The sequence below is a fragment of the Brassica napus genome, chromosome C7 (assembly GCF_020379485.1).
Source record: "Brassica napus cultivar Da-Ae chromosome C7, Da-Ae, whole genome shotgun sequence".
Lineage (NCBI taxonomy): Eukaryota > Viridiplantae > Streptophyta > Magnoliopsida > Brassicales > Brassicaceae > Brassica > Brassica napus.
Genome location: NC_063450.1, coordinates 8,087,581 through 8,159,413, shown reverse-complemented (window position 1 = coordinate 8,159,413; position 71,833 = coordinate 8,087,581). Strand labels below are relative to the sequence as shown.

General features: G+C 36.7%; 5 protein-coding genes, 1 long non-coding RNA gene and 1 other non-coding gene across 12 annotated transcripts; 5 read left to right on the top strand and 2 right to left on the bottom strand.

The window, feature by feature from the left end:
• The first annotated feature begins 23,432 nt into the window (after nt 1-23,432).
• Nucleotides 23,433-23,539, top strand: LOC125590852. The gene has a single exon (XR_007326854.1). It is a non-coding gene; the product is annotated as a small nucleolar RNA R71 (small nucleolar RNA).
• Nucleotides 23,540-45,455: 21,916 nt separating this feature from the next.
• On the top strand, nt 45,456-47,807 carry LOC106368879 (lysM domain-containing GPI-anchored protein 2-like). Its single transcript, XM_013808950.3, has 4 exons — nt 45,456-46,293; nt 46,571-46,691; nt 47,221-47,411; nt 47,502-47,807. Exons 1-4 carry the CDS (start codon nt 45,627-45,629, stop codon nt 47,615-47,617), a joined length of 1,095 nt encoding a protein of 364 aa, XP_013664404.2. The 5' UTR covers nt 45,456-45,626; the 3' UTR covers nt 47,618-47,807.
• A 1,157-nt stretch (nt 47,808-48,964) lies between these two features.
• Nucleotides 48,965-50,856, top strand: LOC106368878 (putative glycerol-3-phosphate transporter 5). The gene is made up of 2 exons (XM_013808949.3): nt 48,965-50,129; nt 50,205-50,856. The coding sequence occupies exons 1-2, from the start codon at nt 49,178-49,180 to the stop codon at nt 50,741-50,743; spliced, it is 1,491 nt and encodes a 496-aa protein (XP_013664403.2). The 5' UTR covers nt 48,965-49,177; the 3' UTR covers nt 50,744-50,856.
• Nucleotides 50,857-51,709: 853 nt separating this feature from the next.
• On the bottom strand, nt 51,710-53,861 carry LOC106368877 (isocitrate dehydrogenase [NAD] regulatory subunit 2, mitochondrial-like; the record flags this gene model as incomplete). The annotated part of the gene is given in 4 exon segments (NM_001315942.1): nt 51,710-52,230; nt 52,314-52,392; nt 52,471-52,710; nt 53,316-53,861. Coding segments are annotated over 4 exon segments (1,107 nt in total). The 3' UTR covers nt 51,710-51,955.
• Nucleotides 53,862-54,358: 497 nt separating this feature from the next.
• On the top strand, nt 54,359-59,869 carry LOC106368873 (pentatricopeptide repeat-containing protein At2g17140). Of its 3 annotated transcripts, XM_048764388.1 has the most exons (4): nt 54,359-58,712; nt 58,802-58,821; nt 58,940-59,464; nt 59,565-59,869. In XM_048764388.1, coding segments are annotated over exons 1-3 (2,526 nt in total). In that variant the 5' UTR covers nt 54,359-56,208; the 3' UTR covers nt 58,942-59,464; nt 59,565-59,869. The 3 variants fall into 3 exon arrangements, with proteins under 3 accessions (XP_048620345.1, XP_013664397.1, XP_013664396.1); XM_013808943.3 differs by lacking the exon at nt 58,802-58,821 and having other exon boundaries at nt 54,378-58,712; nt 58,940-59,260; XM_013808942.3 differs by lacking the exon at nt 58,802-58,821 and having other exon boundaries at nt 54,378-58,712.
• A 33-nt stretch (nt 59,870-59,902) lies between these two features.
• On the bottom strand, nt 59,903-64,364 carry LOC106368871 (protein NLP1). Of its 4 annotated transcripts, none has more exons than XM_013808937.3 (5): nt 63,831-64,364; nt 62,503-63,436; nt 62,352-62,399; nt 61,271-62,279; nt 59,903-60,993 (listed from the first exon to the last, which is right to left on the bottom strand). In XM_013808937.3, exons 2-5 carry the CDS (start codon nt 63,355-63,357, stop codon nt 60,206-60,208), a joined length of 2,700 nt encoding a protein of 899 aa, XP_013664391.1. In that variant the 5' UTR covers nt 63,358-63,436; nt 63,831-64,364; the 3' UTR covers nt 59,903-60,205. The 4 variants fall into 4 exon arrangements, with proteins under 4 accessions (XP_013664391.1, XP_013664390.1, XP_013664389.1 ...); XM_013808936.3 differs by having other exon boundaries at nt 63,835-64,335; XM_013808935.3 differs by having other exon boundaries at nt 64,012-64,335.
• Nucleotides 64,365-66,947: 2,583 nt separating this feature from the next.
• Nucleotides 66,948-68,856, top strand: LOC106368870. The gene is made up of 4 exons (XR_001274109.3): nt 66,948-67,770; nt 68,026-68,186; nt 68,421-68,494; nt 68,595-68,856. It is a non-coding gene; the product is annotated as an uncharacterized LOC106368870 (long non-coding RNA).
• Nucleotides 68,857-71,833: the final 2,977 nt, after the last annotated feature.

The following is a 71,833-nucleotide window of genomic DNA, read 5'->3' as shown; positions in this document are numbered from 1 at the left end:
ACATGGAATCAAAAGGCAACTGACTACTGCCTACACTCCCCAGCAGAACGGGGTGGCTGAGCGCAAGAACCGGTCTATCATGAACACGGTGAGAACCATACTGACTGAGAAGGGAGTTCCAAAAGTGTTCTGGCCAGAAGCAGTGCAATGGGCCAATCATGTTCTCAACCGATCACCTACAGTTGCCATCAAAGACATGACGCCTGAAGAAGCTTGGAGTGACAGAAAACCAGATGTGGAGCACTTCAAAATCTTTGGTTGCATTGGTCATGTTCACGTCCCTGACCAAAGACGCACGAAGCTTGATGACAAGAGTATCAAATGTGTTATGCTTGGTTTCAGTTGTGAATCTAAAGCTTACAGTATGTATGATCCAGTGGAGATGAAGATTCACACCAGCAGATGTAGTATTCGAAGAAACTGAGCAGTGGAATTGGGAAGTCAACTGCCCTGGAGAACGAGCAGGAGAACTCGAATGGGAAAATGATGGAGGTGAGACAGAGGAACCTGAGGGAGAAGCCGTGGAAGAACATGAAGAAAAAGAGGGTCATGAAAATGCTTAAGCAACAAAAGAGAGAGGAAGAAGAATCAGAAACCCACCAGCATGGACGGCTGATAACGTTTCAGGAGATGATCTCTCTGATGGGGAGGATGAAGTAAACATGGCAAATGTTGATCTTGAGAACTTGGCCTTTATGATCATTTCAGATCCTACCAGCTTTCAACAAGCAGCAAATCAGTCGAACTGGAGACAAGCCATGGATGCAGAAAACAAATCCATTGAGAAGAATCAAACGTGGACCTTGTCTTCACTTCCTGATGATGCAAAGGCGATTGGAGTGAAATGGTTGTACAAAACCAAACTCAACGAGCTAGGAGAGGTGGATAAATACAAAGCAAGACTTGTGGTGAAAGGATATGCTCAAGAGTATGGAGTGGACTACACCGAAGTATTCGCCCCTGTAGCTCGGATGGACACAATGAAGATGATCCTTGCCTTAGCTGCACAGAAGGGATGGGGAGTCTTTCAGCTAGATGTAAAGTCCGCTTTCTTACATGGAGAGCTGGAGGAAGATGTCTTTGTGGAGCAACCTCAAGGATATGAGGTAAAAGGCAAAGAAAACATGGTGTATAAACTCCACAAAGCTCTTTACGGCCTGAAACAAGCACCAAGAGCTTGGTTCAGCCGTATAGAGACTTACTTCATCAATGAAGAGTTCGCGAGCAGTCCCAGTGAGCAGACACTGTTTATCAAGAGAAGGGAAGGTAAGGTATTGATTGTAAGTGTCTACGTTGATGATTTATTGTTCACTGGGAATGATGATAAAATGCTAGAAGAGTTCAAGTGTTATGAAAAAGGAGTTTGATATGACTGATTTGGGAAAGATGAGGTACTTTCTACGAATCGAAGTGATGCAGAGAGATGATGGGATCTTCATTTTCCAAAAGAAGTATGCAGCTGAAATCATTGAGCGCTTTGGAATGAAAGACTACAATCCGGTGAGCAATCCTTTACTTAGTGGACAGAAGATTGGGCGAGATGAAGATGGAGAGAAGGTTGACTCAACCTTATATAAACAAATGGTGGGAAGCTTGATGTACCTCACTGCAACATGTCCAAATTTAATGTTTGTAGTAAGCCTCATCAGTCGATTCATGGCATCTGGTACGAGAGAAGGGGAAAGAGCAATCTCATATCATACACAGATAGTGGCTACGCAGGTGACATAGATGACAGCAGAAGCACCTCAGGATATGTTTTTATGCTAAGCGGAGGAGCTGTGGCGTGGGCATCAAGAAAACAACCTATTGTTACTCTTTCAACAACAGAGGCGGAATATGTTGCAGCTGCAACATGCGCATGTCAAGCTGTGTGGATGAAGCGTATATTAGAGGAAGTTGGCTTGGAGTAAGGAGGAGAAATAGTGTTACTATGTGACAACACTTCTACGATCAAGCTATCAAAGAATGCTGTCATGCATGGAAGATCAAAGCACATACGGGTACGTTATCATTTTCTGAGGGAACTTACGAAGGAGGGCATTGTCAAGCTAGACTATTGCAGTACTGAGGAACAACTTGCTGATATCATGACAAAGCCACTTAAGCTAGCCGCATTCCAGAAGATCAGGGCGGCATTTGGCATGAGGATTATGAACTGAATCTTTTGCTTGCAAAAGAGTTTAGTCCAAGGGAGGGTTTGTTACGAAGTTTTTAATAAAGACTTGTTCAAATATTAGGCCAAGTCAAAGTTGTTAGAGTTTGTTTCGGTTCAAGTTAGCTAGTTCCTTAAGTCTCGGGTTTCAGTTATTGTAAGCTTATATAAGCACTCTTTCACGTTCAATAAAGGTATCAGTTTGATTGCAATACACAAAACTCTGAGCTAAGTTTACACCCTATCTATTGTTCAACGTATTTCTATTGTTCAAAGTATTTCTTTTAATTCGCCAATAATTGTTATTCACTTTAAATCCAGTAACTATATCGGCCTTTCCCTTTCGTTCATGTCAATCTATAAATAGAAGAGGGTTGAAAGCAGGATGGATCTTCAGTGCCACTCCACAAACTCCGTACCCAACCTCTAACCCTCTCTTTCCCACCTCTTCCGGCGTCGCGATACCGTCCCGGAATCCACTGCTCTGTTTCGGCTGGAGAGACCACAAAACGATCTCTGGAGAATGTCCCTGACATATATCATGGGGCTGCGAGATAGATTCAGTCAAGAACGCCACTTCTCTTAAGAGATGGCTCTCCGATTCAAGCCTCCCGCCGCAGAAAAGGGCTATCGACAGAGTCGACATCGGAGAGAGAGGAGTCGTCGCATCTCGGAACCTAAGAAAAGGAGAGAAGCTTCTCTTTGTTCCTCCTTCTCACGTCATCAGTGCTAATTCTGTAAGTTCAAAAGCGTTGAAATTTTATCTAAACTTGCAATAAAGTCATGAGCTTTAGATTCCTTTCCTCGGGACTTTTCTTGTCAGGAGCACAAGAGCGTGATACAGAGACAACAATCTCTACCAATAGTAGAAAAGAAACCAAAATTTTCAGAGCAGCTGATTGTACAAAACCAGAAACATCTTGCTTCTGATCAGCAGTCTCCCCAATTAGAAGAAGTACAAGAACTATCATCTTCCAAGCCTCCTGATACAAAAGTGGAGTGAGAGGCACAATAGATGAAACCTAAAACTTCAAGTAGCTGTAGATCCTGCAAAGAGTTATGTTGGGCGCTTACTGACAACCCTATACAGGTACAAATTCTGGTTTGTACAGAGTCAGGGTCCTCACTCAATGTGGCATTAAACATCATCAAGTGGGTTTATCTATACATTTTGCTGAGATGATGTATAACTTAACATTGGATTGGTCTAACCAAAGTAAATTATAAACTCTGCAGATTGAGTCTGCAGATTTGCTTGAAGGCAGAGGATGATAAATGGAGAAAGAAGGTGGATAGATAGATTGATGATGGTTCTTTTTAACATCTTTTGATTACAAGAGAGAAAGGTTTATCGTATGTAAATAACCACTGCGTCATAGAGAGGTCACTTTCTTCGGTTCTTCCCATCTTTAAGATTAGAGGTTACTTTGTATAGAAGTCTGCTTTTCCAACAACTTCTGTTTTTGCTTCCTCATCTTGGAGCATATATATTATCTACCCTTTTTTTCTTTTCTGTTTGTACCCTTATAATTTCTAATCTTGTGGGTTTAAATTAGTTTAATTTGAATGTATTATTGTTTTGACCAAAAAAAAAAGAATGTATTATTGTTTTTTCATTGTGGTTATAACCACAAAAAGATCATATGCTTCCCAATCCCCACGCAAAATATTAGGAAAATAATCTAAAACGCCCCGGTTAGAAAAAAACTATTCTAACTACTCCACTCTTTTTTTCACTACCCCACCCATTTCCCCATTCCTCAATTACCCTTTTTTAATAATATTTTTTAAGTTATCTGCGGACCCCACACATCATGGCCGCGGACCCCTCCCCAATTTTTCATAAAATTGAAGTATTAAATTTAAATCTAAATTTACATGTGGTCCCCATTTTTAGAAGTTCACTCTCCTTCTGACATGTGTTCAATTATTTAATAAATAATATAATGAATAATATAACTAAAAATTTTAGAAATAAAAATAAATTCCATTTATTTTAACACAATATTTTTGTAAAAAGTAAAATAACAAAATAAAATATTTTAAAAATATTTTCATAAAAAATAAATACAAAAATAGATTTAATAAAATACATATATAAACGAGATTTTCAAAAACAAAATTTATCTCTTTCATATAAAAGAGATCAAATTTAAAATAAGATATTTTATATATTAATCAACCATTAATTTCAAAAATATTTGTATATTTTAAAATATTTTTAAAATACAAATATAATAAATATGTATTTAAATAATATTTTAATCAAAAATTAATTTTAAAAATAATTTTTAAAAATATTTATAAAACTTTTGTTATATAAAAATATTTCATAAAACAAAAATTTAATAAAAATATGTTTTTCAATTATATTTTAATGAAAAATTAGTTACAAAATAAATTTAATAAAATACTTCTATAAATGATTTTTGTTTAAACTAAATTTTATCTGTTTTATATAAAAATTATCAAATTTAAAATAAATTATTTCATATTTAATCAACAATTAATTTCAGAAATATCTATAAATATTATTACAATAATATTTCAAAAATACATATTTAAAGAAAATTATGTATATTTCCCTAAATTTAACATTGTTTTGAGGAAAAAAACATTAAAATGCTGTTAGACGATACTTTGGGTTGTGTAACACGTTCTTGGTCGTTTAAAAACACCTAAACTGATGAAAAACAAAATTTTAGGTGTATTAGTATAAAACAAATACAAAAATAATGTTTAAAGACGATTTTGTATATTTATGCTTATTTGCACTCTTTTGAAGCAAAATAATACACTACAGTGGTGGGAATAACACCCTCGTGATGAGTTAAAAATGTTAAATCGATGAAAATTGAAATTCTAGGAATTACTGGAATTACTAGTACTACTAAATGAACTACTAGGTACTATTGTGAACTATCTTAAACTACTTTAAAATACTTTGAATTACTATGTATTATGCTTGTTTATAAGAATCTTAATTTTTGTTTTATTGTTTATTTTTAGAAGATGTATATCATATATTACGTGATAATATGTCCATATAAGTGTTTATTTGTCAAATTAGACTAAAATACTCTTAATTTCTCAAGTTGATAGAAAACTTCTCATTTCCATAGAAAACATCCTTATACTTCCATACTGATGTTTTGATGGGAATGTCATAATGAGATGAATAACAGAAAATTCATATTTTTGGAACTTTTTTCTGGCAATGTGTTATATACAATCTAAAACTGTCTAAATACATTGGTATAACTAATAAATTTGTTTTTTTTAATGTTGTATTACTAAAAAAATGCTCTATTTTGCAAAAATATTACTATGAAAAAGGAAATATTACTACTACCTTGAATACTACTAAGTATAAATATTGAAACATGTATTATCTTTTTTTCAACACGTTTTAGACATTTTTTTTATTGAAAATTTTTATCACGTTTTAGACAAAAAAAAATTGTCTACTTAATAATACCTATCGAACCTAATAGTTCAATAATACTATGGACGACTTCTTGATTTTTTTTCTCTCCCAATGTATTACATACAATAAATTAAAATAAATTATTTATATAAATTATTTTTTTTAAACTAATATTGTTTATTCCTTTCAGGTATTTGTTTGGCTTAATAATACTTCATAAACCTAGTATTATTTTAATAATTTTAATTTGTACCTAAGAAATCCAATAATCCAATTTTTTTGTACATAGTAATACGTCCTAGTATTCAATTCAATTAGTCCAAACCTGTTTCAATCTCGTAAAACTTTATAAAACCAAAATATTAAATTTTACACATGCAAAATACAAATAAAAAGCATAAGAAAACTGCCATTGCCCACAAAATCATTCTGTATCACATCCCCTCCAAACTACTTATGCACAGAGTTTCCACCTACACACTGTAACATACAAGCCAAGGAACATGATTAATAATTGAATACAGAACATATCCAAATCCAAATGAGCCACCAAGACATACGCTAACCACCAAAGCCTTCACATATAAAATCCAGAGATTATTAAAAAGTAGATGCGGTGATGAGTGAGTAACTAAATGCTATGAAAGTAAGTAATACCTTCAGCTAATGTATCTAAAGCAAGATCAGAAGAAATTCTTTCAAGGGGTCCATTAACAACTCTGTAACAGGAAGAAAGAATAAAATCAACAGAAGTCGTCCATAGTAATATTGTAGAAAGATTACCCCTATTAATGACTTGTGTTGGTTTCTTTTTTCTTACAGAATTTTGTGGCCACAAGGACGTGTGGGAGAGAGCAGAACATTGAGAATTTGTTGTTTCCGCTTCATTGTTCATGTCAATATCCAGTAAAAGACCTGAGTTACCTACGACATCAACCATTGGAGAATAATCTTTCGATGATGTTCTCTTGTACAAACAAACTCTCCATCATCTCCAATACAATTCGTCTCCTCGCTAGTTGAATATATAGTAACAACACACTCGTCGCAACCCGGTAAAGCCTCTTTGATCCTCATGTTTATTAGTACATATAATGATTAACATAAGATAATGACTAGATTAAATATATGAAGTCATTATCTTGTATAGATTCGGTCTTATCATTAGACTCCAGAGTTGTATATATACAGATCTCATAATATCAATACAAGCATCCTTTTAACAATACTTCTATATGGTATCACACTACAAGAAAACAGCGACATACTGAGGAAAAAAATCGTCGGTATGTCGTCGGAATAACGTTATTCCGAAGACATACCGACGAAACAAGTCCTCGGAAATAATTCCTCGGAAATTCATTTTTCCTCGGAAATCCCTCGGAATTTTCCAACGGAATTCCGAGGAAACTCCGAGGACCACCAGTTCGTCGGAAAGCTCCTCGGAATATACCGAGGGAGAACTTCCTCGGAATTTTCATCGGGAATTTCCGAGGAAATGAACCCTCGGAAAATTCCGAGGAACAAGTCCCTCGGTATATTCCGAGGAATGACTCCCTCGGTATATTCCGAGGGTTCATTTTCTCGGAATTTGAACCCTCGGAATATACCGAGGAACAACTCCCTCGGTATATACCGAGGAATGACTCCCTCGGTATATACCGAAGAATGAGTCCCTCGGTATATTCCGAGGAACATGTCCCTCGGTATATTCCGAGGGTTCATTTCCTCAGAATTTAAAAAAAAAATTAATATTTTTTAAAAAAATAAAAATTTTGAAATTTAAATTCGAAAATATAAAATTAAAATTAAAATTGGAATCATATTAGTTAATATTCAAAGTTGTACAAATAAAAATAAAACATTCCGAGTTTTTGAAAAAAAAAAACTACGGGTCTGGCACGTCCGGGAACACCTCGTTCGGGTACATCCTCTGCATCATCTCCATCATTTGCTGGTTCAACCTCCTCTGTGCCTCATAGCCCGCCTGTTGAGCCGCCATCTGGGTCTCCAACAAAGATTTGCGATCATCTTTGTCCTTCAACTGAGCCGTAAGTACTTCTGGATCAACAAAGGGCGGTGGTGCAGAAGAAGGAGGAACTGACCGGGTGCGACGACCCAAACCGACCAAACGTCCCTTCTTCTTTGGAACCGACTGAAATAGAAAATAGTCAAATTTAAATCAAGAAATAAATGAATTGAACTTTAAAAAAGAGAACTTACGGATTCAACGATTTCGTTGATTCGAAACTGGGACAAGTTGGTCGAAGCCGTCGAAGCGTCATCCTCGGTTTGAAACTGAGACACTTCGTCTTGCACCTGAGTTTGGACCAGGGTGACCACTTCCCTCACAAGACCGTCATCAATCTGGCCGGTCTTCTTGTTGGTATACGCCCTCTTCATTAGGGCGAGATCATCAACCGGCTCGCCATCATTTTCTTCCGCCTTGAAAAAAACATAAATTAAAGAAACATTAGAAATTAGAAGAAATGCGAAAAAAAAAAATTTCAAAACTTAAATAATTGAAGAAAAAACGACTGAACTTACCATGCGATCTCCCAGAGAGACAATAGATTGAGCACCCAAGTTATGCTTGAAGACGACCTTCCCTTTACGGTCGCTCCTGCGGTTGGTGGAGTTGGTGGAAGAAGTTTCTTTCATCTCTTCCTTATCCCAATGCGCACACAACTCCGTCCAGACCGTGTGGTTTATCGACTTTGGGACTTTTTAATTAAAAAAAGAAAATAGTTTAATAAATTAAAAAATAGTTTAATAAATTAAAAAATTGTTTAATAAATTAAAAACAAACCTTGTTGATTTCCCACTTCTTCTTCCACTCGTGGATCTGCTTCCCATAGTTGTCCATAACTTTATGGACGAAGTGGTGAAGTGGTGATAGATAAAGAGCGTCTCATCGGAATTCCAGTTGAATTCTTGCTGAAAAAAAAAACACAATTAGTAGAAAATTTATATTAACGATTAAAAATATAAGTAAAAAATTAGAATACTTACCGCAAACTGATGAAACCACAGATGCTGCTTGTCGGTAGGGAAGTCAGTGAAAGTCGGATGTCCCTTGTCGAGGGCCGAGTACATCATACGGTTGATCCATGCGCTGATCCCGTTCCCGGATCGGTTGAACCTAATAAAAAGAACAAACGGTTAATAATGAATCAAATTTTAATGAAAAAAAAAATATGTTTAATTACCATGTTTGACCCCGTCCATGTGGATACGGAGTGAGATAGGGAAGATGGTCACGACCGGGCTGTCAAACCAACTCCGCAACACTCATCACTCCCGAAGGACCCGGAGGACCCGGAGGAGCAGGAGCGGGTGCAGCAGCAGGAGCGAGAGGAGCAGGAGCGGGTGCAGCAGAGGGAGATGTATGGTAGGAGCTGTGGGGCGAAGGGAAATCCTGAAAATGGCTGGAATCCCGAGACTGGCTCCCCGTACCACCACGACCACGACGCTGTCAAGGCCGGGTCTGATCATCATGAGACCTGTAAATTAACAAAAAAATAATTAATAAATATAGAAATATATAAATTAATTAATTTTTTTAAAAAAAAATCCCAAATAATAGTTTTTAATCACAAAAAAAGTTTTATAGATATTAAAAAAGTTTAATAAATATATAAAAATAGTTCTAATAAACAAAAAATAGTTTTAATAAATAAAAAATAGTTTAACAATTACAAAAAATAGTTTTAATAATATTAAAAATGTTTAATAAATATATAAATCTATATAATATATATATATATATGTTTTTTAAAAAAAAATCCGAAATAATTGATTTTAATCACAAAAAAAGTCTTATAGATATTAAAAATGTTTAATAAATATATAAAAATAGTTCTAATAAACAAAAAATAGTTTTAATAAATAAAAAATAGTTTAATAATTACAAAAAATAGTTTTAATAATATTAAAAATGTTTAATAAATATAGAAATTTATATATATATATATATATATTTTTTTTTTAAATCCCAAATAATAGTTTTTAATCACAAAAAAAGTTTTATTGATATTAAAAATGTTTTGTAAAATCCAAAAAATCGAATTTATATACAAAAAACGTTTTGTAAAATCCAAAAAATGGAATTTATATACAAAAAACGTTTTGTAAAATCCAAAAAATCGAATTTATATACAAAAATCGATTTTATAAATAAAAAAAAATAAAAAATTTATAAAAAAATTCTAAATCAATTCAATAAAACAAATTATTCAACCAAATCACAATTCTAAACCTATTATACAACCAAATCACAATCCTAACCAATCACCCTAACAAAAATCTATCAAATCTACACAAAAACCTAACAAATAGAACCTAAGAGAGTGGGATAGGGTCCTTACATGATTTGTGTAAGAGAAGGGGGAGATCGCCGGAGATATCGTCGGAGAGAAGGGGGAGATCGCCGGAGAGGAGGGAGAGGAGCAGCGCAGAGGAAGAAGAGAGAAATGGGGCAGAAGAAGCGGCTCGTGGTTATAAAACCTAGGGTCCGACGGATAGTTTCCGTCGGAATTTCCTCGGAATTCCGATTTCAATTTTCGCGAAATATTTGCCCGGTTAAATGAAAATATTCCGAGGAAATTCCGACGGATACTTAAATATCCGTCGGAATATTCCGAGGAAATACCGAGGAACTAGTGTTTGGGGTTTCAAAACATCGATTTTTTTTCCGTATTTCATTTCTTATACAATTGTAATGCATACCATTGAGGATTCTTTGTATAGATGATCATAAACCATGAAATAACAAAATTTCAAAACGAATTGTAAGTATTCCCTTTACCGTTCATTAAAGTGTATAAGTGTTTCTCTTATGTTGTGGGGATTTCGTTCATACAATCGGAAAAGTGTTTGTTATAGGTAAGGAACAAATTTTTGACTTCATAATCAGTCTAAGACACTTAATAAGGGTTATATAAGTGTTATTCAAACCGCAAAACGTTGTTTTCGGTTTAAAAACCCTACTTCCTCGGAATTTCCTCGGAATATTCCGAGGGAATTCCGAGGAAACCCTTATCTTCCTCGGAATTCCGTCGGAATATTCCGAGGAAATACCGAGGAACTAGTGTTTGGGGTTTCAAAACATCGATTTTTTTTGCTGTATTTCATTTCTTATACAATTGTAATGCATACCATTGAGGATTCTTTGTATAGATGATCATAAACCATGAAATAACAAAATTTCAAAACGAATTGAAAGTATTCCCTTTACCGTTCATTAAAGTGTATAAGTGTTTCTCTTATGTTGTGGGGATTTCGTTCATACAATCGGAAAAGTGTTTGTTATAGGTAAGGAACAAATTTTTGACTTCATAATCAGTCTAAGACACTTAATAAGGGTTATATAAGTGTTATTCAAACCGCAAAACGTTGTTTTCGGTTTAAAAACCCTACTTCCTCGGAATTTCCTCGGAATATTCCGAGGGAATTCTGAGGAAACCCTTATCTTCCTCGGAATTCCGTCGGAATATTCCAATAAAAAAAAAAGTCGATGCTAGTCTGTTTCCGAGTCATCATCACCAGATGAATCTGAATCTGGATCTTGGTGAAACTCTCCAATCACTGGTTCATCCTCTACGTGAACGACGGCTTCCTCTCCGAAGTCGGTTAAATTGACTACAAGGCCAACTCCAGCTAAATCTTCGGCTGCACTTAAGTTGCCGGATGTGCTTGGTTGTAGTGGGTCTTCCAGCTCAGAACTTCCCTGAACTCGGCCTCTCGGGTTGAGTCTTGTAACAGTAACCCATGGATCATCTCTGTTCCTTACCCGGGGGTACTTGATATAACAAACCTGTAACATTTAAAAAATTATTAGTAAAATTATAAATTAATACACATGGTGATGAATCATTCTAAATAATTAACATATAATTACCTGATCGGCCTGAGAAGCAAGAATGAAAGGATCATAATATTGCAGCTTTCGCCTCGAATTTACTGATGTAACACCAAATGCATCTGTTCTCACACCTCGATCTAGAGTGTTGTCGTGCCAATCACAATAGAAAACAGTACAGCGCAATCCAACCATGCCCAAATACTTGATTTCCAAAATCTCATGTATGTGTCTGTAGTATACATCATCTCCTGATGCAGAACAAACGCCAGCATCATATGTCGTACTCGAACGTCTCCTCTTCTGAGTTGTGAATGCATATCCTCGAGTACAAAATCTCGGATATGACTTCACAACAAATTTTGGTCCAACGACCATCTCGCGTATCCAATCGTCAAATGTTTCACCTCTGGCCAAACCAGCGGACACCTATATTAATAGCACATATATATGTTATATCAATAAATGTGAATTAGTATAAATATGTGATAAATGATATTTTAATTTGTTTAAAGCACTCACATAAGTAAACATCCATCCAAAAAATTCTCTTCATTTCTTCTAGTTCGTCCTCTGTGGCGTATCTATATTCGAACCTCTTTTCTGGCATGAAAATCCTGTACATATGATGACAATAATGTAATTAATTAAGATTTAAATTTCAACTTGTTAAAATAAAAATTTGTAAGCTAATTTATTTACCTCTCATATTGAAGAAGATCTTCGCAGTTGGTGAGCAAATATGTTTGCAAATTACTGCGCTCCTGCTCAGTAAGTCGACGGTCCTTTGGTTTTCCGCGAAGTCGTCCAACGTCTGTGAAAATGTCTGTAACCGTAACATGATATGTTGCCCGTTCGCCTCTATCATCATGCCGAGCAGGTCTTCTGTTTTTGGTCTGAACTTCTGCTGGAAAGTAGTACTCGGCAAAGTTTGAAGTTTCTTCATTGATCATCTGTGCGACTATAGAACCTTCCACCCTATTAAAATTTTTCACCATCTTCTTCAAATGGAACATATACCGCTCATACAGATACATACATGTATACTGCACAGGACCACCAAGTTCCAATTCTCTTGCCAGGTGAATAACAAGATGCTCCATAACATCAAAAAATGAGGGAGGAAATATCTTCTCAAGGTTGCACTGAATCACGGCTATGTTAGTCTTCAAATTTTCAATACCTTCAAGAGTCACTGATCTCGTGCATAAATCGCGGAAGAAACCACTTATCCCTGCAATTGCTTCATGAACATTTCGTGGTAATAGTTCCTTGAAGGCAAACGGAAGGAGGCGCTGCATCATTACATGGCAATCGTGGCTTTTCAAGCCAGTAAACTTTCCTTCCTTTCTGTCGATACAGTTACGCAAATTAGATGCGTAACCGTCTGGAAATTCCACATTGTTTGAAATCCAATCAAAGAACGCATCTTTTCCCTCTGCATCAAGTCGGTATATGGGAAAAGGAGCCCTACCATTCTCATCAACATGAAGTTCTGAACGAGCACATATATCGACTAAATCCAGTCTTGACTTCAAATTATCCTTTGTTTTACCTTGAACATTAAGGATCGTGTTCATGAGATTGTCAAAAAAGTTTTTCTCAATATGCATGACGTCTAAATTATGCCTTAGCAGATGATTCTCCCAGTATGGCAGATCCCAGAAAATACTTTTTTGTGCCAGTTATGTAGGTCTCCAACAGCATCTACCGGAAAACGCTCATGTCCACCAACGTCTGGCGTCCTTTCTGCACCAAAATCTCTTAGTTGTGTCTTCAAATCTTTCCCACAAATTTCCGGAGGTGGACTGTCAAACACCCTCTTGTTCTTCGTAAACAAATTCCTACTCCTACGATATGGATGATCAGGTGGTAGGAATCTCCTGTGACAGTCAAACCAACACGTTTTCCTTCCGTGTTTTAGTTGGAAAGCATCAGTGTTATCTTGACAATATGGACATGATAGCCTTCCATGCGTTGTCCATCCAGATAACATACCATATGCTGGAAAATCACTTATTGTCCACATTAGTACTGCCCGCATTTGAAAGTTTTCTTTACACGAAACATCGTATGTTTCAGCACCTTGAGCCCATAGTTGTTGCAACTCATATATTAGTGGCTGAAGAAACACATCAAGTGATCTCTTAGGATGCTCTGGTCCGGGAACGAGAATCGAGAGAAACAAAAACTCTCGTCGCAAGCACAAGTTTGGGGGTAGGTTGTATGGTGTAAGAATGACTGGCCATAGAGAATACTGTCTTCCACTCTTGCCAAACGGGCTGAAACCATCAGTACATAATCCAAGGTAGACATTTCTTCTCTCATACGCAAACTCGGGATACTTTGATTGGAAATGCTTCCACGCTTTTGCATCTGAAGGATGTCTGATCTCACCATCTGTTGAGTGCTCCGCATGCCATCTCATTGGTTGCGCTGTGCGTTCAGACAGATACAACCTCTGCAACCTTTCCGTCAAAGGTAAATACCACATCCTTTTATATGGCACTGGAACTCTTCCACTCGTATCTTTATAACGAGGCTTTCCACAAAATTTGCATGTAACCCGCTGTTCATCCGCCCTCCAATAAATCATGCAGTTGTCGCTGCATACATTTATTACCTGATACGATAAACCAAGACCAGCTACGAGTTTCTGAACCTCGTAGTATGAACCAGGAGCTACATTATCCTCGGGTAGAATACCTTTTACAAAATCAGCAATCGCATCCACACAGTCTTCAGCCAAATTATAATCTGTTTTAATGCCCATCAATCTTGTAGCAGATGATAAAGCTGAATGACCATCTCTGCAACCTTCGTACAATGGTTGCTTTCCAGCATCCAACATATCATAAAATCTCCTAGCTTGTGCATTGGGTAAATCTTCCCCTCTAAAATGATCATTTACCATCTCCTCAGTACCTACACCATAATCTACATCCGTTCTAATTCGTTCTTCTAATCTAACCGCTGGCTGAAGTTCGCTAGTACTACCATGTTCATAATCAGTTTCCCCATGATGATACCAAATTTTGTAACTTCGTGTAAACCCACTCAAAAATAGATGAGTCCAAGCATCCCACTCTTTAATAACCTTTCTATTTTTACAATTAGAGCAAGGACATCTTAACATACCTGTTTTTGCTTCCGGTTGTCGGTGAACTAACCCCATGAATTCAGTTATACCTCGTTGGTATTCTTCCGTAAGCAATCTCGTGTTCGGATCCAAATGAGGTCGATCGATCCAAGAACGAAAATAATTTGAAGAAGACATGTTTTTTTTATGAATCAAATTCGTGTGTAAAGAGAGTAAGAGAGGGGGGATGAAGATATGGGGTGAATGAAGAGGAAGAGGGGTGCTTGTATTTATAGTTGAAATCCTGCTGACAGACCGAGGAAATTCCGACGGAATTCCGACGGAAACAGCTAGTTCGTCGGAATTTCCTCGCAATTTTTAAAATCCCCCAACGGCTCTCTAACGGCTATAATATATCCTCGAAATTCATCGGTTTTTTCCGAGGAATACGTTTTTCCTCGGTATTCCATAAGAATATTCCGACGGATTAATATTTCCTCGGAATTCCGTCGGTATATTCCGAGGAAATTCCGAGGAAACCAAATTTTGTGTTTCCTCGGAATATCCTCGGAAATTCCTCGGGATATTCCGAGGATTTCATTTTCCATCGGAATGTCCGTCAGAATACCGTTGTTTTCTTGTAGTGTCAGAGCAGGTTTCTGATAATAAGGTTTTTGCCTATTGCAAATGTTGTAGTATAGTGGGGTGAATGTCGAACCAGTCCTAGTGATGTGAATCAGTGAGAATACAAGTCATTTCTTAAGCTAAGCAGATTCAATAGTGGTGAGTGTGTGACAAGTAACAATAGCAAACAGAGCAATACAACAAGGTTTTAATCAATTTAGACAAGTGAATCCATGGGTATTGGGAATTGACTTCAAGTAACTAAGATCCAATCTAGGTGACAAGCTTTCAATCAAAGTAATCTCTTAAGTCTAAACACAATTTTAGACAAGTCCTATGTCTAGGTAAATGTCCATTTGCTTAGAAATCATTAAACATCAAATGTCTTTGGCTTAATTCAATCAAGCAATCTTTAAGTTCAAGTTTAATAACTATCTAGCAATTTTAACATCAAGTGTCCTTGGCTAATCTCACTAGAGCTTAGTTGAGTTGATTCAAACACTTCATCTAATCATGTCTGATGAGAAGTGTTTAGAAATCAGGTTTAGAGTGATCAAGACTAAACAAGCATTAAAAATACTCAACAAGCAAGTTCATACAAGGATCTAATACAATAACACCATAGATCTTCACTAAGTTACTCTAATCTCCCTAACCCATGAATTCTTAAGGAAACTACTCATTAATCTCCATGAAAACACTTAATCTCATAATAGATTGAAGCATATTCAAGTAGATACAACAGAGAATAAAGATAAACAAGGATTAAACAAGCAAAACGAAATTAAAACTCAAGAACAGATGATGAACAATGAAGAACAGCTCAAGAACAATAAGAACAATGATATTTCAAAGAGAGAGAGTTTTGACAAGTTAAATTATTACAAAAGTTGGATAATGATGTTTCTTGGACACTCCTTTAATAAAAAGAAAGCAGATATTATACAGAAAAGTAGGAAAACTCGTGCAAAGGAAAGGTAGAAGAAAGTGGCAAGTTGGGACATCCCATTAACTTTCCAGTGGTCCCCGGCAAGGGTTGATACACCTATAGTAAATCAATCATAACTTATCCAATACAGCTCTAAATGACTTGAAACCACTTCTATTGGAAAGCTAACTCAATTTTCAGTGTCTCCACAAATTTTGAGCTTCAGAATAGATCTTTAAGGCCTTCATCCGTGTTCATCTTTCACTCTTTGGACTCAAAATCCCTCCAATGGTCCTCTAACTCATCCATGGTGCTCTCCAACACCTCATATGTACAAATACAATGATATGCAACCTAAATGTGCCTAAATTATGCTCTAAATGACCAAACCATGCAAGAATAAGAAGTTAAAAACATGTAAATTCACAAGATTTCAACTCCCCCACACTAGTCCTTTACTTGTACTCAAGTAAACTTTCAAGTCCTAAGAAGGAAGAAGATTGAAAAAGGGAGCTCATAGCCAAAAGACACACATCCTAGCTCTTCTACAACATTCCAAATGATCATAGCAAACAATCATTGGTCATTCTTTTATCAGTCTAGCTTCTCAATGCCTATCAAACTCTTTTTATTTCTTTATACAAAGTGCAATGCTCATCAATCAACAAGTAACTTCAACCAATTCTCACATTCATTCACACACACACACACACAAGGTGGATTCTCACAAATGGGCACATGATCTCAATCACTTGGCTTGGTAGATTAATGGTCTTTTATGAATGAAAAGAAAGGTTCAAATACAATCTTTTTAATGGTGGTAATCACTCAAGAACAAGGAGCATGATCATTATGCAAAATTTATCTAAGACTAGGAGCAATTCATGCATACATAGCTCATTCTCATCATTCTACTCTTCTTCCTAAGTGATTACAAATTCTACCCATCTTTTATATTTCAAAACCCAAGTATATACACTTCACTCACATTTCTCACCAAGTGAACTCTCTCTTTTTTTTTTTTTTTACATGATCAACCAACTAAGAACTTGACACTCTTTTTCTTTCCCCATTATGATCTTTCATTCATTTTTTTTTTTTTTTTTTTTGGGGAATTCTAATTGACACACTTAAGAGTTTTTCTTCTTTTATTTTCTTGGTTCCTATTGGTTTTCTTTTCTTATTGACACTCTTTGATCTTTTTCTCTTCTCTCAAACCCAAGATATAACAACTTAAAAACACACAAACTCACTCACCATCCTAGATGCTAGTTCAAATGAGGATCTTATGCTAGCAATAGATGAGAACAAACATATGTCGCTCCCAATACTCTCAAGATTTTGCACATGACAAGCTATCAATAAGAGACCTCACTCAACAAATCAATATTGGTTTCAAAGAATGGCAAGGGTTCAAGGGTAGGGGAGTGCCATTTGGGTTAATCAAAGGATAATACATGGAATAAGATAACCCAAATGTGTATGAAATCCATGATCAAGTATGCAAGTGCCCATATGCAAGAGAGATTAAATTCATTATGCCCAAGTTCAGTTTGTAATTGGTTTCAAGAACAATGTCAATATCATATGAGCAACATGTTTCAAAAAGAGTTTTCAAGGCTCAAGAGATGCTTGTAGATATGTTCTTTTCATGGCAATTTCAATCATGGCTCCCTATGCATAATTCAAAACACACAACTCTTTTTAAAAAAAAAAAAAATTTTTTTTTTTTATTTAGAAATCACAAGAAAATCCAAAATGCAAATCATTAAAATCCACACAAATGCAAAGTGCTAGATATGTCAAATGCAAATCATCCAAATAAAAACAAGCAAAATGATCAGTTTTTATAGTACCCCCACCACACTCGAATCACACAGTCTCTTGTGTGACTTTGAATTTGGAGTGGTTTACATGATAAGTAAAATAAAAATTACTAGAGATGTGGAGAGATTTTAAACCGGATTAGAGTACTTACCTTGTGACTGTAGCGACATGAGCATGTCACTATGGATATGTCGCTACGGTCCTTAGCCAAATATTGCATTCTCTTCGTTTGGTCGTAGCAACATGAGGATGTCGCTATGCACGTCGCTAAGGTTGTCCGTAAAGGGTTATAGCGACATGTGTGGGTCGCTATGCGCTTGTCGCTATGCTATCTTCCTTGTAGCGACCCAATCATGTCGCTATGAGCATGTCTCCACAGCACTTGTGTTTCTTTCCTAGCCTCTTTTGAAACCTTTCCTTTTCCTGAGCACCTTCCAAACTGAAATCACACACAATTCACACAAACAAACACACAAACAAGGATAGTTCACACAATTTATTAAAAACATTCACACATATATACAAAGGATACTCTTGGGATTTCCTCCCAAGTGAGCTTGTTTTAAGTCTCTAGCTTGACTTTGCCTCCTTTAGGTTAGACTGTGGTTGGATCGGAAAGTGGAACTGAAGTTCCCAGGTCTTCCGATTTGGTTCCCAAGTAAAGCTTAGCCCTTTGTCCATTGATGGTGAACTCTCTTCCATCAGAACTCCACAAAACTATTGCTCCATAAGGTTTAACCTCTTTAACCTTGAAAGGACCAGACCACCTTGACTTGAGCTTGCCTGGAAACAACTTCAGTCTGGAGTTGTAGAGAAGAACTTGATCTCCTTCTTTAAAGTCTCTTTTCAGGATATGTTTGTCATGGAGAGCCTTTGTTTTCTCTTTGTAGATCTTTGAACTTTCAAAAGCTTCAAGTCTTATCTCATCAAGTTCGTTCAGCTGGATCAATCTCTTCTCCTTGGCACTCTTGATGTCAAAGTTCAGCAACTTGACTGCCCATAGTGCCTTGTACTCAAGCTCAACTGGTAGATGGCAAGACTTTCCATAGAGAAGGTTGAAAGGTGTAGTTCCCAAAGGTGTCTTGTAAGCTGTCCTATAAGCCCACAATGCATCATCAAGCTTGATGGACCAATCTTTCCTTGTAACCCCCACAATCTTCTCCAGAATGGACTTGATCTCCCTGTTGGAAATCTCAACTTGACCACTTGTTTGGGGTGGTAAGGAGTTGCAACCTTGTGCTTCACACCATTCTTCTTAAGGAGGTTTGCAAACAGTTTGTTGATGAAGTGAGACCCTCCATCACTGATCACAACTCTTGGAATCCCAAACCTTTGAAAGATTATGCTCTTGAACATTTTTAGAACCACCTTTGCATCATTGGTTGGACTTGCAATTGCTTCAACCCACTTAGAGACATAATCTACAGCCACCAGTATGTACTTGTTGCTATAAGATGAAGGAAAAGGCCCCATGAAGTCAATACCCCAGACATCAAACACTTCAACTTCTAGGATGGGGTTTTGAGGCATTTCATTCCTCTTGGTGATGTTTCCTCTTCTTTGACAAGAGTCACACCTTGAGACAAAGTCTTGGGTGTCTTTAAACATGTGAGGCCACCAAAATCCAGCTTGTAGCACCTTTGCAACTGTCTTAAATGTAGCAAAGTGGCCTCCATAGGATGATCCATGACAATGTGTAAGGATCCCATCAATTTCTTCTTCAGCCACTGCCCTTCTATAGAGTTGATCTCTACAAAGTATGTAGAGGTAAGGCTCATCCCAATAATATCTCTTCACATCCTTATAGAACTTCTTCTTGGCATAACCTTCAAGGTTCAATGGCTCTTTTCCACTAGCTAAGTAGTTGACTATATCAGCATACCAAGGACCCTTCTCATCAGCTGCCTTCACCTCTTCAAGTTTCTTTCCTGTCTCACAAACAGCTACCACTGCATGAATAGCCATCATTTGCTCTTCTGGAAGTCTGTCATCAATAGGGATTCCACACTCCACCTTCAACCTGGACAGGTGATCAGCTACTCCATTCTCAACTCCAGGCCTGTCCTTGATCTCAAGATCAAACTCTTGTAGCAGCAGAATCCACCTCAACAGTCTTGGTTTTGCATCTTTCTTGGCTAAGAGGTGTCTCAATGCAGCATGATCAGTGTAGACAGTCACCTTTGACCCAACCAAGTAGCTTCTGAACTTCTCAAATGCAAAGACAATGGCCAATAGCTCCTTCTCAGTTGTAGAGTATTTAGCTTGAGCTTCATCAAGGGTTCTACTTGCATAGTAGATCACATGTGACTTCTTGTCTCTCTTCTGGCCTAGGACTGCTCCTACAGCAAAGTCACTTGCATCACACATGATCTCAAAGGGGAGATCCCAATCTGGCGGTTGAACTATGGGTGCACTGATGAGTGCATTCTTCAGGTTTTTGAAAGCTTCCATACACTCCTCATCGAAGTGAAATGCAGCTTCTTTGCATAACAGCCTGGTCAATGGTCTAGCTATCTTAGAGAAATCCATGATGAATCTTCTATAGAAACCGGCATGACCCAGAAAGCTTCTTATATCCTTCACTGTTCTTGGTGGAGCTAGACCAACCATGACATCTATCTTGGCTTTGTCCACTTCAATTCCTTTCTCAGAAACTTTGTGTCCAAGAACAATCCCTTCCTTGACCATGAAGTGACACTTCTCCCAATTGAGCACCAGGTTAGTGTCCTCACATCTCTGTAATACCCTGCAAAGATTTGACAAACAAGTAGCAAACGAAGAACCGTATACAGAAAAATCATCCATAAACACCTCCATTACATCCTCAATAAGATCAGAGAAAATTGACATCATTGCTCTTTGGAATGTTGCTGGTGCATTGCACAGTCCAAATGGCATCCTTCGATATGCAAAGGTACCATAAGGACAAGTGAATGTCGTTTTCTCTTGGTCATTTGGGTGTATAGGGATTTGGAAAAATCCAGAGTATCCATCAAGGAAACAATAATAAGGATGGTTAGCTAGCCTCTCTAACATCTGATCAATGAATGGTAAAGGGAAATGATCCTTTCTAGAGGCTGCATTCAGTTTTCGATAGTCAATGCACATCCTATGTCCAGTTATTGTTCTTGTTGGTATTAACTCATCATTTTCGTTCTTAACAACTGTTATGCCACCTTTTTTAGGAACTACATGCACAGGTGAAACCCAATTGCTATCAGAGATAGGATAGATCACACCAGCATCTAACAATTTGATTATCTCTTTTTTAACAACATCTTTCAAATTAGGATTTAATCTTCTTTGGTGTTCAATTGAAGTTTTAGATTCATCCTCTAGATGTATCCTATGCATGCACAAAGATGGTGAGATTCCTTTAATGTCATCAAGTGAGTATCCTAGTGCTTTTCTATACTTTTTAAGTTCATTTAAAAGCATAGACAATTCATTCTCAGTCAGCTCACTACTCACAATGACAGGATATGTCTCATTAGGTCCAAGGAAAGCATACCTTACACCATGGGGAAGAGGTTTAAGCTCCACTTTTGGTGCCTTGAGCTCACTCCAATCAGCTTCATGGAGGTTCTCTTGAATGTCTGCTGAGGCAGCATGTTGAGTCATTTGTGGCAACTCCATGAACTCATCTTCTCCATCCTCCTCAAGGTGAACATCTAGCCTTCTTACTAGCTCATCACTCTCCTTGTTTTCAATCATTTGGGTCTCTCTTTCAATGGTCAGGGCATGTTGAAGAGAGTCCTCAATCGCTAACTCCTCAAGGAAATCATCAGCCAAGGCATCCATCTCATCAATGTAGAATATTTCTCCTTGAGTTGTGGGCTTCTTCATCATCTCCTTGATATCAAAATGGAGAATGTGATCTTTTCCAAGGTGGAGATCAATTGTGCCATCTCTCACATTCACCATTGCTCCAGCAGTTGCCAAGAAAGGTCTTCCAAAGATCAAAGGATCTCTAGGCTCTTCATCCATCTCAAGCACTACAAAGTCAGTAGGCACTTCACAATTTCCTATCTTGACAGGAAGATCTTCTAGGATGCCAATGGGGAGCTTGACAGATCGATCAGCTAGCACCAAAGAGATCTTGCACTTTTTATATTGTGTAAACCCAAGCTTCTTGGCAATGGATAGTGGCATGAGGCTGACACTTGCTCCCAAATCACATAGACATCTCTCAAATGTCAAAGGTCCAATGGCGCATGGCAGGGTAGAACTACCAGGGTCTTCTAGCTTCCTTGGGACAGTCAGTCTCTGAATAATGGCACTGCACTCATGAGTAAGAATCACCATCCCTTCCATCTCTTTCTTCTTTTGTTCTACAGCATCTTTCAAGAACTTGCTGTATTGTGGAACTGAACTTCACTCATTTGCTCGTCAAACAAGGCTTTGTACTTCTCTAGGAGTTGCTTCTTGAATCTTCCAGGAAAGGGAAGCTTTGGCTCATAGGGAGGAGGAGTGAACAATTTCTCCTTTGTTGATGTAGCAGCCTCATTTTTGTTCTTAACTTTCTCCTCTCCAATCTTTCTCTTGCCCTTAGCTTCAACTATCTTCTCCAAGATTTCCTCATTAGTCTTCTCATCCACAATCACCACATCATCATCTACATTGATGACCACCTCCCCACCTTGTTTCTCATTATCCTTAATGAGAACTTTAGGAGGCAACTCTCTTCCACTCCTTAGGGTGATTGCCTTCATTGTCTTCTTTGGGTTTTGTTCAGGCTTTCCAGGTAGGGAACCTTGTTGGCGACTTGAGCTGGCTGTCATAGAGACAAACTGGTTCTCCAAGGCTTTGAACTTGTTGTTTAGATCATGGTAATTCCCATCAATCTTGTTGTGGAGATTTTTCAGCTCATACCCTAATTGTTTCTCACTTCTTGCTTGTCCCTCCAATAATTGTTTCAGCATAGCTTCAGTACTACTCTCTTGTGGAGGTTGTGTTGATGATCCAGCTTGGTCTTGTGCAGGTTGACTTGGTTTTGGTGAGAATCCAGGAGGGAAGTTCTGTTTGGGTTGGTAACCACCTTGGTTGTTGTTGTAGAATGGCTTAGGCTGATTGTTGTAGAATGGTCTTGGCTGGTAGTTGTTGAATGGCTTCTGTTGGTTGTTGTAGAAGGGTTTCTGTTGGTAGTTGTTCTGGTATTGATAGTCAGGCTCCTTCTTGTACCATGTACCCTGAGCATTGACATAGTACATATCTTCTTGGCATTCTACTCCATCAACTTCAGCAACCATATGTAACTCCTCTTTCTTGGTCTTTTCTGATAGTAGCATGTCAATCTTGTCTTGAAGTGCTTTCAGCTCTCTCTTTGTGGTCATATCTTCTCCTCCACCACCTCTGTCTCTTCTATCATATTCATCATTGTAGACAGAGTCACTCTGTGCCATGTTCTCCAAGAGTTCTAAAGCATCTTCGACAGTCCTCCCCAAGAAGTTTCCATTGCTTGCAGTGTCAAGCTGGCTTTTGAATTTAGGCAAGACTCCTCTGTAGAAAGTGCTTAGCAAGCTCTCATTGTTGAAGCCATGGTGGGGACATTGAGACAAGTAGCTTCTGAATCTCTCCCATGCCTCTGAAAATCCTTCAAGTCCTCTTTGTTGAAAACCAGAGATCTGATTTCTAAGGTTGGCAGTCCTTGTAGCAGAGAAGAACTTGTTGAGGAAGGCCTTCTTGCATTCATCCCAAGTGGTGATAGTATCACTTGAGATGTTTTTCTCCCAAGTGTGAGCCTTGTCTCCCAAAGAGAAGGGAAACAATCTGAGCTTGAAAGCATCCTCTGAAACTCCATTTGTTTTTGACAAGCCACAGTACTTATCAAATCTGTCAAGGTGATCTAGTGGGTCTTCCAAGGCAAGTCCATGGTACTTGTTGTTTTCAATCATGTTGATGAGGCTGGACTTGATCTCGAAATAGTTGTTGGCAACTGGCGGTGCCCTAATACCCAACCTATTCCCATTTATGTTAGGTTGATCATATGTACCGATGGCCCTAGCTTGGCGTTGTGGTTGTCTAGGTCGAAGGTTGGCAGCTCCTTGACCATTGCCCTCTTCAGCTTGAGGTTGTTCTGGAACTGGTTCCATCATAGGTTCTGATCTTTGTATCTGAGCCTCTTGCTCTTCTTGTCTTAACTTTCTCCTATTCTCTCTTTCAAGTGTTTTGATATCTGTCAAGGGATCTTAGGTTCATGCACCTGCGATCACAAGTAGATGAAGAAGTAGAATTAGTAACTTTAAAACAAAGTAAAACTCAGTCTCAAGCAAAGACTCAAACTCAATGTCACAATCAGACTAGGATCGGCAACGACGCCAATTTGATAATAGGGTTTTTGCCTATTGCAAATGTTGTAGTATATTGGGGTGAATGTCGAACCAGTCCTAGTGATGTGAATCAGTGAGAATACAAGTCATTTCTTAAGCTAAGCAGATTCAATAGTGGTGAGTGTGTGACAAGTAACAATAGCAAACAGAGCAATACAACAAGGTTTTAATCAATTTAGACAAGTGAATCCATGGGTATTGGGAATTGACTTCAAGTAACTAAGATCCAATCTAGGTGACAAGCTTTCAATCAAAGTAATCTCTTAAGTCTAAACACAATTTTAGACAAGTCCTATGTCTAGGTAAATGTCCATTTGCTTAGAAATCATTAAACATCAAATGTCTTTGGCTTAATTCAATCAAGCAATCTTTAAGTTCAAGTTTAATAACTATCTAGCAATTTTAACATCAAGTGTCCTTGGCTAATCTCACTAGAGCTTAGTTGAGTTGATTCAAACACTTCATCTAATCATGTCTGATGAGAAGTGTTTAGAAATCAGGTTTAGAGTGATCAAGACTAAACAAGCATTAAAAATACTCAACAAGCAAGTTCATACAAGGATCTAATACAATAACACCATAGATCTTCACTAAGTTACTCTAATCTCCCTAACCCATGAATTCTTAAGGAAACTACTCACTAATCTCCATGAAAACACTTAATCTCATAATAGATTGAAGCATATTCAAGTAGATACAACAGAGAATAAAGATAAACAAGGATTAAACAAGCAAAACGAAATTAAAACTCAAGAACAGATGATGAACAATGAAGAACAGCTCAAGAACAATAAGAACAATGATATTTCAAAGAGAGAGAGTTTTGACAAGTTAAATTATTACAAAAGTTGGATAATGATGTTTCTTGGACACTCCTTTAATAAAAAGAAAGCAGATATTATACAGAAAAGTAGGAAAACTCGTTCAAAGGAAAGGTAGAAGAAAGTGGCAAGTTGGGACATCCCATTAACTTTCGAGTGGTCCCCGGCAAGGGTTGATACACCTATAGTAAATCGATCATAACTTATCCAATACAGCTCCAAATGACTTGAAACCACTTCTATTGGAAAGCTAACTCAATTTCCAGTGTCTCCACAAATTTTGAGCTTCATAAGAGATCTTTAAGGCCTTCATCCGTGTTCATCTTTCACTCTTTGGACTCAAAATCCCTCCAATGGTCCTCTAACTCATCCATGGTGCTCTCCAACACCTGATATGTACAAATACAATGATATGCAACCTAAATGTGCCTAAATGATGCTCTAAATGACCAAACCATGCAAGAATAAGAAGTTAAAAACATGTAAATTCACAAGATATCAGTTTCGACCTAATTTCTTCTTCTTCACGTCTGATACAGCTCTCTTTTCTTTTTTCTTTCTTTACCTCCGACTCAACATGTCTCAACATTTCGACCGAATCCTCTTCTTCTAAACACTCTGAAACTACGGTGGTATTCAATATCACTGACCCAAAATCAACCCTCATCTCTCTCAACATGTCTAACATAACAGAGTTGACAACAAGCAATTTTATAATGTGGCGTCTTCAGATAAGTTCTCTTCTTGAAGCTCATGAACTTCACTGCTTCATCACAGATGATGATCAATCATCACCTACAACAATTTCAACAACAGATGGACAATCAGAGACTAATCCCAACTTTACAGCTTGGAAACGTCAGGATAAACTCCTCTATAGTGCGTTACTTGTCACACTGTCCCTTGCCGTTCAACCTATTGTTGCTCGAGCCACAACCTCTCGTGAAATATGGGATATTCTCTTCCGTACTTATGGTAAACCATCCAGAGGACACATAAAACAAGTAAGGCAACAGCTAAAGCACAACAACAAAGAGAATAAGTCTATCAATGAGTATATGCGTGGTATCATTGAGAAAGCGGATCAACTTGCTCTTCTTGGTTCACCGTTGGAACATGAAGATCTTTTTGATTACATCACAGAAGGTCTTGGTGAAGATTACAGAGCAATTGTTGAGATGGTAAATGGAAGAGACACTCCAATCACGATCGATGAGCTCCATGAGAAGCTAATCAACCGTGAGAACACTCTCAAGAGCAATACAACAAGTGATAGCAACATGCCAGTGACTGCTAACCCTACAAACATTCGTACTAATCAATCCACAAACTCATTCAACTCTTCTCGTGGTGGTTTCAACTCAAATCGTGGAGGATCTCGACAGTCACGACCATATCTTGGGAAGTGTCAAATCTGTGGGGTTCAAGGACAAGGAGCTCGACGATGTCCTCATTACCAGCAATTCCCCACACACATGGCTCCTGGAGTGCATCAACAATATGGGCAGCAACAATCTCAACCTCGTGGACATGCATCGTGGCCTGCACCACATCTTCCATTACCTACACCACAATGGCAACAACAAGCGCATCATGCAACAATGTCCTCTCCTGATTTCTCTCGGTGGTTACTAGACAGTGGTGCCTCTCATCACATAGCAAGTGACTTCAACAACCTCTCATTGCACACACCGTATAATGGGAGTGACAATGTCATGATTGGCAATGGAACAGGACTACCGATCACACATACGGGTTCAGTATCTATTCCTTCTAAAAATCGCAATCTACTCTTACACAATGTTCTCTGTGTACCGGATATGAAGAAAAACCTTATCTCTGTCAACAAGTTATGTAAAACTAACAATGTCATGGTTCAACTATGTCCCTTTGATTTTCAGGTGAAGGATCTACACACGGGGACAACTCTTCTCAAAGGCAAGGCCAATGAGGGAGTGTATGAGTGGCCATCAATCTCTTCTCCTATAGCTTTTGCGTCTCACAAATCTTCTCCTTCACAATGGCATTCACGCCTTGGTCATCCCAACTCTCACACACTTCGTTTTATGTTGTCTCGGTTTTTATTACCTTTGTCTACAGCTTTCCCTTCTTCTTCGGTTTTATTTTGCAATTCTTGTTCAACTAATAAAAGTCATAAACTTCCATTTTCTACCTCTACTCTCACCACTTCTCAACCTCTTGAAATTTTATTCTCTGATGTGTGGACATCTCCTACCACTTCAGTAGATGGCTATAAGTATTATGTTTTATTTGTTGATCACTATACAAGGTACACATGGCTATATCCTCCTAAAGCGAAGTCTCAAGTTGCTACGATCTTTCCTTAATTCAAACAGCTTGTTGAAAATCGCTTCAAGAGAAAGATCATCACACTATATTCAATGGGGGCGAATTCATTGCCCTTAAACAATACATTGGGACACACGGCATCTCACATCTCACAAGTCCACCACACACTCCTGAACACAACGGTATGGCTGAAAGAAAACATAGGCACATAGGCACAGGATTGTCTCTACTCACGCATGCGGACATTCCTTTCACATACTGGACATACTCCTTTGCAGCTGCAGTCTACTTAATCAATCGACTAACAACACCAAATCTGGCGAATCTATCTCCTTATCGACTTCTCTTCAACGAAGAACCAAACTACTTCAAGTTGAAAACGTTCGGTTGTCTCTGCTACCCGTGGATCAAACCCTATGGGCAAAACAAGTTCAGCCCAAAGTCAACGCCGTGTGTCTTCTTGGGGTATTCCTTGACTCAAAGCGCCTATATCTGTCTGGATGTAGTGTCTTCTCGTGTCTTTATATCTCGTCATGTTGAATTTGTTGAGTCAGTCTTTCCTTTTGTCTCTCTTACATCTAAATTTTTCCTTGTCTTAACTGAAGAGTCTTCTTCCTCTGTTTCTCCTTCAGCAACTCTTGCTCCTGTTTTTCAAAGGCCACTCTCACCGGAACCGTGTGCTGCTCCTTCTCCAGAAACATCATCAACAACAGAGGACACCCCAACGACTGTCTCAGACACAACAACAACTGAAGTACCTGAACCACACCCGCCTGCAGCATCAACAAATCCAAACTCTCGCAGCATGACCACTCGCTCCAAGAATAATGTAAGGAAACCAAACCCCAAATATGGTCTTACTGCAGTTCTTGGTGAGGTGGAACCAGCAAATTATACTCAGGCGCTCAAAGACAAAAAGTGGTGCAGCTCAATGAGTACAGAACATGATGCTTTTGTGCGCAATGACACATTTGAACTTGTTGATAGATCCTTGGCTACTAACATTGTTGGTTCAGGTTGGCTTTACAGGATCAAACGAAACCCTGATGGCACAGTCAAATCTCTTAAATCTCGCCTTGTCGCACGGGGTAACCATCAGCGACCGGGTGTTGACTTCCATGAAACATTCAGTCCAGTCATCAAACATGCCACCATACGACTTGTCATTGGAACTGCAGTAGCAAAAGGCTGGCCATTGCAACAAGTGGATGTTAATAATGCATTCCTACAAGGTCCTCTTCATGATGAAGTATACATGCTGCAGGCACCAGGGTTCATCGACAAAGACAAACCTAATCACATATATCGTCTCAAGAAAGCTGTGTATGGTCTGCGCCAGGCACCTCGAGCTTGGTATAATGCCTTAAAGGAGTTTCTTGTCAGCATTGGGTTCAAGAACTCTCGTGCGGATGCATCACTCTTCATCTTGCAACATGGCTCTGTCTTCGTCTACATTCTAATCTATGTTGACGATATCATAATAACGGGAACATCAACATCAGTCATTAAGCAGGTCACAGACAGATTGGCGGCAAAATTCTCACTTAAGGATCTTGGTGAACTCTCATACTTTCTTGGTCTCGAAGCTTCTCGCACTCCTGCTGGGTTGCACCTCACGCAAACCAAATACATCACTGATCTGCTCAGGAAAACGAAGATGATAGATGCTAAACCAGTGGCGACTCCAATGTCTTCTTCTCAAGTTCTCACACTTCACGTTGGTGAGCTTCTATCTAATCCATCAGAGTATCGTGCCACTGTTGGGAGTCTGCAATACTTGGGTCTAACTCGCCCTGATATTGCATTCACTGTTAATAGATTCTCACAGTATATGCATGAGCCAAGAACTCTCCATTGGGAGGCAGTAAAACGTCTCTTACGATATCTGGTTGGTACGGCTAATAAAGGGATGTTCTTCTCTGGTTCTTCACCACTTACACTTCATGCGTATTCTGATGCTGACTGGGCTGGAAATCGTGATGACTACACTTCAACAGGTGCCTACATTGTTTACTTGGGTCGTCAACCAATCTCCTGGTGTTCCAAGAAACAAACCGGCGTTGCACGTTCGTCTACTGAAGCAGAGTATCGAGCTCTCACGTCAGCCACAGCTGAACTCATGTGGTTGCTTTCCCTTATGTCCGAGCTTGGGTTGAAGTCGTCTGAGATCCCAGTTCTGTATTGTGATAACATTGGAGCAACGTATCTCTCGGCCAATCCAGTATTTCACTCACGCATGAAATACTTGGCGCTTGATTATCATTTTGTCAGAGAACAAGTTCAAGCAAAGAAACTACGAGTTGCGCATATCAGCTCTACTGATCAGTTAGCGGATGCACTAACCAAACCACTACCAAGGGCGCGGTTCATTGATCTATCAGTCAAGATTGAACTCTGTTCTCGGTGTCCATCTTGAGGGGGCGTATTAGTACATATAATGATTAACATAAGATAATGACTAGATTAAATATATGAAGTCATTATCTTGTATAGATTCGGTCTTATCATTAGACTCCAGAGTTGTATATATACAGATCTCATAATATCAATACAAGCATCCTTTTAATAATACTTCTATAATGTTTACCTTCGTCTCCCTGCTTTTCCCACGCATTGAAGCCTGAAACAAAACAAAATAAAGAGAAAGATGTATCTCTGGTTTTGTTGTTCTGTAAGCAAACTTTCTTGTTACATGGGAAGCCTCTGTTCCCTATTCTAGTATCTCTCTTAATACGAATACCACTCCATCTTTCTAAAACTAATTGTACGAGTCAATGGGTGTAAAATTTTGGATCTTTTTTCAATGCTCTGGTAGTAAGCGATCCATTTCATATTGCTTCTGATCCACACAGACAACAAAAGAAAATTCATCAAACTAAATCCAAAAACCTGTTGGGAATGTCCTGGAATATGTGATACTAACTCTAGTAGAAGTTGTAACGTCGAGGTTCCGACAATCGTATAATATTAGGTGGTTATAATGTTTTGCTAGAAACCACTTATAATCTATGAATTGAGAATTCATTGCTAATATTATATGATCCTACAGGGTCACACACCTAAGTAGACTGGATACGGTTTTATATTTACTGCTGCGTAATGTATATAATACAAATATATGATATTAGTATTATATATGTTTGCATGTCAAACACGTTAATGAACGTGTGTTAAGCCCACTCCTCCCTTTAGTAAGACTTTGGGTTAAGCCCATTATTAACCTAATTAGGTTTATAATGTGAGGTAGATAAGAGGACGTGGGGCTAATGTTTTTGGTGTGTAACAAAACGTGGCCGACCAATACGAAACCCTAAGAGACAAAAGAGTTTGTTCTCTGAGATCAGATCTCAACGGCACTAACATCCCATATCAATCCAGTTTGTGTGTGTGTGGATATCGGTAGAGGCACGACGTTTGGAGTGCTTGAAATCTCGACTTGGTTTATTCATTTTTCCGCTGCGAGTAACCAGGTATATCCGAAACTATAGATCTAGATTTATTTCAGTATTTTGCATGAGATCTAGGCAAACAGAATTCATAAGTAGATTTATAAATTGTTATAAACTGGTACGAATTCCAACAGTGGTATCAGAGCCTACTTGCATAATACTAAAATTAGTATTAAATTGAGATAACTTCAATGTGTTTATAGAGATATACACGTTCGTTGTTAGTTTGTTTATGAACAAAAGAAATTATGTTTGATTTGATATATCTAACTAATTCAATTAATCAGTTGCAAGTGATTTAAGAATATCTAGATATATGCGTTGTCATGTGATGATTATGTATGTTGTTTACACATGGTTTATGTATACATATAATTTAAAGAAAGCACTCGTGTTATTGTAATACTTGTTAACTTTATTTTAGATAAAGTAATATGTATCATTGAATCATGTGGTTGTGTGATCGTCACCGAGAATTGGTTTCTGAAACCGATTATTCAAACAACATGCTCACGTCAAAGAAATTGTTTCTGTATAATTGATTTCAGAAGTCAATGTGTGTTATTGTAACCTAGTTGGTCAGATTCTGTGTAACCTTTTAAACCGGTTAAACCAGTTCTCTGGTTTATTTGGTTAGAATGAGCGATTTGATTCGATCGTTTCTGTCCCTATGATTTAGAATTCTAATTTGATTAGATTCTAAAATTAATATAATTATTCATAATCCAATTAAAGTACACATAAGATATGTATTAGTTATATTTATCTTTTATATTAGATATAAAATTTTAAATATAAATTTAAATTGGATAAAATTAATTCCTCAATTAATTTCAAGTATTTTTGATGTCTACCCAATTTTATCAACCATCAAGGCTCATTTCGTTGTAAGATGGGCTTGCCAAAGCAAGGTGTCTGCAATTACATGAGTGAGGTGGATGGTAACGGTTACCATGTGAAACAAGATTGGTTTACCTGACCAGGCTATCAAAACGGTTTTGGGCTTAGAGACATAGGTTGGATAAGACATAAGATGTCGTCTGACAACCAAGAATTATATTGGATATGATTAGCAAAGTGTTGCTTACCTAAATAGCTTTATATTCGGGCGATGAGCCAAAGCTCACTCGGGTTCTAGTGAAATATGGATCTTGGATTATTATATTAATTTGAGGAAAATGTTTTGAATATAATATGAGTTTTCTTAATTGTTGAGATTTCTCTAATTCTTATACATCATATTAATATTTGCTATTCTTCTATTCCTGAAAAGTTAACTCCTCACAACCCATTTTCATTGCGATTTGCCCTTGAGAAGGACATATTGAATGGATAAAATTTTCTCCACTGGTATCGAAACCCGAGAATTGTTCTCAAAAATAAGTGTAAAACTTTAAAGGAAAGGATAAGCCAAGCTGGATTGCGAATCCTAGCCAGCTTGATCTTTCTCCTAAGTTTAAACCCTACTTGGAAGATCTAAAAAAAAAGACTTTTGGAACATCGTCTAGGAGTATTTATGTTATAGAAGTAAATGTTACTACTTTTGGCTTTACTTCTTGGGTAATGGATACCGGTTGTGGTGCTCATATTTGTACGAATATGAATGGCCTAAGCAACAGTAGAATTTTGGAGAAAGGACAAGTGGACCTACGCTTGGGTAATGGAGCAAGAGTTGCTTCATTAGCTGTGGGAACATTTCATTTACCTTTACCTTCAGGCTTGGTTTTAGAACTTAAGAATTGCTACTATGTACCTGCTATAAGTAGGAACTAGATTTTGACCCGCGCTTTCAAAGCGCGGGTTTATTTTTGTTTTTTTTTTCAATTGACAAATATTTAGTAAATGTCACATTTTCATATATTTGTGTTTTATTTTATAAAAGACTTAAAAATTTTATCTTTATTTATCGTATTTCATTTTAAATGACTATTTATGTTAAAAAAATTAAACTTTATTTTTTTAATGAATTAAGTTGGTATAACTCTGATAAATTAATTTTATTATGGGGTTAGTATTTTAATTAAAAAATTATATACTTTTAATAAAGATTTATACTTTTCAATAAAAAAATTCAATTATTTTTATGAATGCTTAAATTATATTAAGAAAAGAAAAAAATAATAATTAAGAATAGTTGAAAAAAATTATTTGAACTTGGACTCAATGGTCCAAAGGAAAAAAAAAGGTGAGAATTGAATCTGATTTTTTAATAGGCCCAAATGGCCCAAGAGAGATTTGATTTGGGCTGGATCCAAAAATAATGACCCAATATAGATTTGTTATTAATATTACTTAATTGCCCTTAATGAAACATGCAATGTTAGTGAAAGAAACATGCCCCTAAGGTAATTATGACAATAGGATCCTGCTTTAATAGTATAGATATTATTTCAATTCCTTGTTTGGATTTGGAAGGATTTCAATTTTGATTAAAAACAAGTGTTGTTATTTTAATCGTAATGAAATCTTTTATAGTAGCGGTCCATTAGGAAATGGACTTTATATTCTAGACCAAAGCATGTCTGTCTATAATATCAGTACCAAAAGATTCAAGTCTAACGACACGAATCAGAATTTTCTTTGGCATTGTTGTTTGTACCACATAAATGAGAAACACATTCAAAAGCTTTATAGTGATGGACTTTTGAGCTCATTTGATTATGAATCATATGAAAAATGTGAATCTTGTTTACGGGGTAAAATGACTAAGTCTCCTTTTATTGGACACGGTGAGCTAAAGACTTATTGAAACTTATACATACTGATGTATGTGGACCAATGAGTATAAATGTTAGAAGAATCTATCAGTACTTCATTACATTTACTGACGACTTCAGTAGATATAGTTATGTTTATCTAATGAAACATGAGTCTGAATCTTTTGAAAAGTTCAAAGAATTTCAGAATGAAGTACAACATCAACTTGACAAGAAAATAAAAGCTCTTCAATACGATCGAGGTGGAGAATATTTGATTCAAGCATTTAATGATCATTTGGAGAATGTGGAATTGTTTCACAACTCACTCCTCTAGGAACACCACAATGGAATGGTGTGTCCGAAAGGAGAAACCGAACTTTATTAGATATGGTTCGGTCTATGATGAGTCATACAGATCTTCCACCATCTTTTTGGAGATACGCTCTAGAAACATATGTGTTTACGCTAAATAGATGTCCATCAAAATCAGTTGAGAAGACACCATATGAGATGTGGACTGGAAAGGTTCCAAATCTGTCTTTTCTGAAAATTTGAGGTTCTAATGCTTATGTCAAACATATGTTTACTGATAAGCTTGGACCTAAATCTGATGAATGCTACTTCATTGGTTGTCCTAAAGAAACCAAAGGTTATTACTTTTACTACCCCACCGAGAACAAAGTGTTTATTGCTCATAGTGGTGTTTTTCTTGAGAGAGAATTTCTTTCTAAGAAGAACAGTGGGAGTAAAGTACAACTCGAAGAAGTTCGAGAAACACAGGAGATGGTTTCATCATCTTAGGAAGATGATCAATTAGTTTTACGAAGAGTCGTATAATCTACACCTGTGGAACCTGAAGTGTGTAGGTCCGAAAGGACACGTTACGAACCTGATAGATATGAGGTTTGGGTGACGGATCATCATGATCAATTGATAATAGAGAGTGATGAACCTGTGTCCTTTAAGGAAGCTATGATGGGCCCTGACTCCAATATATTGCTTGAAGCAAGCATCTCGGAGTTGGAATCTTTGTTTTAATGAGGTAATCAAAGAGTTTGATTTCATTAGAAATGAAGAAAAAAACTTTGCGTTTACAAGAAGACTAGTGGGAGCGCAGTTTTTCTTGGTGTTGTATGTAGATGACATACTTCTTATTGAGGTTGTTTCTCAACGAAAGACATGGAAAAAACTGCATATATCTTTGGAATAAGAATCTATTGCGATAGATTAAATAAGACTATTGGATTATGTCAAGATACTTATATCGATAAAGTCTTACATAGATTCAAGATGCATGATTCCAAGAAAGGCTTTTTGCCAATGTCTCACGGCATAACTCTTAGAAAGACTCAGTGTCCTTCGACACAGGATGAGCGAGAGCGCATGAGTAAAATCCCATATGCTTCTGCTAAATAAAATCCCATATGCTTCTGCTAAAGAATCTATCATGTATGCCATGATATGTACTCGTCCAGAAGTTGCATGTGCTTTGAGCATGACGAGTCGATACCAATCTGATCCAGGTGAAAGTCACTGGACAACAGTCAAGAATATCTGCAAGTATTTGAGAAATACTAAGGATAAATTCTTGGTCTATGGAGGAATTTATGAGCTTGTTGTAAGTGGTTACAGCGATGCTAATTTTTGTGGTTACAGCGATGCTAATTTTTCAAAATGACAAAGGTGATTTTCGATCACTAGTTGGTTTTATCTTTTGTCTTAATGGAGAGTGGTGGGTTGGAAGAGTTCCAAGCAAAGCACCATAGTATAGTCTCAATGGATGCAAATATTGTTGATCCATTGACCAAGCCTCTTCCATGGCCTAAGTATGAGAGTCATACTGAGCCATGGGTATTAAGTATCTTAAGATGTGATCTTGATTTTAGTGGGAGGCTTTATGTTTATGATATGATGTTCACATTGACATACATTTGATTATGTATTCAAACAAATGAAATTGTTTCAGATTTATTTGATTATTGGATAATTAAATAAATGTCCCAAAATAATTTATATCATTCTTATACGTCATCAAGTATGTGACTTGATCATGAAACTCTATAAGTGAAAGATTCTATAAATTATTGAGGTCCCTAGTCAAGGTTGTTAACGTGGGACATTAATAACCATGAATGGCTAGTATGTGAGGTGATTGATGACTAAGTTTCATGTAGTCATTCAATATGTGGTATTTAAGTCAATCACATGGATATGTGTTAGAAACACATGATCGGACTGACCCGCTATGAGAACTCTACAAGATTGTTATATGAGTGTCATGAGAGTTTCTCATTACGACTATAGAGTATAGTAGAGTATAGTCCTTAGACCTGAGTTCGTCATGATTCTTTATTTATGGATTAGGTCACTTTGACCTTGTCAAACGTCAGCCTTAACTGGTGATTATAAAGGCATTGATTAGGTGTTCTATGAAGTTTGTAAGGAACATGGATGGAACAAGATGGGATTTGTCCCTCCTATATAACGGGAGATAAATATCTCATGGCCTATCGAAGATTTGATACAGAGAATGCATGGCCGTGCTCAAACGAGGTGATTGTCAGTCGTTTGTTTTATCAGTATAAATCAGAGTTCGATAAACATGATCTAGCTTAATAAGGATGACACTGGTGCTTGCCTTATGTTGAGATCGAGATATAGAGACAAAGGGATTGCGGAATAGATGATTCCAGTACAAGTGGGAGATTGTTGGGAATGTCCTGGAATCTGTTGTACTAACTCTAGTAGAAGTTGTAACGTCGAGGTTCCGACAATCGTATAATATTAGGTGGTTATAATGTTTGGCTAGAAACCACTTATAATCTATGAATTGAGAATTCATTGCTAATATTATATGATCCTACATGGTCACATACCTAAGTAGACTGGATACGGTTTTATATTTACTGCTACGTAATGTATATAATACAGATATATGATATTAGTATTATATATGTTTGCATGTCAAACACGTTAATGAACGTGTGTTAAGCCCACTCCTCCCTTTAGTAAGACTTTGGGTTAAGCTCATGATTAACCTAATTAGGTTTATAATGTGAGGTAGATAAGAGGACGTGGGGCTAATGTTTTTGGTGTGTAACAAAACGTGGCCGACCAGTACGAAACCCTAAGAGACAAAAGAGTTTGTTCTCTGAGATCTGATCTCAACGGCAATAGCATCCCATATCAATCCAGTTTGTGTGCGTGTGGATACCGGTAGAGGCACGACGTTTGTAGTGATTGAAATCTCGACTTGGTTTATTCATTTTTCCGTTGCGAGTAACCAGGTATATCCGAAACCATAGATCTAGATTTATTTCAGTATTTTGTATGAGATCTAGGCAAACTGAATTCATAAGTAGATTTATAAATTGTTATAAACCGGTACGAATTCAAACAAAATCCACATTAACATAATTTTAAATTACCTGAGAGAGAAGATTTATCAGACCTTGAGGGATTTCTACGGATTAGAAAAGAAGTTAAGAGTAAAAAGGAGTTTGTTCAGTTCAAGCACGAGAAAGGATACAAGGTCTTCCATTGCGCTTGACTCCTTCGCTATCTTCTTGAATCGAAGACTCTCATCACTCAACGCTACGCCGCCACGAAATTCTCCGCCGCCGGGTACAACGACGAATGACTCTCTGCTATGGACCCCGTCCTCTCCTCTCTTAGCTTCCCCACGAGAATTGCGACTGCCCTCACATCAAGCAGGAACTTCCCATCCTTCGCTACGATTGAGTCGTCGGAATCAAAACCGGAATTAAGACAGAGTTATGGAGGTGAACGATTTTCTCGGCGTAGTGAAGCGAAAAAGAAAACTCAAAAAATAAAGAAAATAGAATCCCAAAATAGCGTGAAAGATCCGTATGTTTTGGGTTTCGATTTGGATAATTCGATTGAAGCATGGTTGGGTTTGTAATTATGCAAATTCATTAAGTCCTTAGATGTCTTTTACTCGTTTTATGGTTTAAAAAATATTTTAAAAAAAAAATTTTTAGAACTGGGGCATATTAGAATTTTTGAGTAAGGTACTAGGGCATTTTAGAGTAAAGTCCAAAATATTATGATATTGATTCTAGATTAGCGAAGAACAATTGCATCTTTTCTTTTGTTAAATAACCAGAATTCTCACCTTTTTTGTGAAAATGGTTACGAGCTTTGTTGGATTTGCAAATGGCATCTATATTATTAAAAGAGAAGTACCCATTTGAAAATGTTCTTATTTCATTAATTAAACTTCCTATTTTTTTTTTGCTTGTCTTTTTCAAATGCATTTATGACATATCTTAAAACGAATAAAACTACCTAATTTATTATTTGTCTTTTCAGTTCATTAATGAAATATGCTTAAATGAATTTAAATTTCCTATTTTATTGTTTGTCTTTTTCAGTTACCTTAATGAAATATCCTTAAATAAATTTGGACATAATGTCATTTAATCAACCAAAAAAACTCATGAGTTATCCTTATGCGCATAATTTTAATAATGGAAATTTTTAAAAACGTGTATCATTAAAATGTTACCTAAAACATGCAGCACTAATATATAACATGCATCAATAAAACTAGAATTTGACTCACACAATTGTACGGATATTATTTTCAGTTGATTAAATTTAAAAATAATTATTTATTCAAAAAATATTTAAGAAAGGCTATGTTTTTAAAAATTATATGGTATTATTTGCTCATAACTCATTTGTCATTTGATAAATTGTTAAAAATAAATTTTTAGCATAATATAACTCAGTTGTCATTTGCTAAATTTATGGTGTTTATTTATATTTTTTATTATTTAATTATAATATTTTCATTTTATATTTGAAAGATAAATGAATTTTCTTTCAAACAATATTTTTGTAAATGTATTTTTTAAAAAATAATCAATTAAAATTGTTATTATCATTTAATATCATTATTTTTGACATAATTTGAGTTTTTGTTTACATCAAAACTTATCATATTTTAGGATAATTTTAATTTAAAATGTAATTTTCATATTTTTCAAACAAATTCTAAAAATAGTTTTTAAATATTTTGTTATAATTGTTAAAAAAAATATTGAGTTGCATTTCAAACAAAAAGATAAAGATATTCAAAATATTCTAATTAAAATATGTAAAATTTAATATAATTTGAAGCAAATGGTAAAATTTGATACCGGACACGAAAGAAAAATTTATATTTTTAAAATTATCTAAATAACTATATGCTCATTTTTTATATGATATCACACATTCGTAAAATAAAATAGATAGTTTAAGATGCAAAAAAAAAATATTTACTTAATGAATATAATATAAACGAATATTACAAATACATCATTTAATAAAATAAATACCCATTTGAAAATGTTCTTACTTCATTAATTAAACTCCCTATTTTTTTTGCTTGTCTTTTTCAGTTGCATTAAGACATATCCTAAAACGAATAAAACTGCCTAATTTATTACTTGTTTTTTCAGTTACATTAATGAAATATGATTAAATGAATTTAAACTTCCTATTTTATTGTTTGTCTTTTTCAGTTACATTAATGAAATATCTTTAAATAAATTTGGACATAATCTCTATTATTAAAAGAGAAGCACCCATTAAAAAATACCCCTAAGTTTTCTAACTTATTTACGCTTCCATGCCACTGAGAATTAAATTAAACTACCTATTTTAATGCTTGTTTTTTCCAGTTAAATTAATGAGTTTTCCTTAATCAAATTTAAACTTAATGTCATTAAATAAACCTACTTATTTTAATGTTTGTCTTTTCCAGTTAAATTAATGAGTTTTCCTTAATCAAATTTAAACTTAATGTCATTAAATGAACCTAAAAATACATCATATTTAACGTAGCTTATTACGTACGAGTACAACCCAATAATCAACTTGAATTTTATTTTTACGGAAACGTGAATCATTTGACTTATGTAATATTTAAAATATATTAAATACAATATAACAAATGCATATAACCTACCTATACTTTAGTTTGAAATGATCATGTTCAAGTTTTATATAGTCAACTTACATCATGCATCGATAGATGTACAATATTCAAACCACCTATAGTTTTCATTTTCTTTATAGGATGTATCAACCAACCAATCATCTCATTGATTTTCTAACCTTTATAAAAAAACAAATCAATAAATACAAACTCAAAATCTAATATCTTCTATTAATCAAAACAGAATATCTTCAATGTCGTATCTTTAATGTGCCTATTAAATATAGAAATTGTAACCATAATTACACTAATTATAAGAATAGATTTGATTCCAACCAATTGATCTATTACTTCAGTAATTGATTTGCTTGCAGAAGAGGAAACAATAAATTTAAAATTTATAAGAATATAAAGATATAGAGATTCCAACCAATTGCCTATATTTGCGTATGATTTCCGTATAATAAGCTTCAAATTGAACATTGAAAAAGATAGAGAGATATTTTTTAATCTTCACAAACTTAAACAAAACGAAGAGTTAAATGTAATTTTTTTTGTTACACTTCCCGGAAAAAAACGGTTACAACATGGGCTTTCATAATATGGCCTTTTAACATATTAATGTTATGGACATTTAATAATTATCTTGACAAAAAAAACAGACTATAAATAATTTATTATTAATAAAATTATGAAATTATTTAGAATTGATGACTAATTCATCGCCGTTTTTTATATGTTAAATTTTTCATAGAAGTTTAAAAATTATTTTATTTTCTTTAAACACGTATAACTAATTTATAATCTTTTATGTCATACTAAATCATGATATAATATTTCTTCATATTTTACATTAATAACCATTGTTTTTATATATCGTCTACAATTCTCTAATTACGTCTATTTGTTCAATTTTTTATATGATATCGAATATTCATCGTAAATAGATGGTTTAAGATGACAAAAAAATTATTTACTTGGTGAATATAATACATCAAATATTACAAATACATTATTTAGCTAAATAAATAACCAAAAACTAAAAATTTAAACCCGCGCTGGCGCGCGGATCAGGGTCTAGTACATAATTAAAAAAAAAATTCATGACATTAGATTACATTGTTAACTATATTACATCTCTGAAATGAAAAAGATGAAGTGGACGAAGAATAACATCAATGTCATCATCTTTTCCACTTTATTGATTAACCTCTCATGAAAAAGGTTAGAAAGAACCAAAGGCAGTGTTGAGAAACTGAAGAGGCTGTGCTTGAGAACTCTGAATCAATTTAAGGGGTTTGATATCCATCTCCTTATGCAGCTTCACTGTTCTTTAGCAAACTCCATCTTCTTCTTCTCCATAACCATCACTCTCTCAGCGAAAGACTATACTAAACATAACACTTGACTCCACCACCTATAACATTTTTAAACGACAACAACACCACTACAAGAAAACATAAGTTTAACGATGGCGGTTTTCCTCGTGAGTTCGTCGTAAAAGAGGGTTTACGAGGAATTAGCGAGGAAACGGGTTTCGTCGTTATATGTTCGTCGTAACGCATAGTTCCTCACTAATTCGTCGTAAAATACGAGGAAACCATTTCGTCGTAAAGACGAAGAAAACAAATCGTCGTAAAGACCACGTAGATAGTCCACGTAAGAATGTCGCTAGCGTTCGTCATAAATACCACGGAAGCATTTCCTCGTAAACGAGACGTACATATCTCGAAAGAAATTCCTCGTAAAATTCACGTAATTACCTTGAAATTCTTTCCTCGTAATTTTCACGTAAATACCTTGAAAGTATTTCCTCGTAAAATACTCGTTTAACATTTCTCGTGATTTTCTCGTAAATGTTCAACGTAAAAATAAGTCGTAGATTAGTTACGAATCTACTTTGTTTTATTATTTAACAAATTTAAAAATATAATTAAAAAATATTTAAAATTATTTAATTTAATAATAAAATTTAAAAAATAAATAAATAGGAAAATATTTTATATATAAATAAGTTTTGAATTTATAATACAACCACGGAAAGAAAAAAAGAACTAAGAGTCGTGCATCGCCCGGAGGAATTCATCACTCCTCCTGTCTACATCCTCCTCGGCATGTGTGTCGTCGGATGGTCCCTCACCTGGAATGGGATTTTGTCGTCGCACGTTCCTCAACATGGTCTCCCATTCCGGATTTGTGGCCTCTATAAAGTCCAAGAAGCCCTCGAGTCCACCCACACGAGCTGTGAACGCAGATTGCGTCGAGGCCAACTCGTTACGCAGCTGAGTGACTTCATCATCCCGTCGCTGACCATAAGAAGATGTCGCTCTCGGAACATCGTTGACGGAACCAATCCGCAACGTCCGTCCCTTTTTTTTAGGGACAACCTTAAAAACAAAAAATAAATATTGTTAGTAAAAATTTAAAGTTAAATTAAATGAATAATAAAAAAATTAAAATTTTAGAAAATTTACCTCCTCGTAAATCTTATCCACTTGAAGTGTGGATAAGGTGACAGGTAATCCGTCGGTAGACTGCTGGGTCAGCTGGGTCTGGTGGTCTTCAACCCGAGCAACCACGTTGTAGATTTTCTCGGACTTGCCATCTACAAATACGCTCGCCTTGTTCTTGTGGGGCCTCTCGTACAGTTCCATAAGAGACGGGGGCCTAAAAAACATTTAAGAAAGTTAGAATAAATATATATATATATATATTAAAAAATTATTTAATAAAATATTTAATTACCATTTCCAAACGGACACCGGCTTGAAGTTTTTGGCCCGTAGTGTGAAGCATCGGCCCGTTCCCGTGCTCATCGACCGTGTTACGGGAGTTAGAGCAAGACTGGGCGATTCTAATGGAATCAGGAAGACGCCAATAACGGATGAGGCCATCCCAAACATCCGTGGTGAGCTCAGCGGGTTTGTCACGCTCATACCCCTTCACGGTCCAGTCACCCTTCCAGTTGGAGACCGTGTCCAACAAGCGATCTTTCGCCTTCGCGATAAACTTTTTCCTCACCCTCTCAGTGACCCCCAAGGCCCAATGATATTTTTGCTGTGGAAAAAATTAAATTAATAATTGTGATGAACACCGTGAGGTTGTGGCGCAGAAGTAGATCCTTCTAATATGGCAACTCCCAAAATATACTCTTCTTGTGCCAGTTGTGATGAACACCGTAAGAATCAGGCATATTACGAGGGACATGCCAATTACCACCCCAACGAACTGTTTTGTTAGCTCCGTAGTAGTCGATTTACGCTTCAATTTGTTCTCCTGTTAGATATGGAGGAGGAGTGTCTCTCACAACCCTTTTGTGCCTAAACAAATTTTTGTTTCTTTGGTACGGATGGCCAATGGGAAGAAATTGACGGTGACAGTCAAAACAACTTGTCTTCCTACCATTCTTCAGTTGAAACGCATCTGTCGTTCCATTACAATATGAACAAGCTATGTGTAGTCCATCCAGACAACATCCCATAGGCAGGAAAGTCACTTATGGTCCACAAAAGCATCGCTCGCATCGTAAAATTCGTCTTCGTTGAACAGTCATACGTCCTCACCCCTGTTGACCACAAATCCTTCAACTCTTTTATCAGTGGTTATAGGAAAATATCCAGGGACCTTTTTGGATGGTTCGGACCAGGTATTAATATGGTCAAGAATAGCAACTCCCGTTGCATGCACATCTCCGATGGCAGGTTGTATGGCGTAAGAAAGATTGGCCACAATGAATATTGTCTCCCTGACATTCCGAACGAACTAAATCCATCTGTGCATAATCCGAGATACACATTTCGGCTATTGCTAGCGAAATCCGGATGTACTTTGTTAAAATGTTTTCAGGCTCTTGCATCTGATGGATGAGTCATCTCACCATCCGTATGAGTATGCTCGGCATGCCATCTCATCTTTCCAGCAGTCTGCTCTAATTGGTACAATCTTTTCAATCTGTCTGTAATTGGTAGGTACCACATCATTTGGTACGGTACCCTATTACGTCCCCGTCCTTACGGCTTGAATCGTGGCTTCTTGCAGAATCGACATTCTTCTAACTTCTCATCATCTCCCCAGTAGATCATGCAGTTTTCGATGCAAACATCTATCATCTCCGAAGGTAACCCAAGACTATAAACCAGTTTCTGAATCTCATAATAAGAATCAGCAGACACATTGTCTTCCGGCAAATACTCTTTAAACAAATCTGCCCATTCATTCATGCAACTTTCAGATAGATTGTGATCAGTTTTAATATTCATCATTCTAGCAGCCAACGACAAATTAGAGAGACCTTCTCTACAACCACTGTAAAATGGTTAATTTGCCGAGTTTAACATTTCGTAAAAAAATTTTGCATCTATATTAGGTTTTTCGTCTTCATCATGAGCTACGAATGCATCAGCTACCATATCATGAACCCTATCATAATCTACCATCTCCTCCTGATGGTAACTATGTTCATTATGCAAATGATGATCAACCGGTTCTTCCTGAAAATTGCTATTACTACTACTAGCTTCATTATGATCATAATTATAACCTTCTCCATGTTGAAACCAGATATAGTAATTTGGCGTGAAACCTCTATTTATTAAATGCTTCCAAAAAAATTTCACGGTTTGCTAATTTTGAATTGTTGCATTTCCGATAAGGACAGAACATCTTACCACTTTCTTGGGCGAGCGGTGTTGAATCTGCTTGATGCGTAAATGTCTCCAGCCCCGCAAGGTATTCTTTCGTCACTCTCCCGTTAGCATCTCTATGCATATACATCCACTTCCGCAACTCGAAAATATCCCGGAGCCAACCATTTTTTTTCTTTCACGTTTGTTTTTGTTGGTGTGTTTAAAATGATGTTCAAACGTCCGTATTTATAGGAAATTTTCGAATCTGGTAGTTATAATTTTCCTACGAATTTACGACGAAAATTAGTTAGGTGGCCGAAAAAAAAAAACGTGTGACAAACAAAGTTGGTGGATTCAAAATTTTCTCGCTAAGTAGACGTAAATTATTTTCTCGTAAAGAACACGCTAAGTTTACGTGAAATGTACGAGGAAATACTCTTTCCTCGTAAAAACTACGTCAGTTTACATCGACTTTACGACGAAACTGTTTCGTCGTTACTTTACGAAGAAATAACGCTGATTTTATTTTTTCGCGTAATTTCCTCGTAAAGTCGACGTAAATTTACGAGAAATGTTTTTCCTCGTTAATTTTTCTCGTTAAGCTTATGTTTTCTTGTAGTGCACATAACACATGTTTTATCAACATCCCCGCGCACGCCTCTAGTTCATCCCAATGAACGACTATAGTGGTGATGGAATATAACCATCATTACCTTAAATTACTAAATATATATTGCTAGACTTTTTGTATCACTACTGATATAAATAACTCTCGCCTTTACTAAAAGAATGTTACACATTGTGTATACAAATTCTTTTTTATGCACTATTACTAATTAGTTTGTGTTTTTATATATTATGAAAATAATAAAAATAAATATATATTGTACTTATAGGGTAAAAATACATTGATAGCTATTTTTGTAACAAAATTTTAAAAAAGACTATCCTAGAGAATTTCTCTAGATAAAATATTATAACGATTAAAAAATAATATATAAACGATATATTAATTCTCTTTCATATTAAGTGTCATTTTAGTTTTAAAATTTTGTTTGATTATAAGTGATTTTATATTTCTAATGCATATTTTAAACAATTTTTTTTAATTTTTACCGTTATTTTTAATTTAATTGATAATAGGGATAAAACAGAAAATATAATAATTTTATTAATTCGTATGCAAAAACATTTATAATGAAATGAGGGAGTTAAATATGTTTAAAAAAACAAAAGAAACGAGGGAGTAAGTGTCGATTTGAAAGCCAGTTCAAAAAAAAAAAAAAGAGTAAATGTCGACTACTCTCTGCGTGATAAAATAACTGACAACATTTTCCACTAGGGGACCAAAGCACAATGTGAACAGCAGACTCTGTTTCATGTTGTGTTCTCATTTATTTGTCTTCCCTAAAACTCAACAGTCAACCGTAAACTCCAAAAGTCTTTTCTCGGTCAACTCTCTTCCTCCTCTTTTTAATTCCTTTAAGACCAAACAAAAAACTCCAGATTACCTGAGAACTCCCCGGCGACAACAAGACAAACAAAAATGAAAACTTCCCGTTTTACCCTTCCCTTTCTTCTCATCGCCTTCTCCTTCCTCCTCACCCTCTCCGCCCAAATGACCGGAAACTTCAAATGCGGCGAACCAGGTGACTCACCCTCCACGTGTCGCTCCCTCGTCGGTTACTCAAGCAAGCAAGCCACAACCTATGGCAATATCCAAACCCTCTTCGCCGTCAAGAAGCTCCGTTCAATCCTCGAAGCCAACAACCTCCCACTCTCCACCCCACCCGCTCAGGGCGTGAACCCGAACCAGGTCGTACGCGTCCCGATCCCTTGCTCTTGCTCCAACGGAACCGGCGTATCGAACCGGACTCCGGTTTACACCGTCAAGAAGGGAGACATGCTCTTCTTCATCGCATCTGAGATATTCGGAGGGTTGGTTCGATACCAGAGGATCAGTGACCTGAACAAGATTCCCGACGCAAGCGAAATCGATGTCGGTCAGAGGTTTTGGATCCCTTTGCCTTGTAGCTGCGATGAAGTAAACGGTCAAGATGTTGTCCACTATGCACACGTGGTGAAATCCGGAAGCTCCCTCGGTGAGATCGCTTCTCAGTTTGGAACTGACAACAGGACGTTGGCTCAGCTCAATGGGATCTCCGGCGATGCTCAGCTCCTCGCTGACTACCCTCTTAACGTCCCTCTCAGAGGTACAAACAGAATTAAATTTTCTTAGGACTTTTGAATTTGAAAAGTCTGTGAATTTTTTACTAATTCAAATGGGTTTTAGGTTAATGATGGCTTTAGATGCAATGAATGAAAATTTTATTGAAAAGACAATGAATTTAGTAGTTTGATTGGACAAATCTAGTTGAGATGGTTTGATGTAATAAATGAATTGGAAATTTTATGATAAATCTAGTTGGGTTTGAGTTTTTAGTACTAAAACTGATTATTGGGTCTCAAAACTTGTAACTTTAATTACAGCTTGTAACTCTTCCTTGAGGGAGGAGTCGTTGGACGCCAAAATGCTTCTACCTAACAGCTCATACTCCATCACTGCAAACAATTGCATCAGGTGTTCTTGTCAAGCTTCAAACAATTGGACGTAAGTGATGGATAATCTTGGAGTTGATATGATAAAATAAGATTGCTATATTTGATAGAGAAAAAGACAAAAATAACACTAAATCAAGTTTTCGTTCCCAAACTAGCACTCAAGGTCAAAAGTCACAAAAATAGCACTTAATGTTTTATCAAAAGTCACAAACTTAGGGTTTAGAGTTAAAGGGTGGGGTTTAGGATTTAGGGTTTAGGATTTAGGGTTTAGGATTTAGGGTTTAGGGTTTAGGATTTAGGGTTTAGGGTTTAGATTTTAGGGTTTAGGGTTTAGGGTTTAGAGTTTAGGGTTTAGGGTTTAGGGTTTAGAGTTGAGAAATGAGGTTTTGGGGATAAGATTTCAAATTTTGAAAAATAAAAAAATAAAATTTTCAAAGGATAAACTTAGAAATGTGCTATTTTGGTCATTTTAGTTTTTGAGTGCTATTTTTGTGATATAAACTTAGAAATGTGTTATTTTGGAGATTTGCCCTATTTGATAGGTTATGATGGTTTTAGTTTTGTGTGTTTGTGATCAGTTTAAGCTGTGAAGCCTCTCAGCTTAAGCCTTCGTCGACCTGGAAAACTTGCCCGTCTCCACAGTGTGAAGGAGCAGAGAGTTTGTTTGTAGGTAACACGACAAATACCTCTTGCGGACCTCGTTCTTGCGCCTATGCTGGTTACTCCAACCAGACAATATTCACAGCCCTTTCTCCAGATCCCTGTTCAGGTTTGTTTGCTTCAGGTTTATGCACGTTTTGTCATTGTGTAATGGCGGTTTTATGAGTTAACGATAACCTGGCTACACTCTGATGATCAGGTTCTGGTGGTAATAGTTCTGGACCTCCTGGCAACTATGCTTCAACGTTCAGCTCAAGTTTCAGTTTCGCGATGGTGTTAATTCAGTGTGCTCTGATCTGTCTATGTCTTCTCTAGCAATGTAATAATGGTTTCGTGTATGTGAGGTGTGCACCTAAGTACAGTCCGGATTGAAATAAGAAAAATGGTTCCACGTGAAGCATGTCTTTTTGTGTTTATTATGTATGTACTAGGTGTATCTATTAAAAAAAAAAAGAGGGTGTTTTGTCCAACGTTGAAGTAGTAATACTTGATTGTTATTGTGGCTTTTGGTATTATCCAAGAACTGCTAACAGCACAAAATCTGTTCTGTAAACCCATAAGTAAATTGTGAGGCTTTATATTGCGGTGACAATTGTGGATCCGAAGTCTGCCAATTTTCTTGCAACGTCTTGTAATTTAAAATTTATGATAGCTTGAAAGGAGAACGAAATATGATTCAATCCTCTTTAGAGCGGCAGATTTTGAATTTCTTTGAAACAAATCTGAATGGAATCTTTTTTGTTAATTATTTTATGCTCGTTAAACCGGAAAAAATATATGCATATTATAAATACAATATGAGATTGCGGGATACATTGAGGTGCTTATGTATTCAACGCCAGCCGTGTGATATTAGATTTAAGACGGTTCAACTCGAAGGAAGGTGGCATTTTGGCAGTACTTCCCTATGGTAATGTTATTATACATATTGCACGGAGTATATCACATCGACATCTTAAATTAACTATAAAGCTACTAATTATTAAATTTTTGTGTTACACAATCTAGTTTCCAAGTAATTCTTCTCGAGAGAGCAAAAAAAAGCACAAAACCATGTATTTGTTTTCAGTAGAAATTTGAGTTATGTCGAAAGAATTGTGGAAAATACCACTTTATGTAGTTGCGATGATTACGCAAGGGGGAGTTGAAATTGTCAAGTCAATGCAAACTTGCAATGGCGGCTGCATCAACGACCATAGAACCTACCAAATTTTCAGAGGTTTGATCAATGAAAAATCATACCATAGAACCTACTGAATTTCACATCCCTCACGAAGTTTTGAACACCCTGTAAGCATCATCTTGTTCATGAGCTACCCTTCAATACCAAATCACCTAAGAGAAGAAATATATCTTCATAACATGGATCATTCTTTCAGGTATAGGCCAACGCCGATCCAAAAATTGCTTCAAATACAGAGCAACAAATTATGGAAAAATCATTATCCTAATAACACAATTAATGGAATCATATTTTTTAAACAAAACAGATTTTGAATGAAATTTAAAGAACAAAGATCATTTATACAAATAACATTGATTTAAAAATATCAAAATCGATGAATTAATAACAGTGAATTTATGTTAAAAAAATCATAAATCAGTAGCAATAGAATTTAAATCCTTTAGTAATCAACAAAAAAATAAAAAATAAATAACCCCTAAACTATTACAGCAACCAAAACAAAACAAAGAAGAAGAAGAGAAAGTTCAGACCGCCGAAAAGAAAAGACTTTGAGCGTCCGAGTCTGATTCCTTCGCCTTGAAGAAATCTGGTAGCAACCCATTACCTACCCAGAGAAAATAAAACTAAAACAATCTGAAAGACCACCTTCTTTTATTGCAAATCAAGAAATGCTCCACGATTGATTCAAGATGCAATCAAAGATCGTCGGCTTACCTCCGGCGTTTTCTCTCTTCCCGAGCTTAAACAAAACCTTTACATTCCACCAAATCCTCGTCCTCATCATCACCTTCGTAGCCTACGCTTCGTTCCACGCCTCTCGCAAACCTCCGAGCATCGTCAAGAGCGTCCTTGGACCTTCCGTTAACGAAGAATCAAACTCTCCGATCGACAACGGATGGGCTCCGTTCAACGGAACCGAAGGAGCGCAGAGACTCGGCGAGCTCGATCTAGCGTTCCTATCTTCGTACGCTCTCGGTATGTATTTCGCAGGGCATTTAGGAGATAGGATCGATCTGAGGCTGTTTCTCGTGTTTGGGATGATGGGAAGTGGGATCCTCACCGTTGTCTTCGGGTTAGGGTATTGGATGAACGTGCATCTCCTCGGCTTTTACATGACTGTTCAGATCGTTTGTGGGCTGTTTCAATCTATCGGGTGGCCTTGTGTTGTCTCTGTGGTTGGGAACTGGTCTGGGAAAGAGAAGCGTGGGTTGATTATGGGTGTTTGGAACTCTCACACATCTGTTGGGAACATTGTCGGCTCGGTTGTTGCTTCTTCCGTGCTTGATTCCGGATGGGGATGGTCTTTTGCTTTGCCTGGTGGGTTGGTGATTGTGTCTGGATTGGTTGTGTTTATGTGTCTTGTTGTGAGTCCTCACGATTTGGGGTTTAAAGAGCCTGGGAAGGAGATTGAGATGAGTTTAGCTACTGAGACTCTAGTGGTGGAGGAGGACAAGGAAGCTGATGATGTTGGGCTTCTTGAAAATGTAAATTTAGATGATGATGATGATTCTTTGTCAGCTATTGGTTTTCTTGAAGCCTGGAAGTTACCTGGTGTTGCTCCTTTCGCTTTCTGCTTGTTCTTCTCGAAGCTCGTCGCTTACACGTTCCTCTATTGGTTACCATACTACTTAAGGCACCAAGGTAAAGCTTCTGTTCTTTGATGTTATGAACTGAAACTTGCATTAGTACGACTCATGTTCTTTATATATTCTACAGCTGTTGCGGGTGTTTATATCTCCCACAAAACCGCTGGAATTCTCTCGACAGTATTTGACATTGGAGGAGTGTTTGGTGGGATATCAGCAGGGTTCATCTCCGACAAGATCAAAGCGCGTGCACTCACATCAATCGCATTCTTGTCGCTATCCATACCTGTCTTGATTATGTACAGAGTCTATGGGAGTGTGTCAATGTTTATCAACATCGGTTTGATGTTTATATCCGGTTTATTAGTTAACGGTCCTTACGCGCTCATAACCACAGCCGTTGCAGCTGATCTTGGAACACAAGACTCCATTAAAGGGAACGGCAGGGCGTTGGCGACGGTAACAGCTATTATAGACGGTACTGGCTCGGTTGGGGCCGCTCTGGGACCGTTGCTTGCTGGTTATATATCGAGCAGAGGGTGGAATAGTGTTTTCTTTATGCTTATTGTTTCGATTTTCTTTGCGTGTTTGTTCTTGGTTCGGCTTGCAAAAGCTGAGATTAAAGAGATGAGTAGTTCTGGCGAATTGATAGCGTCTAGTGGTCCGTAAGGCTCATGATTTTGATCCCACGAGGATGTTTGTATGCCAGTGTATTATCAGGTATATAGATTCAAACAAAACTATACAATACAAATGAAAACACCACCTTGATTTTTTTCTAACGTCTTGAAATATATTTCTAATTTTGAAAAAGATTTGGTTACAAAAACCAGAAAACAGCCAAGTTTACTAAAAGAGGATAAATTATTTTCTCTCGTCTCATTTGCCTTCTCATCAAAAAGAAAGATGCCACAAATTTGGACGAAATACTACTAACCATAAGATCTTGTAAAAGCAGCATCTTGTTCCTCTCTCAGGCGCAAAATTGTATCTTATTTCCTCTGACTACACCATAGCAGTTGCCAGTTCTATCTTCTGGAATTTCGGGTCCCTCCACATGCCATGCAACATTAAGTAATAAGAACTACTTCTCATGTCACACCACTCAAAACTCATACAAGCTACAGGACAGTTCCATGTTCTTTTATGCAAATAACAATCACCTAATAGAAGTAATAATCTTGCTACCAAAACAAACTCTAATTTTTTCTCTGTCATTCCAAGTCTAATGGCATTTTATGTTATATAAAACATGATTTAAAGTTTTTTTTATATTTGAATAATCCTATATGAATAGTATAGATTAGGTTGTATCTTCTGTTTCATTAATAACTTATCCTTTACCGTATGAAGTTGAACATTTTGACATGTGTCTTGTTTGGTCTACTTGCTGCATTGCTTAGTTCATTTTATTTCATGTAATATATCTCAAGATCTTAACATGTGTCAAGTGTTGGGTAACACATTCCTCCAAAACTCTCAATGAATCAAAACATTTCCACTGCCAGTGATAAATTGATAATCTGATATAACTCAGTATAAAGAACAAAATCATAATCCGTAACAAGACCAGAAACAGAGTAGAGCTTTTATAAGAAGTTAACAAAAGTCTCATTTATTCAGAAAGTACATGAATAACAAAAGGAACACACAAGTATGTATCCTTTCCTTTCTTCTTGGGAGAGCAAAATCGCAATTTGACGACAACCCAATTAAAAATATATCAACAGAACCATCTTTTGTATCTTTTTAGTGGAAGTTACGAAACCCACTTCCGAGTTATCTTGAAAAAAATGTGGGAAAAATAGAGAGGTACACACATCTGTAGACCAGCGTGGTGTGGATCATGTATACCACTTAACTTGATCAGTGATTAATGACTCAATCCAGTTTTGAAATGACAGCGTCAACGACCTCTTGGGTTGTACTCTTTCCGCCAAGATCTTCAGTCCTGCATTTTCCTTCAGCAATGACTCTCTTCACCGCGGTTTCAAGCCTATCAGCAAAAGAAGGGAACTGAAGATGTCTAAGCATCATGGCTGATGAGAGCAGCAACGCCACAGGATTTGCATTCTTCTGCTCTTCCGTCGTGTCCTTCCCCACGTTCCCCGCTGATGCACCTTGCTCAAACACCGCATACTCTGCTCCTACGTTTCCTGTTTGACAATTTCCAATCCATTAAGCCAGAGGATCCATTTCTCTCTATGGTGGTGGTGCATTAGATCAGTAAAAGTTTTACCTCCAGGCATGACTCCAGTGCCGCCAGCAATACCAGCAGCAGTGTTTGCAACTAGATTACCATAGAGATTGGGTGTCACCTGCAAAGTGGAGTCTCTCATGCTAATTAAGCCAAGTCCAAGGAAGCTAGTAGATCAACAAGTGCTGAAAACACTTACCATGACGTCGAATTGCTCTGGTCTAGCTACAAGTTGCATACAGCAGTTATCAACAATGATCTCGTTGTAGGCGATGCTTGGATACTTCTTAGCAACCTCTTGACAAGATTCCAAGAACAGACCATCCGCGAGCTTCATGATGTTGGCCTTGTGCACTGCTGTAACTTTCTTCCTGTTGTTCAAGTAGGCGTACTCGAACGCATACTTTGCAATACGCTCGGAACAAAACTTTGTAATCACCTAGCATAACATTAAGTATCAGAGACATCTTAAGTAAGACAATTGCCACTCGCATATGCCCCCACATTAAAAATGATAGTTAATCTACATCATGTGAATGCGACTTATATACACACAATAGACACAAGAACCAAGTCCATGGGCAGAGACTAGCATTTTGCAAACAGTTTCTCACGAACCAAGCTCATGGATAGTGACTAGCATTCTGCAAACAGTTTCACAAGAACCAAGCTCGTATACGTAAACACAATAGACACAAGAACCAAGTCCATGGAGAGAGACTAGCATTCTGCAAACAGTTTCACAAGAACCAAGCTCATAGACATAGATACAATAAATAGACACAAGAACCAAGTCCACGGACAGAGACTAGCATTCTGCAAGCAGTTTTACAAGCACCAAGTTCGTACGCATACACACAACAGAGTCAAGAACCAAGTCCATGGGCATAGACTAGCATTCTGCAAACAATTTCACAAGAACCAAGCTCACAGACATACAAACAACAGACACAAGAACCAAGTCAATGGACAGGGACTAGCATTCAGCAAAGACCCACCAAAAAAAAAAAGGAAAGGAACGAGCTCTAAGAGTAAAAAAATCACCTTAAGGCTCTCAACAACACCAGGAACAACTTCATGCTCAAGCCCTGCATACTCACCTTCAGTGTTCTCTCTAATCACCACTATATCAACGTTCTCATGACGAGACCCTAACCCAGGCAAATTAAAACAGTTGACCAAAGAAGCAAACAGATCAAGCTCCTTCCTCAAGTTAACATTCAGCGAGCTCACACCTCCACCTACGGGAGTCTTGAGCCCTCCTTTCAAACAAACCTTGTTCTTCTTTATCGACTCCAGCAACCCCTCCGGCAAACTCTTCATGTCTCCGTGAACGTCGAAGGGCTCGAAGTACACGGGCGCGTGCATCGCCTCCATCACTTGCTCCACCGCGTTTGTCACCAGAGGTCCTACTCCGTCTCCGGGGATCAACGTCACCGGTCGTGGCTTCCCGTCGCCGGGTCTCGGCATGTAAGTCACGGATCGGGTCTGGGTTTGGGACCCGGTGGTGAATCTACCGATATTCTTCAGTAGAGAGAGGGATTGGCGGCGAGACATCTTCCGCAAGTTTTTGATCGGAATCTGATTCTTCTTCTTCAGTAGAGAGATGATCGAGAGAAGGGACGTGCTACTTTAAAACGAAAAGCGTTTACTTTTACTTAATCTTAAATTGACTGCTATTTACATATTAGCTCCATACTCTTAATAATTCTTATGTTTTGGCCCGTATTTAATTTAAAGTTAGTTATGAGCCCAATTTTGAATAACATGTTCTTTTTCTTTGTTCAAACCCATGTTGTGAAAATCGGCCGCCTAGCCGGTCGCCTGGTCGTTACGCGTCACTCTTTCGCTTCAATTTATGCTAAATCGGTTAAAAAAAAATCGGATATCCGATTTTCTCCGTTTAGACCGCCTAATCTATTTTTTTAATTATTTTTTTATTTTTAATAATTTTTTTATTTATTTATTTGATCTAAAATTTTATAAATATCATTTATATTCATAATTTTGATAAAAATTACACTATATTAAGTTTATATATTTTATTTGTGTGTTTTATACAATTTTAAACATGAAAATGTATTAATATTATACACAATTAAAGATTAATATATTTTATAACATAGTAAATAATCTAAAAATTCCGCCCTGCATAATTTCCGATTCCCGACTAGCGCGTTCCCGAACAGGGGTTCAAACAAAAAATTACACTACACTAGACCGAAATCAAAATCGAAACTATAACTCACAAATAACCTTAAACCTTTTTTTTGTCAACAAATAAACAGACAAACAATAAAACTAGGCCCAATTACATTTACAGCCCATAATTTACTCACATTTAAAAGATAAGATTACAGAAAACACGTGTTAAATAAAGATGAAGTTCTTGATGCATGATCTCCACGTGTTCTATGATGTAGCAAAGCCTTGTTTGAAGACGAAGATGAACGCTGGTATCGCCAGAAGTCGACCAGTCCTATAACCCTAAAACGTTCTTCGAGTAGATTAAATCGCTTGACCGCTCTTCCTTTTTATGTTCACCATCGATCTATTAGGGTTTTTCCCCTACGCACAAGAGTTAACCCCTGTGAGAAGCTTCAAGGAGATAGAGGCAGAGTTTTGCCAGAACGTTTTCAATAAGAGAACTCCAGCTTATCTGAAACGTTTGCATCGATTCTCCACTGCTTAATCAAACATCTTGATTTCATACCCGCTTGGGTACTCCGCCGGAATATACATATAATGAAGATTGATTCCTCATTTGAGTAAGTAATCAAGCTTAACCAACGAGCAAATTAAAAACCTCTCAAATCAAACGGAATAATCAACATATCAAGAAAGGAGAGACATATTTTAAATACAACAAAATTGCCTATCGCGAAACAAACTAGAATCGCCAAACGAAAGGAGATCGCCTATGCGAAAAGTAATTCCGACAAGCGGAAAGGATAGTCGATCAAAACGATTGAAGTATTTTACAGACAAAAAAACAAAACAAAAAAGACTCAAGAATCTCTCGTTCCCTCTGTAAGATTTGTTATTGTGAAGAAGGACGACGAGAGAAAATTGCCTCATGAGATTGGGGCACGATGTTAACCATTTTCTATTTTTTGGTATTCAAAGAATTGAATCATAATTGAAATACAATATAATTAATATATTTAAATATTAATTACATTTAGTTCAGAAATGATATTTTAAATTATATACAAAAACTCATTTTGTAAATATTTAATATTATTAAAACTTTAAATTAAGAAAATCAGTTGATTAATAATTTAAACTATATTAAGATATTAAAAAATATTTTATATTTTAATGAAACCAAACTACATGATAAGATATTCTAATAATATAAAATTGTCTTAAAAGCTAGAATAATTGGAACCAAACCAAACTGAAATCAAAGCTTATAGGAGAAATTAATTGAAATACTATAAACTGGATACAGAAATACACTCAATCAAAAATATTATAATATTGAAATTTAAGATTTGTGGATTGTTGTTTAGGGTTTAATATTTAAAAGGTGAAGGTTGGATTTATAATTTTTATAAATATTTTTTAAACATTTATAAATGATTTGAAAAGATTATTTTAGTATTTTTTTTATCACAAATTTAAAGTATTTATAAAAATGGTTATCATTTGAATTAGAATTTGAAAAATTGTATCTAAAATTAGAATTTTCCTATTTTTAGCTAATTTCCAAATTTTTAATACCATAACCGAAAAAGAATTGAACCAAAGTTAAACCAAATTTTATAAATATCTAAACGGTATGTATCTTGAATCTCTTTATCGAAATTATACCGAAAGAACTTGAATCTCTCTATCGAAAAGAACCAAAAATTAAATATAACAGAAGGGAAACCGAAAACTAAATGCACACACCTAAATACACCCTCCAGTTTTGAATTTCATTTCAGCTTCCATGGAACAATCCGGTACACTAGCGAAGGCCTTGTTGAAGAACATGAACAATCCGAGATTAGCATGGAGACTCTACAAGAGAATCTTCTCTTCTCCTTCACAAGAGAGCCACGCCACATCTCTATCCGCAGCACCCACCATTGCTCGTATCCTCGTCAAAGCCCAAATGCAACAAGAAATCGACGAGCTTCACAGCCTCATCCTCTCCTCATCGCTTCCAAACGCGAAAGCCTCATCCTTTCTTTCCGTCGTCTCCATCTTCGCGAAATCGAATCACATCGACAAAGCATTCTCTCAATTCCAATTCGTCCGGTCTCAGTTCCCTAAGAAGGGTCCCGGAATCTATTTGTATAATGTGTTGCTTGAAGGTTGCATCAAGGAGAGGCGTGTGGATTTCGTTTCGTGGTTGTATAAGGATATGGTGATCTCTCGGATTGCTCCGCAGACTTATACGTTCAATCTCTTGATCCGTGCTTTGTGTGATTCAAGTTGTGTGGACGCTGCACGTGAGTTGTTCGACGAAATGCCTGAGAAAGGTTGTAACCCAAATGAGTTCACTTTCGGGATATTGGTTCGTGGGTATTGTAAAGTTGGTCTCCCTGATAAAGGGCTACAGTTGTTGAATTCAATGGAGAGTTTTGGGGTTTTGCCCAATAAGGTCGTGTATAATACCATTGTTTCGAGTTTCTGTAAAGAAGGTAGGAACGATGATTCTGAGAAGCTGGTTGAGAAGATGAGAGGGAATGGTTTGGTTCCTGATATTGTGACTTTTAATGCTAGGATCTCGGCACTTTGTAAAGAAGGAAAAGTTCTTGACGCGTCTAGGATTTTCAGGGATATGGAGTTGGATGAGTATCTGGGTCTTCCTCGTCCCAATAGCATAACGTACAACTTGATGCTGAAAGGATTCTGCAAGGTAGGGATGCTGGAAGAAGCTAAGACCCTCTTTGAGTCGATCATAGGAAATGATGATCTTAGTAGTTTGCAGAGTTACAATATTTGGTTGCAGGGATTGGTCAGGCATGGGAAGTTTATAGAGGCTGAAACAGTCCTTAAGCAGATGATTGATAAGGGGATATGGCCAAGTATATATTCTTACAATATCTTGATGGATGGATTGTGTAAATTGGGCATGCTGTCCGATGCAAATGCTATCGTTGGCTTAATGAAAAGAAATGGTGTCTCCCCAGATTCTGTAACTTATGGATGTCTTCTACATGGTTACTGCAGTGTCGGGAAAGTTGACGCAGCTAAAAGCCTATTGCAGGAGATGATGAGGAATAAGTGCATGCCGAATGCTTATACGTGTAATATTTTGCTCCATAGCCTTTGGAAGATGGGGAGAATGTCTGAAGCGGAAGAGTTGCTGCGAAAGATGAATGAAAAGGGCTATGGACTAGATACTGTCACCTGCAACATTATAGTTGATGGACTCTGTGGAAGTGGCGAATTAGACAAAGCTATTGAGATAGTTAAGGGAATGCGGGTGCATGGAAGTGCTGCTCTTGGTAACCTAGGAAATTCATATGTGGGACTGGTGGATGACAGCATGATCGAGAACAATTGCTTGCCTGACCTGATCACTTATTCAACTTTGCTTAATGGTTTGTGCAAAGCCGGAAGGTTCGCTGAAGCAAAGAAGTTGTTTGCTGAGATGATGGGAGAGAAACTGCAACCGGACTCTGTGGCATACAACATCTTCATCCATCATTTCTGCAAACAGGGGAAAGTATCATCTGCATTTTGCGTTCTCAAAGATATGGAGAAGAAAGGTTGTCATAAGAGCTTAGAGACTTATAACTCACTGATCCTAGGCTTAGGCATACAAAATCAGATATTTGAAATTCACGGATTGATGGATGAGATGAAAGAAAAGGGCATTTCTCCTAATATCTGCACCTACAATACCGCAATTAAGTATCTTTGCGAGGGAGGAAAAGTTGAAGATGCAACTAACCTCTTAGATGAAATGATGCAGAAGAACGTAACCCCAAATGTCTTTTCCTTCAAATATTTAATTGGAGCGTTCTGTAAGGTCCCGGACTTTGACATGGCTCAAGAAGTTTTTGAGACTGCTGTAAGTATCTGTGGACAAAAGAAAGTCCTTTACAGCTTGATGTTCAATGAGTTACTTGCTGCAGGGCAACTCTTAAAGGCCACAGAGTTGCTTGAAACTGTTTTAGATAGAGGTTTTGAGTTGGGGGAATTTCTATATAAAGATCTTATTGAGAGCTTATGTAAGAAGGATGAGCTAGAAGTAGCTAGTGGAATTTTGCATAGGATGATAGATAAAGGATACGGGTTTGACCCAGCAGCATTGATGCCTGTGATAGATGGCTTAGGTAAGATGGGAAATAAGAAAGAGGCAAATGAATTTGCCGAGAAGATGATGGAAATGGCTTCAGTTGGTGAAGTAGCAAACAAAGTCGATCCAAATGCGAGGGATTTACAACAGAAAAAGCATAATAAATATGGTGGAAATAGCTGGCAGAACATACTGCACAGGTATGGTCATTTAAAGATGTTTTTGTTGGGAGTTTTCGTAGTTCTTTGCTGTCCTTTGAAGTTCTGATTTGAAAAATACAACGTTCCAGGATTTGGAGTAAGCATTCATGTACGTGATTAGAGAAAGGAATCTTTGATTTCAACTAAGTTCAGATTGAGAGGATCGTTTTAGTTATATTTTTTCGGAAACTTAATGAATGTTCTCTCTGTCAATTGCTATTTTGCAGAGATGACGGCAGTGGAATTGCACTAAAATCTCTGACAAGGGTTAAAAAAGGATGGGGTCAGGGGGATATATCAAGCTTTCAGCCTCCGAGAGTTGACTACTTAGACTACTGGGAGGATGATGAGTAGAGATATTGCATGTCTCGGTTTTCTTTCTGATGGGAAAGTTTAGCTCACGGTCAAGCACAAATTTCAGGGGCAGCTCATCAAGGATCCAAAGGCTAGTCTCAGTTGACATGTAAAGTTAAGAAGAAACTAGAAGTTGAAAGAACCTAACAAAATCCAACACTAAGGACAATGAAACAAGAAAGAAAACTGTTGGTGTAAGTTTAGTTCTCCTAGTAACAACCTTCTGATATATGGAAACTGCTATGAATTTTGGAAGAGTAGGAAGGGATTTGCAGCAGTAACTTTCTCTATGCTCATGTTTGCGGTTTTAGCCTTATTATAGTAGCTCATGTACAGCTGAGAGATCACTGATGAAGCTAAATATATCCCTATAGTAAAAAGTATCTAGCACTCATAAGGTATAGGAATCCGATCTATTTAGAGAAACCTTCATGTTTGTTCGGTGAAACTGTTTTTCATAGTTTGACCTTCATATTCTGTTTCCTTCCGTCTTTACAGCTAAGCAAGCAGGCAAGATGATAGGTTTGGACGCAGATATGATGTAAGAAGACGTTTTCAAGGGTACTAAAAGTAAACATTGCATTACTGGGCAGTGAACGCATGTCGCAAGACCAAGCTGGTGATGAAAAGGAGGGGAAAGAGCCGCCCACTTTCATATTGAATTTGAAGCCAACTTTGAATTTTTGGGTCAAAGGAACACAACCTACGTAATTGGAAAAATATGTAAGCTACAACTATTCTTGTGCTTTTAGTTCGCACAGTTTCTAGAACAGTGGTACAAAGCGACTAAGTTGGTTGAAACATACACATACATCAAGGATTTGATAGTAATACAATAATCATGAAATCAGACATTAAATAAGTGAAAAACACATAATGATTCACTCTGCGCAGTTACAGAGCTTAAGAAACAAGATAAGAAATGATTGTACAGGCATAAAATACAAGTTTCTGTATGCAACGGCAACGCCTATACACAAAAATCTGCAGGCAATGCAGGAGACCAGTTACTACTGCCACTTGCAAAATGGTCTTCAGGGCACTGGAAATATGTTTACACATGAGATTTTTAAACAGCTAGTAGATTAGCACAATCTTCCTGGTGCTTTGTATGTTACAACCTTGCTTTTGATTGTTTATTAGGATGGACCAGAGCTACCAAAAGAACCTCCCAGTTTAACTTGAAAAGGGTCGTGCAAACTTATTTTAATTGTTTGGCTCTGTGACGATCTATATATGTCAATGCATTCTTCAAGGTCCGCTTCACATGTCAGAAGAACCCACTCTTCATCATCATCCAAGTACTTGAGATCAAACCAGGAAACGTCAACTATGTTGAAACGCCTAGCAATCTCTTGCTGCAGCTCTCTGTATCCCCAGCTTGGGAGCAAGGTAAACCTTATTATGGCCTCACCAAATGTTGCTTTCACTTTAATTCCCCCTCCATCTCTTAAGCTCATCTTGCTACTACCTGGTAATGGAGGCTCCTTGAATATATTATGGCTCTGGGTTCTTGCTAGACATTTTGTTTCCTCCTGATTCCCATTCTGCAGTTCCACCTCGTTTTGAGCTTCCTTCAAGACCCCATTAGCATTTGGTGTATTGGTATTTGATCCAGAGCCAGAAGATGATGGAGACATTTGTGCTGGTTTATCCTCTGCCACACCACCGTTTTCGATTGGAACACTCAAATGATGTAACTGTTCATTATTTTTCAAGGAAGATCCATTGCTGGAGATATTTGGGGAGCTCAACTCTGGGAAGCTTGTATAGAATGAATCGAGTGGGATAGATCCCTGCGCACCTTGCACAGAGTCCATAACGAGTTGGAGTTTCTTCAACGAATGCCCAACCTTCTTGATTTTCCGGGAGGGCCATCTTGTTATTCCATGGTGCCTGCATATCCTTTTCAAGGTAGTTGGACAAACTGCAACATAGGAACAAAACACTGTCTCACATCACTGTCTGAAGCAATAAATAGGTATGTTGAAAATGCTGGCACAGCACACTGATCCACTACATTATAGATAGTATGTAAAGAAAAATTTATGGTTCTCATCTGAGATGTGTGTCCTCATGCTTGAATTTTAGTGTTACATATTCATTTGTGCTTGGACTAAAGATCGTAGTGGTTAGGACACAAGAAGAATTATAACTCATATGGAGTGAAGCTATGTTTCTAGCAGTGTACAACAATTTCTTACCACCAATGCTCTTGGCTGCATCCTTGAGGCTTCCTGCAAAGTATTGACGAAGAACATCCAACCCAATGGTCTTTTCTGTTTTCGTTCTTCTCTTTTCTCCTGGTCTTCTACCACCAGTGGAAGCTGATTCAGTACTTGGACCAGCATCAACTCTGAGTCCTGAAGTTGAACCTTGTTGAAACTGCTCAGCTTCTGAAGGAATATTATTGGGGGCTGGATCAAGCTGACTGTTGTTCCAGCCAGGTGAGAGCTTGAACTCATCTTTTGGATCTTCATTCTGGTACTCCCAAGAAAGTGACACATCTTTACCCTTCTCGTTAGCCTTTATCATGTGGGAGATCCATGAGGACTCTTGCAGCAGATGGATTTCTCTCAAAGCCTCTGCAGTTTCTGCTCCAGTCAGTGGGTTCTCTAACAAAACCATGTCCTCTCTAACAGGCAATACCACTTCTAACTCCAGATCTTTGTCGATGACAAGATTTGAACTCCTGAAATCCTGCTGCAGAGTCACGGACAGTGACTTGAGCATTTCCTGTTTTGCTTCAGTGTCAAGGCACCCTTTTGGAAAGAAGAATTCAAGCACAAAATCGACCAACCCGTTGCTTTTGCTCTTTAACGGGACTGCTAAAGCAGCGTGTAGTCCAGATATCTTGGCGTGGTGCGCAAGAGGGTAGTTGGTCTTGCTAAACGTGATCACTTCAGGGACAAAACACAGTTTGGTTGCCTTGAATGCTTTCCCAACAATGCCTTCTCCCTGGAGAAGATGATGCTCAGAGCATGCCTCCAGAAAGTATTTGCTCTCTTCATCCAGGACAAAGCAAGCAGAATCAATTGTCGAAACGCACTGAGAAAAGTTCTCATCAGAATGCCGGGATCCACCTTTCCCCTGCTGAGCACAAGGGGCCCATGACAAAGCTAGAGGCAGATCATATCTTCTGCAGACTGACGCCAAGAAATCTGATATCTCAGGTAATGCAGCGTAGTAGAAATCATTGTACACCTGCAGAGACTGAAACAAATGGGGTATGACCTTAGCATTTGTTTATATGACCTGAATGAAGTAAGAGTCCAGTTAATGCACCTCATTGCTTGGAGGTTTTAAGTTACTTGAACTCCTTAAATCAACGGCCTACAAAACAAGAAACATCTTTAAGCTTCTCACTCTTGTCACATGGAACCAAAGAAAATGCAGATATTCAAGACAAGGTTTAATGTAGGAGGAAGAGTAAAACCTCAAGAGCTTTACAGATATTCTCAAGTTCTGGACGGTAATTCATCTTCTGAGTTGTTGTGACGACCTCAACAACACCCAAACAAGTCCCACTGCATCTTTCAAACACAGGAAGGGCAAGCGAGCCACGAACATCACACTTTTGTGCTTCTTTGATGCGCGGATACTCATCACTTCTAAAGAAACGTACATCAGGAGTCCACTCAGGAAATTTCTGCAGGAAAACGCGACCGGGAAGACCTCCTTCCGTCGAACCCTCATCAGCCGGGAAGTTATAATTCTCTGAAACATGTCTGTATTTTGCAAGGCTTGTGTATTTTTGGTTGAATAAATGTGGTTGCGCCAAAGTGGTTAGAAAGTTCTTTCCTTCCTGCTGAAAGGGCACCCATATCTGCACCAAGAAGTCCTTATCAGGCACTGCCTCTTCAAGACCGCTTATGGCTCTTAATAGCCTCTCCTTCACTGATGAAGAAGGGTCTTCTCTTGTTCTTGGGGCAATCCACCAACTTCTTCCCACCTCAGCTTCATCTAGTAGAAACTTTTCTGCTTGATCAAGACCTTCTTGATTCATTCTCTCTGTTTCTTCATTGGAGAAGTTATCTTGAGATGGGTTCTCACCAAAGCAGAGGAAAGGGCTATTGGCATTCATGGCGGTAGAATCTGAAGCACCTTCTTCTGTCTCCTTCAAGCTCTTACTATCTGTTGTCTCTAGCCAACATCCATCAAACAAGAGCTCATCCATGAAATCCAAATCCATGGCCGTCTCAGGGAATGCCCCAAAGCTAGAATTAGGTGAAAACCCACCATTTCCTTCTCCCCCATCGCTGCCACCATCATCTTCCATATCTAAACCCATAGGCCTCTTGAAGATGAAAAGGACACGAGCAAAGTCCAGTGACTTACCAGTACCTTCCTCAGTATGTTAAAACGCCAATCTTGGAAAGAAAAAAAAGATGCAGAAACATTATCAAAAACCCATCCAAGAACATGAGAAGAGAAGCATCAGACTGTTGTATTCCCAATTTTGAATATTATAAGAGCTTTTTCTTAAGGATGAGATCAGAAATGCTATTAGAATTATGATATAAACAGCTTCACTATCAATGGAGACTTGACTTAAAAGAGGGTATCAATCAAAAGTAGTGCCATCAATTTCAAGTACAAGATTCTCCCCTATGCACATGGAAACTCTCCCACAAGACAATCATTGAAAGCTAAATCAATGAAAAGTCTTCTGAAAAAACTGGACCCAATTCCAAAAATCACTCTGAAGGAGAATCCACAATTAGAAAATCAGAGAGATATAGTAAAAGTTTCAGCAAAAGTTACCAACTTTATCAAGATTTTCTTGCACAAAAGAGAGATAAAGCTTCACTTTGGGTTTATGACCTAGCCCTAGAACACAGAGAAAACACTGACAACAGGCAAAGATTTTGTGTTTCTAAATACACAAAACACCCTTCCTAAAATAAGAAGAAAAAAAAAGAAACCGTGAGAGTTATTTTCTCACAAAGCTTGTGTCTTTTGTGGAATGGTGTTTTCTTTTTTCTTCTCTTCTTCTTCTGGGACACAAGTAGCTGGTGAAGGTAAGATTAGACTATTTTAATCTCCAATCATGTGACTGATATGGGCTTAAAGATCCTTTCCCGAGAACAAAGTGGACCCGTGATAAGAGCATCCACTGTTCTAATCACTTTGTCTTTACCTGCATTAAAAAGTGAACTTGGTTTATCAAGGACATATCATACTTGATCTGCTTTTCTTCTACAACAGAGAGAAAGGAAAATAGAAAACGTTTGGAGCTGAGATGCTAAATGGTCGTGTTTAATGGTGTGATTGTTGTCCTGCCCTCTTTGTTCAGATTCCTTTCCCCCTCTATTGATTAGTATAATAATAATAATTTATAATTAATTAGTATAAGGTTATTAATCATTTGTCTTGATTACGTATGCGTACTTTCTTTTCTTTAGTCGGTACTTTTTTTATTTGGCTGGTTCTGTTTCTTTTTTTTGGGCTGCACAAATGAATCTGTCGAAGACTCTGAGAAGACATGTCTTCTCGTGTTGAACAAGTGAATGCTTCAAAAACAAAAGGAAAAATTGCATTTTAAACTTTCAGACTACCATTTACCCGCATTTTAAAGTTTGAACTTTTTTTACTAACACTTCTAACCTTTAAATTAACAATTTTGACATATCAAACTTTGAATTTTTTTTTCCAGCCAAAATATTGATGACATTGAAATATGACGTGTTAGTAAGTGATGATTGGACAAAATAACTAGATAAATAGCTATGATTAAAATTATAAATCTCTAACTTTTAAATATAGTTTTGGTAAAATTCAATTTTAATTTATTGTTAGTACTCTAACTGAAAATCAATTATAAATATATAATTTTTTAAAATATACATGTTATCGATATTTATCTAGTCATTTTGCCTAATCATCATTTATTGACACCTCATATTTCCATGTCATCCATATATTGGCGGGAGAAAAAATTCCAAGATTTGATATGTTAAAATTGTTAATTTGAAGATTGAAAGTGTCGATGATAAAAGTTCAAAGTTTAAAATACGTGTAAATGTCAGTATGAAGGTTTAAAATGTGATTTAAAAAAAAAAACAAGCGAGTGCTTTTAGAGAAGACATGCATTTTCCTTATTTCAAATTAATATGAATTTTGATATTAACCATACTTTAAAATTTTGAGATTTGATTAAGGTCGAGATTTTTTTTTTATAACTATATATGCATCCTCCTTCCATAAATTTTTATTAATTAATAAACTGAAAATTATATATAATACTTAACTTTGTCAAAAATGCACTAAAAATACAAAAAAATAATAATAATCAAATAGACAACAATATATTCCAAAATATAAAATTTTGTATTTGAATGATTCTGCCTATTTTTTATCAACATAATTTTGTAATTATTTATTTTAGCATCGTGAAATTGTAAAGAAAAAAAACATTGGTCGGTAAATCATTTTGTTATTTACATGGCGAAAAAGCTATGAACATATGACATTCACATTGTGTCATATTTTATTGTAGTAGTTTTCATTACATGATCACATAAGTATCATGATATTGTTTTAGGTTTTCTGCAAAGAAAAAACTTTCTAAATGATTTTTTTTTTTTTTTTGTAATTTAAACCGCAATATCGAAAACTCACATGTCATTTCTTTGAAATCGTAGTCAAACCCTTAATTAAGACATCCATATTTCGATGAAGTGTCTGGGTGCTAACTATTTAACGAAAATTAACACTACTTGGTTTTGCCACTAAATTTTAAACAAACAATTTGGTACTAAAAGGATTTGAATCGTGTACCTGAAACCAATTAACAAGGTAACAAACAATTAACCAACTAAATAATAAGCTTGCAACCTTTCGGTTGGTCAAAATTGTTTGATAGCTTGTTAATTGGGTGTGAGGTCCAAGGTTAGAAACTTTTTGTAGTAAATTGTATAAAATTTAGTAGTAAAACAATGTAGTTTTGATTTTGTTAATACATGATTCTTATATTGTAGTTTGACTTCTGTTTTGATGATTGACATGTGAGTTTTTGATATATTGCAGTTTTAAGTTATAAGAATATAATTTGGTGGGTTTTTTGCACAAAACCTTAAAAATTGCATATCTGGTTATTAGTAACTTTATTTATTTAATCTCTTTATATCCTATTGTCAAATTGCTAAGCAGCGAAATAAAATAAATCCAGGTAGTTCCATGCTCAGTCTCCGATCAGACACTAACACGTAACATTCTAAGTAATTTCATCATTCAGTAAAGCAAAGTTAATGGCTAAAACTTGTGTATCTTGATTCTTTAGTGTATGCATATATATATATATGTGCGCGAATATGTGATTAGTACAATTACAATATTCCTTAAGGGCCGCTTAGCTAAATCAGCAAATGGCTCTCAATGATCTGAGGAGGCATCGTCCCTTCTTCATCGTACGAGTATTCTTAGTCGCGTCCAGGACATGACTGAACCAAAGGTCACTGAACTCTTTAAAATAATCCTCACTTCCTTAGACTTACCATTTTAAATATTATTTTTAGTTGAATCCTCGTGTAAATCATAAATTCCCTATCGATAATTAAGATATCTAAACATCATATACAAATACTTTTTGCACTAAGTTTCGCTTTTTGTATTTTGTTTATAATAAGGATAGTTTTCGGATCAAACCTCAATGCAAAATCCTTAAACATGTACAAAATCGGATAATCACCAAGTGTCTCTAACTCAACTAAAAGAGGTAAGCCAAAGCTTATCTATCTATTTAAAAGAAGGTTTAGATACCTCCCAGACTATCCACGTCAATTGACAGGTCACAAATTCGTGTGATACTGTTGCGACATTAACATGACTTATCATAATTGCGGGCTTCGCTTTGGGCTTTATGTCGCGCGTACGTTTGCGACCCATCGACCACAAATGTCGAAGGAAACCCTAATCAGTTGTGATGCGAAACCTTCGTGTTCTTCGTTTCTCTCCGATCGGCAGATACGGTGATGTATGGTTTTGAGAGATTGGGAAGCTATAACGTTGCGTAACGAAGAACACGTATATTAATAAAGGTAACATACATCACCATATCTCCAAAAGGCTATAAAAAGGCTAGCTTCCCATCTCTCAAAACCATACATCACCATATCTCCAAAATTTTCAATCTTTTCTTCATTTCTCGCATACCCATCTCCAAAAATCTCAGCTTGAACTGGATGATGTTAATCGATTGCTGATTAAATTTTCGTCACTTTGATTTTTTTTTCCTGTTAACCCGCCATGGCCACAAGCTTTGAGGTCAAAGACCTCCAGAAAAACCGCTTCACTCACCCTCTCTCGCTTTCAATACTTCATCTTGAACCGTTTCCACGCCGCGACTCCAACCACCACTGTAACAAGATCTCTTCTCTCAAGCCTACGGGAGGAGAGAGAGGTGTAACACTACGAATTGAGGTGCGGAGAAGGTGAACGGTGTAGAGTCTGCTCTTTTGTGCTCTCAAGGAGACCCCCGGATCTCTGGCAGCCTCCCGGAGATGGAGTTTCCCTTCGGGTTAATCCCGGTCGTGGCGGTGGTGGAACAGGGTCGGATTCAAAAGAGAATTCTTGGTGTGTATTATATTTCAGTCAAATGTCATTCATGTTATGAATCTGAGCTTCAAGACACTAATGAGATCATGAGAGTTTGAAGAAGTATTTAATAGACCTGGTGAACCAAGGAAAGATTCTGAGTGTGAAGGTAAGCTTTTTTTTTCATTGCTGACACATGGATGAATGATTTGCTTTTAACCATGACTTTTTTTTAGTGTTTTTTTTTTAATTTTAATCCATATAAGCAGATAATAAAGTGTGTAACGAATGTGAAAAATGTTTCAAGCGGTTATAGTTTTGTAGAATTCGACTCAGAGATGTACATGTGTATAATAGTTGTCTCTTTGAAACTTCGAGTTGATTGGATTTAATATCACAGCAACTCATTTCTGTTTAATTTCAGGGAGCTTCTCGGGATGGACTTGCTTTAAAGTTAAAATTTTCTGAACGCAAATGGAGTGTGACGGTTGGGAAAAATTCAGAAAATCCTCAACAAAGCTACATGTGAAAAGTTAGCTGTTGAGGCAACCAAGAAAGAACTAAGACAGTCAGTCCATTTGGCAGGTAACAGCGCACTTGCTGAAGTTCTGGTCTTATGCATCGTTTCGGTTTATGACTATCTTTATAAATAATTTACAACAGCTACCCGGGGATGTGACATTAGCCTCTGTCAGAATTAAAACTATTGTTAGATTTACTATTCCGAGCAAGATCAACCACAATCATTTACGTTTTGTTGTTTATGTGAATTGAGGGTCTCAGACTTACAAAGAGGAATATATGCTGGACATTATACAGGTTATGGTTCTGTTTAGTTCATGGCAAAACACGAAAAAGCATTGTCGAGCACCCATTTCCACCTACGTCATTTGGTAAGCCTTATGTTGCACTCTTCTATCTTTATCTCTCTCTCTCTCATATCTTCAACCATATTTATTTTAGATGCATTATCTTTATTTACCATGTTTGCAGGTCATTCAGTGGGCTAAAGAGGGAGAGTAGCCACACGCATTCTGTTGAAAATGTTGTGTTGACCAGAGTGTAATAAGTCTCCACTTTGATTGATACTCAATGCTTAAATGATTAAGAAAATGATATTTCTACAGACTCTCTAGAGTGCAGGCTTTTTTTTTTTTGAGAAAAGACTAGAGTGTAAACTTTCTAGAGTGTAGTTTGCAAATGTCTGAACTTTGTCACCCTATGTAAATTAATACAACAGAAGCTTCAAAAGGTTCGATTTTGAGAAAAGAGGTTTTCAAACAAGATAGAAAAAATGACAAAAGGAACACCGAGCACAACTATAAATTAAGTCCAATAATTTCCAGCAATAGCCTTTTTCAGGAAAAAAAAAATAATTTCCAACAAAACATTTGTCGGACTACAACAATCACATCAATTATTACATACAGATTCTACACGTCCAACGGGATTAAATCACAGAGCAAACAATATATTTAATTTTATCTTACACTTTATTCAACTAAATCTAAATATTATGTATCAATCACGTAACCTGGCTCAAAAAATAAAGAAAAACAGGTCTAATTTGATATTTGGTTTGGTGTCAGTTTCGTGTTTCTCGATCAATAAAATTTAAAACAATTGACAGAGCATTTGAGACAATTTAGGGTTTAGTAAACATTATATAATCAAAGAAAAAAAATCTTAAAATATCTCCACATCCAAAATAAGATGTTAGAAATCAGATTAATCTCACTTCAACCACCGTATGGATGAATCAGATGCAAACAAAGGTGAGAATGAAAATGTGTTTCTACTAAACAAAAACTAACTGGGTTTCACTCTCTCATGTGTCCACTTAACTTATTACTTTTACAAAGAGGTTACACTTGGCGTCTTTTAAAAACTTTAAATAATTAACATTCAATTGTATCTTTGTGGGCTTCTCTACCATTCATGAATTTTGCTCCATTCCGAAGCTCTCATCTTCTCCAATCTGAAACCACAAGTTTGAACTTGAATTCTAAAGCGTCAAAGGATCAAACATAAAAAAATCAAAAGCAACTCTGGTAAAAAAAGATGAACGAAGGATACTTTTGAAACATAAAACAAACATGAACCTGATTTGTAAGGCAGTAAAGGATCAGACTGATCAAAACGTTCACTCTTGGGAGGAAAAAGATTGACACTTTTATTTTGAAACATACAGAATTCTTACAATGAAGAAGATGTGTCTAAGAGAGGTTCTCTCTGAGTGGCTGGAATGAGTGGCTGGAACAAGAACCTACGGAGAAACCTTGCAACGCAATCTCCCTTGGCTCCAGCGGCCGTCTTGGGGGCAGAAGTTGATGAAAATGGCAACAATGAAGACGGTGATACAAGCCAAGACGATGGCCAGAGTTAGCCCGTCCAATGGGTGTTCCCTCTGTTCTTCCTACTCGGCATTGTTTCTTCTCTGGTCTTATCGCAAACAAAACATAGCGTTTAATGAATCAATAGATCAAAGATAATAGATTAAGAGAGATAACCATTAGAGATTCAGACAGAATTCTGTAACCTGTAATTCTTTTTGAATTTATTAAAACGTTAAATAGTGGAATCAAATATTCCAATTACATAAATTATGATTCTAGCTTCCGTTTATAAGATTTTAGAGTAAATTTTACAGAACTCTGTAACATGTAATTCTTTTTGAATATTAACGTGTAATTGAAATTTTTATTAAATATTTATTCTAACTATTTCAATTATTTTCAAATTTTCATTCCGCCCGGGCGGGCCAACCCTACTTGATTATATAATCAAATGAAGGTTGTGACAAAATAGTGTGATATCCAGTCTACTCTTCAGCACTAAATATGTTTCCTCTAGAACTATCCGATAAGATATAGAAAAATTAAATGGAAATGGGCCGGGTTTCTGGTTATACGTGTTCGGATTCGGGATTTTCTGGTTGGATACGTAAAAAACTTAAAGGTTTTAGATTTAAAGGACATTTTGCTTGCTATCTGAATTAAAGTTTTTTTTTTATAATTAAAGTTAATTATAAAAGAAATTTATATTAGGAAGGGTCCATATTAGATTTTTTTTACCTCTTGGGGCGGAATAAGAAATTGATCCTAATTTGGAAGTACTTTCTATTTGGCTTAACTAGTTCAAATAGTTTGATTTGTTACTTGTACTCCCTACTTGGCTTGCTTGAATCAAATACTCGTTCAATCAAGTAATTAATTTTCTATAACTTTTTATCAAATCAATATATGAAAAATTAGGGATTCCCACCATGTGTCATATACTAAGTAAAACTAATCTCCCGAACAAAATTAAATATAAATGAAAATTATCGGCTGGTTTTGCTTAGCAGGTTTAATACTCTCCCACTCAACTCAAGTTTGAGTTGTTAAATTTTTCTACACATTTTCTTTTATTTTAGTTATATTTTCATAAGTTAATTTCTTATTTTTCCTTTTTTGTTATCTAATAGAAATATTTTATTTTTTTCTTTTCTTAATATTAGTTTTTCTAAAAAAAAAACTTATACTTTAATTAATTTTTTTTGGTAAAACACTTTACTTAAGTTTTACTTTAGCAATTATTTTTATTAAATTTTATGTTTTATTTATTAAATAACAACTAAAATGAATAAATGTTTATCTACGGTATTGTTTTATTAATATTAAAATAGTTAATATTATGAAAACTATCTCTCATATTTTTGACTCAATTATTTAAAATAAAAATCTAAAACCTTATAAGAATAATATAATTTAAAATTCTTTACTCATATTTTCTGGTGAGATCACCCATTTGTGAGCTTATATACCAGAAGGGAAACTTGATCGGAAACCTCAATATTGACATAATTTAAAATCATTAAAAAAAATCCAATCAATGAAAATGTTGTTTAAATAGGTCCAAAACTGTTACCCAAAATTGGCTACTAAATGTCTGAAACATAAGCTTTCTCTGAAGAAATATAATCAGACCTACCTAACTTTCTCAATTTAATCTTAAACAAATCTTTTGATAGCTTTGGAACAACTACTTCTAGTAATTGACAAACAACCAAAGCTTCTAAGCCAATGTTCCTCCCAAACTTGAATTTTGTCTTATCTTTTTCATAGTTATAGATTGAGATTTGTCATATGCACAATCCTCCATAGAATAATCAAAACCTCATTGAAGAGAAATCCACTTTTTGAAACATTGAGTTTGACTTTTGACTTTTGACTTTCGCTCTTCTTCCTCCC

Coding starts and splice junctions, on each gene's coding strand:
- LOC106368879 (XM_013808950.3), top strand. CDS start 45,627: ATGAAAACTTCCCGTTTTACCCTTCCCTTTCTTCTCATCGCCTTCTCC. Junction 46,692..47,220: donor CAAGCTTCAAACAATTGGAC/GTAAGTGATGGA, acceptor GTTTGTGATCAG/TTTAAGCTGTGAAGCCTCTC. Junction 47,412..47,501: donor TTCTCCAGATCCCTGTTCAG/GTTTGTTTGCTT, acceptor TCTGATGATCAG/GTTCTGGTGGTAATAGTTCT.
- LOC106368873 (XM_013808943.3), top strand. CDS start 56,209: ATGGAACAATCCGGTACACTAGCGAAGGCCTTGTTGAAGAACATGAAC. Junction 58,713..58,939: donor TGGCAGAACATACTGCACAG/GTATGGTCATTT, acceptor GCTATTTTGCAG/AGATGACGGCAGTGGAATTG.
- LOC106368871 (XM_013808937.3), bottom strand. CDS start 63,357: ATGGGTTTAGATATGGAAGATGATGGTGGCAGCGATGGGGGAGAAGGA. Junction 62,400..62,502: donor ATATCTGTAAAGCTCTTGAG/GTTTTACTCTTC, acceptor CTTGTTTTGTAG/GCCGTTGATTTAAGGAGTTC. Junction 62,280..62,351: donor TAAAACCTCCAAGCAATGAG/GTGCATTAACTG, acceptor CATTTGTTTCAG/TCTCTGCAGGTGTACAATGA.
- LOC106368878 (XM_013808949.3), top strand. CDS start 49,178: ATGCAATCAAAGATCGTCGGCTTACCTCCGGCGTTTTCTCTCTTCCCG. Junction 50,130..50,204: donor ATACTACTTAAGGCACCAAG/GTAAAGCTTCTG, acceptor TATATTCTACAG/CTGTTGCGGGTGTTTATATC.